The following is a 72,089-nucleotide window of genomic DNA, read 5'->3' as shown; positions in this document are numbered from 1 at the left end:
CAACTGATTTAGACTTCTTGCCCCGTCGACCTCAGCTAAGCTTCACCGTGAACTGTACCTTTGCCTTAGGCCCTTCTCCGGGTCCATTTACTCATTCCTTTATTGTAAAATGTTTATCCTGCCAACGGGCAAGTTCCCCTGGCAACTAACAGCATGGCATCTCAAATACGAATACTAATAATATCTCTGAATGTCTAAAATGAACAATAAAAGTATCCGAGCCAACTGAACAGCAGCCAATGAAACAGGCTTGTCCCATTCTAGCTGAACAGCATTTGCGTTGGTTCCTGGCCTCTCTGCCATCTTCCCATTGGGTGGGCATCCTGCTAGCTTCATACACCTATATCCCAAATATACCTCTATAATCAGGGCCTGGATAGCTCAGTTGGTTAGAGCCTGGTGCTGATAACAACATGGTTGCCGGTTCGATTCCCATATGGTGCAGCTGCATATTCCTACATTGCAGGGGATTAGACTAGGAGATCCTTCCAACTCTATGATTCCATGGAATAAAACAATCTACCGATAACGTTAAGTCAACAGTGCAGAAGGCAGGGGCCCATTTATAGAAACAACACATTTCCAAGCAAGCAAATGTGGTTATTTGGCTATGCGATGGCAGGCGTCAAAGCCTTTAAAGTTCCTGGAATCAGTGACACTTTTAAGCTTTAAATTTTAACCAGAGAGGTTGCGAAATGCAAGTGAGTGGAACGTAAGGCTATTTCTTCCTTAGTTACAGCTGCCGAACCGGCTTGGCTATTTACATATTGAATGGATGGCAAATAAAAGACTCTGCCGTGCAGTGAACGGCTTGTTTTGTGTGCATGTGGCAGCAGCACACCTCCATGCGCCCGGCCGTCCTGCGGGTAATCTGGTTGCACATCAATAATGCATCAGAGAAGACTTGTCATTCCATATGGCTAAGTTACAAGGTGCTTCTTGGATTTCCGAGTTACCGCATGCGGCCGTTCCCTCCGAGGCATCGACAATGTCCCACTCCTGCTTTCGTGAAGACGTTAGAAAAGCAATAATAATAACTGGAAGCCAAACTGAACATTCGGCAGCAAACACACGCCACTGCAAAGCTTGTTGGAAGCTAAAAGAAAGTACAGTCATACCTCATGTTACGTTTGCTTCATGTTATGTTTTTTCAGGTTATGTCCTGCGGCGACCCGGAAGTACCGGAAAGGGTTACTTTTGGGTTTCGCCATTCGCGCATGCGCAGAAGTGCTAAATCGCGCTTTGTGCATTCGCACAAGTGCCAAATTGCACCGTGCACCTGCGCAGATACAGTGCTTCAGGTTGCGCTCTTTTCATGTTGTGAACAGGCCTCTGGAATGGATCCCGTTCGCAACCAGAGGTACCACTGTACTTATTCATGCAGCGCTTAGTTAGATGGTGGGACCTGCTCCCTCAGGATGCAGTGAAAGCTCATGGCTCCTGCAGTGATTGGCTCCTGCTTCTTGGTTTCCCACAGGCATCTTGTTGGTCACAATGAGAACAGGTTGCTGGGCTAGATGGGCCATTGGCCTGATCCAGCAGGCTCTTCTTACATTGTTAGGTGGATGTGGTTTGAAGGAAACAGCCTCAAAGGCCAAATTAGTACCCTCTACTAGGCCCATCGCTGAAGAATTGATGCTTTTGAATTATGGTGCTGGAGGAGACTCTTGAGAGGCCCATGGATGGCAAGAAGATCAAACCTATCAATTCTGAAGGAAATCAGCCCTGAGTGCTCACTGGAAGGACAGATCGTGAAGATGAGGCTCCAATACTTTGGCCACCTCATGAGAAGAGAAGACTCCCTGGAAAAGACCCTGATGTTGGGAAAGATTGAGGGCACAAGGAGAAGGGGATGACAGAGGATGAGATGGTTGGATAGTGTTCTTGAAGCTACCAGCATGAGTTTTACCAAACTGCGGGAGGCAGTAGAAGACAGGAGTGCCTGGCGTGCTCTGGTCCAGGGGGTCACAAAGAGTCGGACACGACTAAACGACTAAACAATAACAACAACTAGGCCCAAGCTGAGCCATGGGCTGGAGCCTCCCCATGTCTCTTCTACGGAACTGGTTCCATAGTTGAACTGTTCTTCCTCTCGAGACAGTTCTCTCAATACTTAACTGAAATCTAACCCTCCTGGCTTAGAGCTAGTCTTCTCCTTTCCAATGAGATCGCCATTCACATTTTCAGAGGGTGCTGCAATCATGCTCCTTGTCAGCCTTCTGTTCTCCAGGCTAGATATAACCAGTTTGTTTTCCACACCACTGGCCATCCTGATCACTCTCCTCTGAACTGTTGCATTGGTCTTCATCCTTCTTCAAGTGTGGTGCCTAGAACTGAATACAAATTCAGCTTGTTTCTGTGGGGGAGGGGAGTGGGTGTCTGGGGAAGTTGTGATGCGAGGGAACTGTAACCCTGGAGGTCTCAGGGCGCAGTTTGGTGCATTCCTTCTGAAAGCATATGTCCATTATTTTCACTGTATAAACATAAAAAGCTTCAACAATGAACAAAAAGCAGTGAGGAGGTACAGAATTTATTTTTCCAATATAGGCCATTTCCTTTGATGTGCTAGTTTCTATTTTGCAAGAGGTAAGCATTCTGTGTCGTGCTAGGATATCCGACCAGACTTTGCTATGAGTCACTGGTGTCTGTGTACTGTCTTTTTTTATTGCAGTGGATGATAAGATGGTCCCAAGTTTCAGTAAAATAATCTTTGCATCTTTAGCTTCTAGCTAAAGGTCCGTATAGTAAAAGCTATGGTTTTCCCAGTAGTGATGTATGGAAGTGAGAGCTGGACCATAAAGAAGGCTGATCGCCGAAGAATTGATGCTTTTGAATTCTGGTGCTGGAGGAGACTCTTGAGAGTCCCATGGACTGCAAGAAGATCAAACCTATCCATTCTTAAGGAAATCAGCCCTGAGTGCTTACTGGAAGGACAGATCGTGAAGCTGAGGCTCCAATACTTTGGCCACCTCATGAGAAGAGAAGACTCCCTGGAAAAGACCCTGATGTTGGGAAATATGGAGGGCACAAAGAGAAGGGGATGACAGAGGACGAGATGGTTGAATAGTGTTTTCGAAGCTACCAGCATGAGTTTGACCAAACTGCGGGAGGCAGCGGAAGACAGGAGTGCCTGGGGTGCTCTGGTCCATGGGGTCACAAAGAGTCGGACACGACTAAACGACTAAACAACAACAACAACAATTTGTTAGTTGCTTTGCTCATTTCTCTGCATTTGTTGCACTTCTGGATACTTCTGGATGACTTCTGGATACTTAGGAACATAGGAGGTTGGCTTGCCCAAAATTAGACCATTGACCAGTATTGTCCATTCCAGTTGTGAGGAACCTTTAGCCCTCCAGATATTGCAGAACCACAACCACCAACAGCCCCAGCGAGGATGGCCAATAGCCAGGGATGATGGAAGATGTTGTTCAGCAACATCTGGATGGCCAAGGGTTCCTCACACTTGGCCTGCACTGACTGGCAGCAGCTCTCCAGAGTTTCAGGCAGGAAGATATTCCCAGTCCTACCTGGAAATGCCAGGATTCAAACCTGGGACCTTCTGCATGCAGAGAAGATGCTGTGCCACCGAGCTACAGTCATCCCCTTAGACTTCTTGTAGTTTTGCGTTTCCTGCCTAGCTACCATAATAATGGTAGGTGTCAGGGCTGAGTACCGGTGACTTTCGGCTGGAAAAAAAAGCCCTGGTTAAAAGTTATTAAAAATCATTTTGGGATGTTAGCAGCGGCCTTGTGTTCTGAGGGAATTCAACTCTCCTAATCAGTTCAGGTGGTGAAATAAGCCCCTTCATAGAATCAGACCTTCCTTGGGGGGTGGGAATCCACGTACAACTTGAAGTTGCCAATTTAAATTCCCGTAAACTCTTTGGCTTGTTCCACCTTGTCCAACGAACTCTGAACAGTACCTAGAAAGTATCCATATTGTGCTTTACCTTTCTCCCACCCCTCTGCTGAATAAAAAATGACGTGCGATCTGATTCCCCCAATGCATAAAACATGACTGCAGATAAGACATGTAGGAAATCAAGGACTGCGGTTTGGGCGCACACCTCCTTGTGATTATGCAGCCTCGCGGATGGCTGCGGAGGGAGAAGCGCTACCAACCATCTGTCTTGGGGAGAAGCGCCTTTCTTCTGGTGAAGTCGGCTGTGAAGTAATCGTGGGTCTCCTTTTCTTCTTAAACTATTATCTCTTTTCACTGTGAACTTGATTAAAATCCAGGGCACAGCGTGCAAACAAGCTTTGTAAATTTGTACTTGGACAAAAGGGAAGGGAAAGCGATCTGCCTGGCTGGGCGGGGGGGGGGATATTTTGGTAAAAGAGGGGGGGCAGATAGGAAGGCAGGATGCGAGGCTATGTAACATGCACTTAAAGGTAAAGGGAACCCTGATCATTAGGTCCAGTTGTGGCCGACTCTGGGGTTGTGGCGCTCATCTCGCGTTGGCATACAGCTTCTGGGTCATGGGGCCAGCATGACTAAGCCACTTCTGGCGAAACCAGAGCAGTGCACGGAAACACCGTTTACCTTCCCGCCGGAGCGGTACCTATTTATCTACTTGCACTTTGATGTGCTTTCAAACTGCTAGGTTGGCAGGAGCAGGGACCGAGCAACGGGAGCTCACCCCGTCGCGGGGATTCGAACCGCCGACCTTCTGATCAGCAAGTCCTAGGTTTTGTGGTTTAACCCACAGCGCCACCCGCGTCCCAACATTCACTTACCTGGATGCAAACTTCACTGGGGTCTCCATCTAGGGAAGGGGCTTTCAATTTTTCTTTCCCTATGGAGCCCTCTCCACACCAGTTATTCTGTATGAGATTCCCTGCACATTTATCATGGAGCCCGATGGTGTCGCAGAGGTTTGGGGGCATTTTCTGGGGTGTCAGTAAGTTCATCTTGGGGCAACGGCCAGCTCTGTTGAGCTTCCCTGTTGACTACTACTACTATTAATAATAATTTATTATTTGTACCCCCACCCATCTGGCTGGGTTTCTCCAGCCACTCTGGGCAGCTCTCAACAGATTAAAAACAGAATAAAGCATCAAACATTAAAACTTCCCTAAACAGGGTTGCCTTCAGATGTCTTCTAAAAGTCAGATAGTTGTTTATTTCCTTGACCTCTGATGGGAGGGTGTTCCACAGGGTGGGTGCCACCACCAAGAAGGCCCTCTGCCTGGTTGCCTGCAAAGTGGAGTTTAAAAAGAAAATCTAGTAGATATGTTCCGAGAAGCATGTTTTGTACAAAAGGGAGTTGTAATAGGAACTAAACTGTTACCTGAATTGGGGCACGGAGGGAACAAGTACTAGGGAACACCGGTAGATAATCAAAAACTAGTCAACAGTCATTTTGAGATCAGCCATAGAAAGAGACCAAACTGCGGGAGGCAGTGGAAGACAGGAGTGCCTGGTGTGCTCTGGTCCATGGGGTCATGAAGAGTCAGACACGACTAAATGACTAAACAACAACAGCATAGAACGAGTTGCCTCCTGTTGAACAGAATTTCTTCTGTGCTTCTATTTCCCGTGACATAGATTTATAAAGTTTAGTAATAAAGTGAATGTCACTGCCCTGACTTCTCATTTAATGCCGTTACTGAAACCATGCCCGACCACAGCACAGAAAGACGAAATATAAGCCTAAGTGAAAACTAAAACAAATACATATTGTGTATTTAAAAAGTAGGCGTGGAAGTCTGTGTCCTCTCTTGCTTATCTGTCCTTTGTTAACTTTCACCAACAAAGAACCTTTACTGTTTCCAGAGATGGGTGCCGCATTGGAAGACGGACATTGACAAACTGGAGTCTGTCCAGAGGAGGGCAACCAGGGAGATGTAAGGGATATATTAAAGCAAAATGCTTCAGAGAGAAAGAGGAGGATTGGTTTGAGAAGATAGTGAATTATTTGGGTAGGTTTGAACAATTTGGGGCAATTAAAATGTTAAAAAGTTAAATAAACCTTGTGGATGGAGCAGTGTTAACGTATATAAAATTGTACATATGGTTGATTTGAATATGTTAGTATTGGTTATGTATACCCAATGTATCAGCTGCCTGGGGGGCTTTCACTGTTTGTGTTTTGGGTGTTGGTAAAAAATAAAAAATTTAAACATAAAAAATAAAAATATTAAAGCAAAATGCTGGCACTGTAAATGCAAATGAATGCCACAGACAAGAATGCAAATATTGCACCACCCCAACAGATCCTCCCATCCAACTTTCCTTTGAGACCCTTGAAACCAATCCATGTTCTCCTTCCCCCTGGGATATCCTTTCCCCGGAAGGAGAGAACACCCCACCTGTTTACTTTTCCTACCCCTCTGAGCCACGGAGAGCTCCCATCTCCATCTGAACATGCTTTCCCTCTGCAATGCATGCGGAAACAACCCTGAAAGCCCCACCACTTTGTGGTTCCATTTATGTTCTTTCCTCCTCCTCGGTTACAAGTCAACCAGCCAGCACTGGATCTGGAGGGGGAGACACCCCCAAAATAAATCACATCACTAGCAGCAAGCAGGTGTTCCCAGGCTCCTGCACTATAAGTGTGTCCTTCTTCTGGGGGAATGTAAGAAAGTAAAAAGCTTCTGGGAAATGATATATAATGAGATGAAAAAGAGGTTGAAATATATATTTATTTTAAAAAACCAGAAGCATTTTTACTTGGCATTGTAGGGGAGGATATTAATAGACAAGATTGTAAATTGTTTTTATATGCAACAACGGCAGCAAGAATATTATTGGCACAAAAATGGAAACAAGAAGACTTACCGACGAAAGAAGAGTGGCAAATGAAATTAATGGACTATGCAGAATTAGACAAATTGACATGAACGATTTGAAACCTGCGGGACCAGAGATTCTTAGTGGACTGGAGTAAATATATGAACTATTTGAAAAGCAGTTGTAATAAACAGATTACACTAGTAGGACTGCAAGAAGTTTTGTAAGGAGGATTATGTGAAATATTGCAAGGAAGTCTATGAAGAGAATTATTAGTTAAGAACAATTAAAAGTAATAGAGTAATTAAGAAATGCGGATTAAGTGATAAAGAATGGAAAATCTTCAGAGGTAGTTGACGGAAGTCTAAAATATTAATGTATGTTAAATGATTGTTGGAAATGATATGTTAAAAAATTAATAATAATGTATAATAATAAAAAAGTGTGTCCTTCTTCTGAATAAAGGGGAAACAAAAACTCCGAGAACCAGTCAGCTGCCAGACAGGAAGAAAAGTTGAGTCATTTGGACAAAGATTTATTAGGTACAACTGCAGGTCTCCCAGCGTAATGATATTTTAGATCAGTCTTCTCCAACCAGACCCCTCTAGTGAGGGCTGATGGAACAACTAAAACACTATGCAGCCATTTGTGTCCTCCATATTGGCTTTCCATTGGCTCATCTGGTTGGCCAATATGGGAACCAAGAAGCTGAGGACTTTGCTCTGATCAAGTCTAGATCATGAGACTCCTAACCCCGGGGTTGCGGGTTCAAGTCCTGTGTTGAGCAAAAGATCCCTGTCATTGCAGGGGTTTAGACTGGATGGCCCTTATGGCCCCTTCCAAATGTGCAATTCTATATTCAGATCGTGGGACATGGGTGGCGCTGTGGGTTAAACCCCAGAGCCTAGGACTTGCCGATCAGAAGGTTGGCGGTTCGAATCCCCGCGACGGGGTGAGCTCCCGTTGCTCGGTCCCTGCTCCTGCCAACCTAGCAGTTCGAAAGCACGTCAAAGAAGATAAATAGGTACCACTCTGGCGGGGAGGTAAATGGCGTTTCCATGTGCTGCTCTGGTTCACCAGAAGCGGCTTAGTCATGCTGGCCACATGACCTGGAAGCTGTATGCCGGCTCCCTCAACCAATAAAGCGAGACTGTGACTGGACCTAATGGTCAGGGGTCCCTTTACCTTTACCTTTATATTCAGATCCTAAACCTTACTGTACTCAATGTTTGGCTGTGGTTACTTGGCTGTGTGTGCAACCGGTTGGAATTATACAGCCTCACAAAAGCAGCGAAGGCACAGCTGCTGGATGAGACCCGGGAGGAGTTTTAGTATATTTGATTAGGAAGTTTTAGTTACAGTGAGGGTGTTGCATGCTGCTGTGGTTATATAAAACTAGAGTTGGACATCTGGCTGATCTCTTTATCTTTTTGCCCCTTTCTTCTTCCTTGATATATGGGGGAGATTTATTGCTTGTGAATTGGGACACGGTGACTCACTCTGACAGAATGAGCTTGCCTGAGGGCACCGAAAACCTTTGTAAACATCCTTTTGTCAGGGACGCCCAGAGGTTTGCTGAGGCCTGGGGCAAAAACCCCACAAAGATTGCCTATTTATTACATTTGCATTCTATTCGTACTCTAAGTAACTTGAAGTGGTGTGGATAGAATTGCTTCATTTTAGCTTGACACCAGCCCTGTGAGGTGGGCCAGGCCAAGTGTCAGGGATTCACCCAAGGTTATCCAGAGAGGTGGGTTTTTTTGTTTTACTAACTCAGCAGGGAGTTGAGTCTCAGGGTGCGGAACAGCCTTACACTCGACCGCTGACATGTGCAGTGACCCAGAATGCAAACCCTGTGCAAACCGGGAGTTGACTGTACAGTGGTACCTCGGGTTAAGTTCTTAATTCATTCCGGAGGTCCGTGCTTAACCTGAAACTGTTCTTAACCTGAAGCACCACTTTAGCTAATGGAGCCTCCTGCTGCCGCCGCATCACCACAGCATGATTTCTGTTCTCATCCTGGAGCAAATTTCTTAACCCGAGGTAATATTTCTGGGTTAGCGGAGTCTGTAACCTGAAGCGTATGTAACCTGAAGCGTATGTAACCCAAGGTACCACTGTACTTATCTACAGCTTTTCCATCAGGAGTTGTGCCCAAAGCGGCTTAGAACAAACATTCAAAACATCAAAACGGAGAACGCTGGAAATTCAAATATACAGAATACAGAACATGTCAGTAAATTCAAAATAATTTAGCAAACAGACTGAATTCAATACTACAGAAGAAAGAAAACCTAATCTAGGCTTAAGTACAAAAGTCTCTTCCTTAGCCCAGAGGTGTAGGAAGGTCAGGTGGTACTCGGTGCGGAAAATTTCTTGTCACCCCCCCCCCGCATTGATTAATTATTTTTTTTGCCTGCAAAAATGGTTTTACGTTATTTCATATTTTCTTACAAAGGAATAATAATAAGTAGTAATAATAATAATAATAAATTATTTATTTCCCACCCTCCCCGGCCAAAGTTGGGTATCAGGGCGGCTAACATCAGATACATAACATTGGTATAAAATCAAACAATAATTAAATTACCTCCTAAAAACATGTCAAAATCAAATCAAGGTCTAATTAGCTGGCTTTCCGCAGGGTTAGGGTTGGGAACAGTAAGTGCTCTACTGAATTGAAATTTCAGCCTTCACTACATAGGAAAATGATCAAGTAAAGAGCTCTTTTCATTGAGGAGGGTCAAGATATTAACTGATATGCATGAAATTTCATATATAGCTATATAATCCCTAGTGTTTTCAAAAAAAGTTTTTTATGAACTGCCCTAGAAGGGCAGCAATTATTCCTTGATAATTTGACACCCCCCTCCATGATGGAACCTGGGACGGACCACCCCTGCCCCCCCTTCCTATGCCCCTGCCTTGGCCCAGTATACCTGAAGGAGTGTCTCCATCCTCATCGTTCTGCCCGGACACTGAGGTCCTCCTCTAAGGGTCTTCTGGCTGTTCCTTCACTGCAAGAAGCGAAGTTACACCGAACCAAACAGGGCTGCCTTGGTAGCGGCACCTACCCTTTGCAACGCCCTCCCATCAGCTGTCAAGGAGATAAAAGAACCATTCAACTTTTAGAAAACATCTGAAGGCAGCCCTGTATCAGGAAGTTTTTAATGTTTGATGTTTTACTAAGTTTTTATATGTACTGTAAGCTGCGCAGAGTGTCTGGGGAAACCCAGCCAGATGGGCGGGCTATAAATAATAATTGTTGTTGTTGTTGTTGTTTTATTATTATTACAGTGGTACCTCGGGTTAAGTACTTAATTCGTTCCGGAGGTCCATTCTTAACCTGAAACTGTTCTTAACCTGAAGCACCACTTTAGCTAATGGGGCCTCCTGCTGCCGCTGCGCTGCCGGAACCTGATTTCTGTTCTTATCCTGAAGCAAAGTTCTTAACCTGAAGCACTATTTCTGGGTTAGTGGAGTGTGTAACCTGAAGCGTATGTAACCTGAAGCGTATGTAACCCGAGGTACCACTGTATTATTATTCCTGAGCTTCCTGGAAGTACCAACTGCTGGTGCAGGTCCTATTGCCCTTCGAAAATGATGGTTCAAATTTGTGAATGTCCCTGATCCAGCTCACAACTGTTGCCTCTGTAACCGTTCCAAACCAACGGAGCAGCAACTGGAAGTAGCTGCTGTTGTGCATCTGACTCACTTCGCTATATGAGCAGGATCCTATCGGTGGCAGATCAAACCTCAGTCTTGCCTGAAGCTGCCTTTGCAGCCCCGGCACAGACCTCACAAGCTCTTCTCCATCTTTGAATTTGCATGAGTAAGACGATGTGCCACGAGTTTGTTGCTTGAAGATATCCTGCTCTGCCCTCCCTACAGCGATTCAGGCAGACTCCCGAAACAGGAAAACGAAGCTCAAGGAAGCATCGGAGAATGCCAGTCTTCAGCTATCTCCAAAGCTTGTCTCGTCTTGCCTCTCTCTTTGAATGATCTTTACTTTGGGAATGGAAGATTCCAAACTCTTCTCCATGGTTGGCCAGGTAAAAAGTTATTTGAGGTCACCATGCCTGTAGAAACCCCTGTTATTGTTTTCACCAGTAAAGGGCCTTCGGACACCTTTCCTCTGGTTGGCAGCTACTGAAGTTAGAGGTGATTGAAGAACAAACAAACAAATTGTAAACAGATAAGAACATTGGCAGGATTATTGTAATAACCTGCAGTTTTATAAGAGTATATATTTAAAGCAGATGAATAAAGAAGAAGAAGAGAAGAGTTTTGGATTTGATATCCCACCTTTCACTCTCCTTCAGGAGTCTCAAAGCGGCTAACAATCTCCTTTCCCTTCCTCCCCCACAACAAACACTCTGTGAGGTGAGTGGGGCTGAGAGACTTCAAAGAAGTGTGACTGGCCCAAGGTCCCCCAGCAGCTGCAGGTGGAGGAGCGGGGAAGCGAACCTGGTTCCCCAGATTACATGACTACCGCTCTTAAGAGTAAATTAAGTTAATTTGGATATGCAGAAAATATTGAAAAAGTAAATTTAATGAATCGCAGAAAGGAGGGAAGGAAGTCAAGTTCTGAAATGTGAAAATGATTGTAAAATTATTGAAATGTATAAAATTGAAAATCACAAAAAAGAACTTGATCTCTGTCATTTGGTTGAGGGCTATCCTGGGCTTGACACAATCACAGTTATAAAAGGCAACCCTCATTCTATTATCAATATGGGATTGTAAGGAGGCCGCGATTTCCATCAACGCCGTACCCCTTCCTCTGCAGTTCAGTTTCCGCTAAAATGTATGTTGTTTGTATCAGTGCCTGCTATGGCCAGAGCTAATGTAATTAATTATGTAATTATTCACACAATCAATTTCAGTGCATTCCAACGGGAGGGGAAACAATAAAAAACAAGGCAAAAAACTGAATTATTTGCATAACCTTTGCAGACAAGATGGTAAAAGCTGCTCATATTCACTTGCATAATTTTCATTCCTGACCTCAGACAAACATGCAAATTGTTGATCTTTCCACTCCTATTTCTGTTTGCAATGGCCCATCCAGCCCAACATCCTGTTATCACAGTGGCCAACCAGATGTCTGTGTGAAACCCTCTAGCAAGACCTGAGGACAAGAGCCCCCACCTGCCCCACCCCCACTGGGTTCCAACAGCTGGTATTCAGATGTGTGGCTGCTTCTGACTGTGGACACAGAGCATAGACATCATGGCACTGACAGCCTTATCCTCCATGAAGTTCTCCAATCCTGAGCCAGCCTGGGTAGCACAGTTGGTTAGAGCATGGTGCTGATAATGTCAAAGTTGTGGGTTTGATCCCCCTATGGGACAGCTGCCTCTTCCTTGTATTGCAGAGAGGTGATTCTCAGGGTCTCCTCCAACTCTACATATCTATGACTTTATTATTCTATTCTATTTTATTATTATTTTTCAATATTTTTAATTAGTAATTTCAACATAACAAAGTATCAAAACATATCCGATTCATTATTTTTTCACCTTCCCCCCTCCCCATCAAACCCTCCCCCCCAGAGACTTCCCTCAGCTCCTCTCGCTGATTTCTCCACACGTATTATTCTCTGCATATTGTAAAATTGTAGAAATCTTTATATTATCTGTCTACTATGTTAACAATCAATACATTTGTGTATGTTTATTCGAAACCTGCCAAAGAGTCCAGTTCATTTTGTTGTGTTTTAAAGTAATTTGTAAAAAGTTCCCATTCTTCTTTGAAATCACAGTTGTCCTTCTCTCCTGCAGTTTGTATGTCAGTTTAGCCAGTTCTGCATAGTTCATCAATTTCTCTTGCCACTGTTCAGGACAAAAGACTTTATTATTCTATTTTAAATCCATCCAAGTTGTCTCCTGTGGGAGCATGTCCCCTACTTTAACTAGGCACGATGTGAAGAAGAACTTTATTTTACCTGCCGTGAATCTCTCAACATCCAGCTTCATTGAATGTTCACAAGTTGGCTGGATGCTGAACTAAATGGACCTTCCATCTGATAACTCTTCACATGTTCTTACATATGGACTGTTGCATATATATACCGGTAAACCACGCTTTGCTTCCTCTGTACATCAAGCCCACCTCATTTTAACATTTTTGGAGAATATGGTCTCGACCCTTTAAATAGCTCTCTCTCCCCCTTTCACCACAACCAGTCAGCTGTCCTCCTCATTCCTGCAGGTCAGACCTGTGGGCTCTTCCTGATGAGACACATGCAACCTGACCCCCCCTCCCCCCTCTCCCCACCCAGCTGTTCCTCCTTCGTTTCCCCTCCCTGGATCTAGTCAAAGTCACTCTGGCGAATTCTTTACGCCTCTCAACATACAAGAGGAAGGGCAGCGGGGTTAGAGGGCAGGGTATTTTAAACAAGTCTCGGGCGGGGGGAGGGAAAGAAAGAATCTTCTGACACAAAAGAAACATGTGGGATTTATTGGGACAGATTGCAAAATGGAATGAATAATTGGTGGATGGTCGTCCGGACTGATAGGTGTACAGTTAAGACTTTTGGACAGACAGGCTGGGTTTCTAGTCTTACCTGGGTGCTGGCCGCTTAGCACCGAAATCAATATCCATGCTGGGCCAGTTTGGTTTTTGCTTTGCTTCTTAGCCTTTGGGTGAAAGACTCTCTGCACCTTCTCCAATTTCAAACCACCGACCTTCTGATCGGCAAGCCCTAGGCTCTGTGGTTTAACCCACAGTGCCAGAAGGACTGAAGCTGAAAGGGAGAGAGCATGGGATGAGAATGTCCCTTGCCTGAAATTGGAGAGCCACCACTAGTCCATGGGCTTAGTTCGACCTAACAGGCCTCTCTATTTGGCCTACGAGGCCATTCCAGCCCAGCTATGCCCACCTGCCTTATACTCGATGTTGTAAATAATGCCAGATGTGGGAAGGTACAGCCAAAAGGGGCTTTGCTGGAACCACCAATCAGTGCTTGTGAAGCCCCTTTCAAGGCGCAGGATAAGATGCCGCACATCGCTTTGGACAGGGCTTCTGAAAGCCAACGATGAGCTGTTTTGTTTTTTTAAAATAATTTTTATTAACCAACCAATCAAATCAAATCAAATCACATCACATAAATTCCAAATTACAAAGCCGAATTTTAAATTTTTGTTGGGGGTACCCATATTTCAAGTTCCGAAGGGGATCCAATCATCTTCTTGGTGCTGCATTAATGTCCACAAATCTGTCCAAATAATGTTCATAATTCTATCCAGTCCTATCTTGCTGTTTCCCACATCTCATCTTGTTATTTTCATATATTTTTCCTTTTTCTTTGTGACCTCTTCTGATAATCTCCTTAAGCAGGTAAAAACAAGTTGTAATCCTGTGTGAATTTTTCCGTTTGTCCAATAGCCATATCGAGATGGTTTCCATATATCATCACTTCCATAAATAAAAGCACTCTTTCCATCATTAATCTTTGCAAATCTGTCACCTTCTTTAGTCCTCTGAGGAGGTTCGCCCACAGTATAAAAACAAATCCATTTCTCCTCCCAGACATAAATCTTTCGACAGAACTTGCCAAAATGGCAACGCTGTTTTTTACTGTGTCATCCCAAAGCTCTTGTACTTTCCTCGATCTCCTTAAAACATGCTTTGGTTAGAATTTATCTCCACACAGTCTTAAATCATCCATCTTAGCTCATTTAAGCGGCATTTCTGACTTGTGAGGGGGGATTATTGGTTAATCACATAGAAGAAAGAAAGAAAAGTCCCCCCCCCATCTAGTCCCACTGCCGACATACCGAGCCTTGATGTGTCTTCTCATGATATATTCCTGTTTGTCCAACCCATCTTCTTTCACAGAGGTCCCTTCAATTAGCAGTCTTTACTCCTCATTCTTCACTTGAAATATGTGCATTTGCTTCTTCCTAATTGTTTATTTTCAAGTTGCTGCAGCTAGTGGCACGAATCGGAGACAGGGTCCAGGAGAGCTGAAGTCCACACAAGGGCATTCTGCCTAGTGCCCTCACCCCCTCGAATCTGGGGGTGATTTATGGGCACAGCAGGCAAGGGCATTCCCCCCCATTCCCTGGGGGGGCAGGGAGGCTGCATACTCCCATAACAGCCTCTTAATTACCTCGTGTGGGTCAGAGAGATGTTATTGTCGGCCATCTTCCAATGTGCCCCTAGTGGCACCCCCACGATGAGCTGGTTGATGGTGTTTGGAGAGGTGCTTCTGAAGACCCCTGTGGACAAAAATAAATAAATCCCTTGATGTCATTGAGATGTCAGGTGACAGACAGGTGGAGGCCTCCTCCTACCTGTCCAATTTGGCCTGGCAGGTGTGGGGAAGATAACAGTCTGGCCCACTTCCCCATCCTTATATACAGTGGTACCTTGGGTTAATAAATTCATTCGGGCGGGCGGTTCTTAACCTGAAACTGTTCTTAACCTGTTCTTAACCTTAGCTAATGGGGCCTCCTGCTGCTGCTGCGTTGCTGCTGCGCGATTTCTGTTCTGAAGCAAAGTTCTTAACCCGAGGTACTATTTCTGGGTTAGCAGAGTCTGTAACCTGAAGCGTCTGTAACCTGAAGTGTATGTAACCTGAAGCGTATGTAACCCGAGGTACCACTGTATATACCGTATAAAGGCACCACCTTGTCCAGTGACTTTCATTCCAAGGAAACACAAACCAAGGTATGTGTTGGCACTCCTGGAACAGAAGGTAGGAGTGTCTTTGTTTAGAGGATTCCATCAACAACCTTGATATAAATGCAATGGTTAAATGAATTAATTCAATGTGCTTAAGACCCACTTTTCAAATCTGAGGTGGATGGGCAGGAACTTCCTTCGATGCTCCTCTGCCCTCCCCCAACTAAATTTTAAGAATATCTGAAGAGGGCTTATCTGTATGCACTAGCAGGGGCAGACTTTTGTTTTCTAAAAAAAAATAAAAAAAATGAGACGCCTACATGTACTAAACACAAGGTTTAGTGGAGACCTTTTTCTGAATAGATTAAAAAAAAAAAAAGCGCAATTTTTCATTACAGAAGATGAGTCAAGGAAAGAATGTGTGGCTAATTCAGATGAGAGGGGACCCCGGGGCGGGATTTGGAGACATGTTAATGCAAACACTTGGGAAGTTATCAAAGTGATATTATCATCTCTTGAACGTGTTTCGCAGCTTGAAAACAGCCTTGCATAATTGCATCTGAAATATAAAGGGAAAACGACCAGAGATATTATGTCTCTTAGCAAGGCTGCGCCTAATTTTCTCCTCTCTGATGATTCTGTTTTCCAGGCTCTCTATAGTTTTCGACAAAACCCTTCAACAGCATCCGGCTAATGTTGCTTTCTGAAATGCTACATTGAAGACAAAGGTTAAATTTAAAGAGACTTCCCTGTGGCTTCCTTCCAAGGTAACAGTTTGCTGGATGGTTGTACAATCGATGATGCTGAGTCACCTGTTTGTCTTGTGCCAGGTAGGTTGTCCAATTTCTTTCAATAATTATCATATATACTGAGCTGCTTGTATGTTTATGTCCCTTTTTTAAAAAGCAGCAGCCCTTTTTAGGGGTGGGAGAGCAGTTGCAAAACAGCTCTGGTGGTTGGCCTGGAAAGGGTGTTGGTGACAGCATGGGTACTATGCAACTGGCACTGTGCACTGTTAATGTCTTAATATTGCCTTCAGCTGATTCCCCACACTCCAGAGCTCAATCTGGGAGATTTCAATGTGCATTTTTAAATTTTATTTTGGAAAATAGCAGGTATGCAATATCCAGAAGAGATCCACGTCTTGCAGCATAAGATTCTAGAATTCCGAGCTTATCTTAGTTTGTCAACATCTGCATTATTTCTCTTGCAGGTGCTCCGGAGTCGACGCTTCTGATCCATGAATCAAAAATGTAGCAGAATGTTCAAGGTATGTTTGCACTGAGTCCAAAAATACTGCTTCCAAACTATCCCTAGTGCCATACCAAAATTATTAGAACATAGCTCAGTTGGTTAGAGCGTGGTGCTGATAAAGGCAAGGTTGCAGGTTTGATCCCTGTATGGGGCAGCTGCATATTCCTGCATTGCAGGGGGTTGGACTAGATGATTCCCAGGGCCCCTTCCAACTCTACAGTTCTATGATTCTATAATTCTATAAAAAAGCCTGTCTCCTGGGTGAGGCCAATGGCCCATCTACTCCAGCTTCTGGTTCTCATAATGGCCAACCAGATGCTATGGGAAGCCCGAAAGCAGGACCTGAATGCAACAGTTCTCTCCCCACCTGTGGTTCCCAGCGCATGGTATTCAGAGGCACACTGCCTCCAATGGTGGACTTGGAACATAGCTATCATGGCAAATAGCCACCGATAGCCTTACCCTCCACAAATTTGTCTAATTCACTTTTAAAGCCGTCACAGTTGGCACCCAACTCTCCATCTTGTAAATTCCATAATTTAACTACAGTCATACCTCGGGTTGAATGTGCTTCAGGTTGAACGCTTCAGGGTTGTGCTCTGCAACAGCCTGGAAGTAAGGGAGCGCGTGACTTCCAGGTTTCGCCGCTCGCGCATGCACAGACACTCAAAATGGCATCACACGCATGCGCGGAACCGGCAAAATGCAACCTGCGCACGCGCTGTCGTGTCTTATGTTCCATTCAGGATGCGAACAGGGCTCTGGAACGGATCCCGTTCGCATCCCGAGGTACCACTGTATGTGGAGAAGTCCTTTCTATCATCTGCCCCAAGCCTTTCAACATCCATCTTGATTGGGTGAGTTCTACTATTATGGTAGAAGGAGCCAGCCTTCCTTCTAAGAGTCTGTGACGTTACTTTTCCTTGGTGCCCAAAATCTTTCCAAATGCATTTGATTAGCTGGGCATCTTGCTTCGTTGCCCCCACACAACGTCCTCTGGCTCCATCTCGGTTTTCCTGTGTGATTATGTCCAAGAAACACCCTGTCTCCTTGTGCCTCGGTTCCTCCATTTGTTACCTGTCATTTATAGAAACCTGCCATTATTAGTGTAAAGGTCAGAGGAAAAAATGACTAATGGCCGAAGTGCGAAACAATATTCAGCCCAGAACTGTTTTCTGGGGTGTAATGTATGTGTCTCTCCTGTTTCTTGGAGCGATGGCTGGGCCAAATACAATGTAAAGGAAATGTCCTTTCATCTAATATTAACAATCAGAGTCCGGGAGAGGGGAGGGGGAGGCGGATTGACCTTAACGTGAACATAATTCAAATGAGTAATAATTTCCTGCTATTTTAGGGCAGCCTTCAATAAATTTATTGTTCTGCAGTTTCATAAGGTTAGGCTGGGTTGCTGGGAAAGCTGATATTGCTTATCAGGCTTGCGCCCAGGCATTATGGTCTCATGAATAGCGCCCTCAGGCTTGTCACTGCTGGCGATTGAATTGATACTGGCTCCGGGGGAACCTGGGGAGGACCCCGGTTTCTCAAGGATTGCAATGAGATAATAAGGCTGGTTCACACAGTTGGGAATGGAGGAAAGCTGTAAACAGTGGGGCTCAAGCACACAGGCTTAACCACCCACACACATTGCAATTTGTAACGTGTACATCAGCTATAGGGACATATAGGTGTACACACATAGGGACGGGGGAATCTGCCAGTTTCGGTTTATCTGTTTCTCATTTCTCCTGGCCTTAAGTCCAGCTCTCCTCATCTACACCCCCACTTGCAATTAAAAAGCAACAAGACGTCGCCGCACAAATTCATCACCGTTTGCGTGCAAATTTCTCCTAACATACACATTCGTATAGAGTTTTGCTCAATAGACACGTTTTCTGATTTCCTCCGATGTAATGAATTTCTAGAATGTTATTTGCATGAATATATCCATTTTCGTGCACTTTTGCTTGACCAGAGAACTGCGCTGCAAAACTTGCAGAAGGTTGATTTTTGAAAGATGGGCTGCGTTTCAGCTGGCGTTTTGTTTTGGAAAATGTGAACCTGGTAGATTTACCTTTGAATGTGCACAGAATGAAATTTGTGTCTTGTCTTTTAGATTATAGGACTGCAGGCAGAGGCTGGCTTGCTTGTTATTGACCTCTACGGTTGGAGGCAGTTGCTGGGAATCAGAAGAGTGTGCGTGTGTGTGTGTGCATGCATGCATGCGCGTGCATGCACGCAGAGGGTGAGGAGTTCTGTTGAACAGATTCAGCTACAGGGCTCTTCTTATGTACACGGAGGTCCCACTTAACAAACACAATGCATTCCCTGGAAAGTGTGTTCATTAGGTAAGTGTTCACATAAAGTCCACAATTTCCACTGATTCCTATGGGAAAGCGTGTTCTCCTTCATGGAGAGCACGTTTTGCGGTGGGGTCTAACAAGACACCTCGCTGTTGATGGGCGTGAAAAAGTAGTTGGCCACCTTTCCGACTGGGCTCCTCTTGTCGTTGGGGAGAATTTGATGTTACCATTTTCCTATGGACAGCCAAGAAGTCTTTTATACCCTGCGTGCAGCGTTGAGCTTCCTCTTTTCGCTGCACACATTGGATCACCCGCCCACCCTCCCTATATTTAGGGTTGTTCGCATTGACCTTGCTATGCCGGTCATGGGGTCGCCAGCTTGATGGATTCTCCTGAAAACATAGAACATGTTTGGTTCTATGTTTATTTGGTTCTATGTTGTCAAGAGAATCCATCAAGAGTGCATATTTTGTGATTTTCAGAGATTTATAAGATTTCTGTTTATTTGGTTTTGCAAAGAGTGCATAATTCATATATTTCATACTGTTCAGTGTTCTGTATAGATTATATAAAGAGTTTATATTGACATCACATTGTTGTACTTGGTCATTGTGTTGCCTTGGATATTACTGATAATTGTTTGCAAGACAGGGGTTTAATTGTTTGGTTACTTATTGTCTTACACTGGCCAGCCAGATACTTATGAGAAGCTCATAATAAACAGCAGCTTTCTCCTGCTTGTGATTCCCAGTGACAGATATCAGAAACATGCTGCCTTTGACAAGGAGGTAATAAATAGCCACCAGGAACAGCAGCCACTGATTGCCTTAGCCTCCACAAATTTTTTATTCCTCTTTTAAAACCATCCGCGTTTGCCATCACCAACTTGTGGGAGCAAATTCCATTTTCGAAGAAGTGTGCAAGATGGGTTGGGAAATGGTTCGGTTTTTAAGATATCGTAGCTGCTGCATTTTCAAGCACACACACTCCGTTATCAGTAGAGATGGGTGACTCCATTTCGCGTTCTCTCTGCTTCCTTTTTTTTTTTGATCTTCAGTTCCATTCTCCACACCAGTTTGCGAATATTGTTTTTAAGTCCTCGTGAAAATTCACCTGTATTTTAATGTGAATTTTCACACTGTGTACAATTTTGTAAACAATGTTGCCTAGGATACATTCCCTCCCCCCCTAAAAAAATTGTTGTTGTTGTTTAGTCGTTTAGTCATGTCCGACTCTTTGTGACCCCATGGACCAGAGCATGCCAGGCACTCCTGTCTTCCACTGCCTCCCGCAGGTTGGTCAAACTCATGTTGGTAGCTTCGAGAACATTGTCCAACCATCTCGTCCTCTGTCGTCCCCTTCTCCTTGTGCCCTCCATCTTTCCCAACATCAGGGTCTTTTCCAGGGAGTCTTCTCTTGTCATGAGGTGGCCAAAGTATTGGAGCCTCAGCTTCACGATCTGTCCTTCCAGTGAGCACTCAGGGCTGATTTCCTTCAGAATGGATAGGTTTGATCTTCTTGCAGTCCATGGGACTCTCAAGAGTCTCCTCCAGCACCATAATTCAAAAGCATCATTTCTTCGGCGATCAGCCTTCTTTATGGTCCAGTTCTCACTTCCATACATCACTACTGGGAAAACCATAGCTTTAACTATACAGACCTTTGTCGGCAAGGTAATGTCTCTGCTTTTTAAGATGCTGTCTAGGTTTGTCATTGCTTTTCTCCCAAGAAGCAAGCGTCTTTTAATATCATGACTGCTGTCCCCATCTGCAGTGATCATGAAGCCCAAGAAAGTAAAATCTCTCACTGCCTCCATTTCTTCACCTTCTGTTTGCCAGAAGGTGATGGGACCAGTGGCCATGATCTTCATTTTTTTGATGTTGAGCTTCAGACCATATTTTGCGCTCTCCTCTTTCACCCTCATTAAAAGGTTCTTTAATTCCTCCTCACTTTCCACCATCAAGGTTGTGTCATCTGCATATCTGAGGTTGTTGCTATTTCAAAAAAATTATGAACCCTTAAAATAACACATGTTTGTATGTTATTTTCACTAAATGTGCATTTTTAAATGCACATTTTTAAATGCACACTTTACCCCATTCAATGCAACTTTCTACACAATACTTGGCTGAAGATGCTGCACTGCAAAGTCTGGGTAGTATGAATTTAGGAAGATGGCTGTGTTTTGTTTCGTGCGTATAGTTTCAGGAATTCTGAAGTTGGTAGATTCACATTTAAATGCCAGTGGAACTGAATTTCTCCCCCATCCGTCTTCGCCAGCCGTGCAGTGCAATTCCACTTTAAAAAGCAAGAGAGGAAACATTTTCTTGTTTCAGATCAGAGCCATTGTTTAAGCTTCCTGTTGTTATTATTCCGACACAAAGAATTTTAGGTCTTGGCTGCCGACATTCCAAAGCGACCCTCGGGTTCTAAACAATGTTTCACCCTAGGAATGTTTTCCATGTTGGAATCACATCATCTGCATTTTTTTGTAATAATAATTAAAAAAACAACAATCTGGATATCTTTCATGTGGGTATATTTTATTGAAATATTGACACCCCTCCCCCAATTAGGAAGCTGTTCTTTTCATCATTGTTAAATTAGTTCGATAACAATGTGAGTTTATTTTTATTTTTAAGTAGGATTTATTTTACCCTTGCAACTGAATGTCCTTTTATTTAGCTATAACATGTTTTGGCTGCATCCTCTGCCAGAAATAGAACCCAAATAGCGCCCAGAAATGAATCAATAAAATGCTATTTTCCTTTTCATTTTATGACTTGCATGTCACTTGCACGTTGGTGTTTTTTTTTGAAAAAGAAACACACAGAAATGACACATTTTCTATAAAGAAAATAAGGAAATCATCTGTAGACTGTGCTTACGCAAATAGAGCTTTTTGATAGACTTGAGACTGTTAATTTTTTATAAAGTAGAAGCTGCAATCCTAAACACACTCACTAGTGAAGAAGACCCAGTAAACCCAATGGGGCTTCTTTTTGAGCAAATATGAATAGGATTTTGCTGTAAGGGGTCGGATCTTAGTTTAAAAACTTTGAAAAGTTCAGCCTAGTAGGTGTATAATTAACCTGGAGAGGAACTAGGACAGGCACAGGCAAACTCGGCCCTCCAGATGTTTTGGGACTACAATTCCCATCACCCCTGACCACTGGTCCTGTTAGCTAGGGGTGATGGGAGTTGTAGTCCCAAAACATCTGGAGGGCAGAGTTTGCCTATGCCTGAACTAGGAGGAGAAATGGATATTAGGCCAGAGAAAGTTCCAGAGAGACAGAAAGAAAATGGCAGGTGGAAACCAAATCAGTACCTCCAGCACCTGAAAAGTTTGGACAACTAAATCAATGTCTGTTTGGGTTTCACAGAAGACTTTCTAACTCGAATGTGCTGCCAAGTATTGTTTTGGGGAAAGTGAATTTAAATAGGTTTGCATTAGAAGAAGAACAGAACCAACTTTCTCCCTGCCCCTAATACTGGTCAACGCTCAGTAGGACAGTAGAACTGAGACTCCACCTGTCTGGACAATATTTTATTTCAGGCAATGAGATCGCGAGAGGATGAATCCCTCAGCTTTTAGTCATCTCCTTGACTTCTCTCTGCACACGGTTCACAGAATGCCAATTCCCAAGAGTTAACTGAGATCACTTTTATTACTTTGGAACAGGGGTCAGCAAACTTTTTCAGCAGACCTTGTGGGGGTGGCCGGACTATATTTTGAAGAAAGAAAATATGAACGAATTCCTATGCTCCACAAATAACCCAGAGATGCGTTTTACATAAAAGGACACATTCTACTCATGTAAAAACACGCTGATTCCTGGACCATCAGCAGGCTGGATTTAGAAGGCTATTGGGCTGGATCCGGCTCCCAGGCCTTAGTTTGCCTACCCATGGGAAAGAGTAACCTTCTTGGGCTATGCAGATATAGCAACAGTTGAAAATATATATAAATTAAAACCTAGTCACTAAGATATAACCTAAATTTATCATTTAAGGCCTTAATCATTATGATACCACAGCTTTGTTCCCTAAGTTTTATGGCAATCACACTGAATTTGGTTACCCTTAACGTGATCTCAGGATCCTTGTCCTCTACCAGGGATTTTAGACATTGAAGTTTGGATTCATTTGGAGATTTTTGCAAAGCAGGGGTAATAAATACCAAGCGTATAACCCCATAGAGACGGCAGCGTAACAAGGCATGAGAGGCAGTTTCTACCTCCATCAAGCTGCAGGGGCAGACTCGTTCCACGTATGGTTTATCCTCAAATCTGCCCTGCAAAAGACTCTACTGATGGAGGATCTTTCTCATAGTCTGAAGAGGGTGCCTGGGACTTGGCTTCAATGTCTGTCTGGCTCGTTGCATTGCAAATTTATTTATTTTAAAAATGCACACATCACAGCGCCACAGAACTATTCCAGTGTTAAATGGTGCGCAAATGAATGTTCAGAATGCGCCTATTCCTGTGTCTTCAGCGTCTTGTTTCCTCAATAGTCTTCTGCAGTTTGGCACCTACCCAGATTAGGCAGAGAGTGTCCTGGTTGGAGGGTCTAAGAAAGCCGATAGGGTGCTCAGGGATGCAAAGCCTCTGTAGTAAAACCATGAGACGTATTTTGTGCACACTCAGTAAGCGGAGAAGGGTCTGGTCGCCGGCTTGGAATCTGAACACTGGCAAATCCGACTGGGAAGCAGGAACGTGAACAATGTGGACGCTTGAAGTTTCTCACAGCGGCACATGCCATTCATTCGAGCCAGCTGATCAAATGTGGGAAACGGTGGAAGGTTTTCTCAGCTGTACAGGAGCAAGTGCCTCCCCATGTTTGCATGGCCATGGGAACACTGTGCATGCACCCTGCTGCGGTCGTTGCTGTGGTGCTCCGTTGCCCAGCACAAAGGGAGGCCTTGGCCGGGGCTGGGCAGCGGTGAGAGGCCTCCCTGGACCCCGGGCTTCCCATCCGCTGCGTTGCTGTGCTAACTGGGAGGGAGAAGGGTGCTGTGGTACGATACGATACGATACGATATCTTTATTGTCCTTGTCCCATACAGAACAATGAAATTGAAAATTGGATTTGATATCCCACTTTATCACTACCTGAAGGAGTCTCAAAGCGTCTAACAATCTCCTTTCCCTTCCTCCCCCACAACAAACACTCTGTGAGGTGAGTGAGGCTGAGAGACTTCAGAGAAGTGTGACTAGCCCAAGGTCACCCAGCAGCTGCATGTGGAGGAGCAGGGAATCGAACCCGGTTCACCAGATTACGAGTCCACTGCTCGTATCCACTACACCACACTGGCTCTCTACAAAATCTACATAAGACATAAGACATTCAAAAACCCCTAAAAACTCTGAAACCCCATTTTAAAATACAATATACTATAGAGACTCCTTATGCTGCGTTTAGAACCAGAATTGCATTGCGTAGAAACTGTTTCTCAGGTGGCTAGTCCTAGTTTTCATAACCCTGTACCTTCTTCCAGAAGGCAGAAGCTGAAAGAGATCATTTCCAGGGTGCGTACTATCCTGCGCTATCTCTGCAGCTTTCTTATGGCACCTGACAGCATAGATTTGATCTAAGGTGGGAAGAGTGCACCCAATTATTCTCTCTGCAGTCTTTACAACCCTGGACAGCATTGTTTTTCCCCCAAACCACACACACAGACCAAAGGTCAGTGCAGTGCACCACCGCCACTGCTGTCACGTCATGCTGGCCTTCCCACCACCAGAGCCCTCCTCTCTCTCTCCCGGCAAGGACAGTGATGTGGCTGACAGCAGGCCAGCACCCCTCCCTGCCCACTGCCCCTGAGGCCCACTATATAAGAAGGCATGCATGAGAACGGGCCTTTTGTGTGATGGCTCCCCGACTGTAGAATGCTCTACCCAGAGAGGCTCACCTGGTGCCATCATGACGGGCAAAAACATTCCTTTTTACTCACACCTTTGGCCATGAAATAATCTATGGCGTCTTAAAGGTGTGAGGGCAGGGACTGTTCATGATTAATTGTATTATAATGCTATTGCAAGGGATGCGGGTGGGGCTGTGGGTTAAACCACAGAGCCTAGGACTTGCCGATCAGAAGATTGGCGGTTCAAATCCCCACGACGGGGTGAGCTCCCGTTGCTCTGTCCCAGCTCTTGCCAACCTAGCAGTTCAAAAGCACGTCAAAGTGCAAGTAGATAAATAGGTACCGCTCCGGCGGTAAGGTGAACGGTATTTCCGTGCGCTGCTCTGGTTCGCCAGAAGCGGTTTAGTCAAGCTGGCCACATGATCCGGAAGCTGTACGCCGGCTCCCTCAGCCAATAAAGCGAGATGAGCACCGCAACCCCAGAGTCGGTCACAACTGGACCTAATGGTCAGGGGTCCCTTTACCTTTTACCTAATGCTATTACAATGGTATATACAATGTTTCTTTGGTCTATCTCTAGCCCAGTATTGTCTACACTGAGTGGCAGCGCCCCTCCAGCGTTTCAGTCAGGAGACACTCCCAGACTTAACTGAAGATGCTGTGGAATTACGACACCAGGGAACGATGTTTACATCATGGCATTTTAAAAATCCTCAGCCGTCACGTCTTCGAAGGTGCGGCTTTCCTGATCGTTCTTAACATTTGCCTGAAGAGTAACTGAAAAGTCTTGTTTATGGGATTTGAGGCCCTCCCCTTGTTGCAAGCGATCCTGTACCAAGTTGCAAAAGTGTAAAATGGAACACAACTGTTTGGCTGCCCTGCAGGAGACAAATAGCCCAGGAACAGAAAGAGAGACTACCCAAGTGATGCTGACACACACAACCCCCCCCACGCATACACTAAGTAAAAGAACATAAGCTTTACCACCCCACCCCCACCTCCCATCTCCCCCCTCTTCTCTTCCCCACCCTATGCTGCAAATAGCACCAGTGTCTCACAGCAAATGTAATTGATCTGTAGAAAACACAGCCTTCGAAAGAGACAATGCACGTGCTTTTGTAAACGAGGAAAACCTTTCATAAAAATCATTAAAAACCAAAATAATAATAATCAAATAGCCCATGAAATCGGGAGCAGATAAATACGCAACACACTGTTACCTACAGACTTCCACAGTCCACAAGGGGCCACGGCAGACCCTTGGCAGACATCAGTACAAAAAGGGATCCCCAAGCCGTCATCTTGGAAAACTACTGACCTAGTTCGCCTACTCTTCTCCATTTCCTTATCTTTGCTGCCCTCTTCTGTTTGCAATGTTCTTGAGCAGGCACTGTTGGGAAGCAGAGATCTGCAGGGTTAGACCAATGGCGGCACATCGAGTCCAGCATCCTGTTATCACAGTGGCCGAGCAGGTGCCTGAGGGAAACCAGGGAGCAGGATTCGAGAACAAGAGCCCTCGCACCACTGGCGATTCCAAGCAGATGGAATTCAGAAGCACTGCTGCCTTTGAATGTGGAGGCAGAGGACAGACATCGTGGACAGGAGCCATTGCTAGCCTCTACCTCCATGAACCAGGTTGAGAAAGGCTCAACTTCAGGGTAGCTGCAGCATTTCCTCATTTATTTCATGGGGAATGTTCAGCTGAATCAGTATTCAGGGATCCTTCAGAAAACCCACTTAAATCTTAATTGAAATTAAGGAACAATTATCCACAATATTTTAAATAATATGATATTAATGTTCGTAAGTACCAACCAGCCCTTCCCAGGATTTTTTTTTAGAAACCCAAAAAATAATATTCTTTGTTTTTGTTTTCAATGGATAAAGCAATTTGTGAGTTTGGTCCCATCACGCCAAAGTCATGCCATCTTGATTCAAAATGGGGCCCGGTTTATAGGTGGTGTTTCACCTTCGCATTAACACCCTGGCACAGTCAGCTTGGTATTTACAGTCTTTACTTGCCCTGACCTAGCCACTGTGATCCACGCGGCACTCACCTCCTGACTTGATTATTGTAACTCGCTCTACGTGGGGCTGCCCTTGAGACTGACCCAGAAACTCCAGCAGGTGCAGAATGCCGTGGCGAGACTCCTTACGGGGTCCTCATCACGGGACCACATTCACCCAGTGCTATACCAGCTGCACTGGCCCCCGGTGGAGTACAGGATCAGGTTTAAGGTGCTGGTTTTAACCTTTAAAGCCCTATACGGCCTAGGACCCTTGTACCTATGGGACCGCCTCTTCTGGTATGTCCCATGGAGGACCTTACGATCTTCAAATAAAAACATATTGGAGATCCTGGGGCACAGGGAGGTTAGGCTGGCCTCAACCAGAGCCAGGGCTTTTTCGGCTGTGGCCCCAATCTGGTGGAACGCTCTGTCACAAGAGACTAGGGCCCTGCGGGACGACATCTTTCTGCAGGGGCTGCAAGACAGAGCTGTTCCACCAGGCCTTTGGCTAAGGCACAGTCTGACCCCCTCCTTTGGCAATCCCCATAGAACTCTAGCCCAATGGTTGCCATTAATTTGACTCTGAATTGCTTTTAGAATGAATTGCTTTTAGAATGTATTTCAATTAATTGATTGTGATTTTATGTAAACTGTGTTATTTTTACTGTTGTTAACCACTCTGAACCCAGCTTCGGCTGGGGAGGGTGGGATATAAATATTTTTTTTACTATTGTTGTTGTTGTTGTTGTTGTTGTTACATATCATAATCAAATCAAATATCTTTAATACGGTCAATGACCAGAAAACAGTACTGTTTTGCGGGGACAGGAGGCAGGCGGGTGTGGAGGACTCCCTGGTCCTGAATGGGGTAACTGTGCCCCTGAAGGACCAGGTGAGGAGCCTGGGAATCATTTTGGACTAACAGCTGTCCATGGAGGCGCAGGTTTATTCTGTGTCCAGGGCAGCTGTCTACCAGCTCCCTAACTGCCCACAGACTCTTGCCAGAGTGGTACATGCTCTGGTTATCTCCCGCTTGGACTACTGCAATGCACTCTACATGGGGCTACCTTTGAAGGTGACTTGGAAACTGCAATTAATCCAGAATGTGGCAGCTAGACTGGTGACTGGGAGTGGCTGCCGGGACCATATATCACCGGTCCTGAAAGACCTACATTGGCTCCCAGTACGTTTCCGAGCACAATTCAAAGTGTTGGTGCTGACCTTTAAAGCCCTAAACGGCCTCAGCCCAGTATACCTGAAGGAGCGTCTCCACCTCCATCATTCAGACCGGATACTGAGGTCCAGCTCCGAGGGCCTTCTGGTGGTTCCCTCCCTGCGAAAAGTGAGGTTACAGGGAACCAGGCAGAAGGTCTTCTTGTTATTGGTACCCTTCCTTCAGATGTCAAGGGAATAAACAACTATCTGACTTTTAGAAGACATCTGAAGGCAGCTCTATTTAGGGAAGTTTTTAATGTTTGATGTTTTATTGTGTTTTTAATATATTCTGTTGGGAGCCGCCCAGAGTAGCTGGGAAAACCAACCAGATGGGTGGGGTATTGTCAGGGAACTGCCATCGGAGAGACAGGTGGTGGACAGGCTCCAGGAGAATAGGAGAGAATCTGCAGCAGAAGAGGGAACCAGCAGGGGGAGTGCAGGAGTCACAGCGGAGGGGAGGCTCTGGGATGCTTCCAGTGAGAGTAGTGGAGAGGTAACGGGACCCCCGTTGGGAACGCCCACCCTTCGCCGGAAACTGTCACGCAGAGAGTCTCGAAAGCGCATGTCTGTCAAAGAGCTTTTATGTTGGCGTAAATTCCGTAGACGCCCACTGTCAGATTCTACCAGCGACTGACGGAGTCATGCTTTGGGGGCTCCGTTAGTGCATCGGTTTGGATGACCAGCCAAACCCCAGAGGGATCAAGCTTTTACGCACAAGCAGCTCACTATCCCATCACAGCAATCTGACAGTCTTTGAAAGCAGCTTGTGCAAGCAGAAGGCATCATGAGCGAACCATCCGGAACCGGAGGAGCAGGAGCGGGAGCTGGCGCAGATCCAAGCCTGGAACAAAGGTACAGGGCGTTGGAGGTCCAGCTGGCACTGCAAACGGCGAGGCTCGAGGAGAGGAGGGCTCAAGATGCAGATAAGGGGAAGACCACCCCACTTGCCAGACGGGTGCCTGGACTGGTGCAGAAATTTGGGGGGGATCCCCGGAACTATCAAGCCTTTAGGACAGAGATGCAATATGCTCTCAATCTACTGTTTGATGACTTCCCCGACGAGAACTCTAGAGTGGCGTACGTGATTGGCCATCTAGAGGGAGGGGCGAGGGACTGGGTTCGGCCCCTGATGGCAGCCAATAATGAAATCTTAAAGGACACAATGAAGTTTTTCCACGCCATGGACTTGATGTTTTCCAGCGAGATCGAGCAGGGAGTGGTGCGCAGGCAGTTAATGGCGTGTAAACAGGGGAGCCGATCTGTACGTGAGTACTGGACTGAGTTCACCATGCTGATTCATAGACTTGGGTGGGACCTTGCTAGTGAACCTATTCAAATGCTGTTTGAAGAAGGTCTCTCTCCGGCAGTGAAAGATGAACTTTCCCGGGCGCCTAGGGCGGAGTCTATGGATCAGCTGACTAAATCAGCGCTGTCCATTGGGGCACGCCAGGAAGCTAGAGCTATGGAAAAGCGGGAAGGAAAGGGGGAACGTTGGAAGGACTTCCGCATTCCAGAGATTCCGGAGCAGCCTTTCCCGCCAGCAGAGCCGATGGAACTTGGAACAGCGCGCGCGCGCGCAGTTTCAAACACCAGTGAAGGGCGGAAGAAGGAGGGAAAGAGCGGCAAGAGATGCTATCTCTGCCAACAGCCAGGTCACTTTGCCAGAGTCTGTCCGCAAAGGAAGGAATGGCAAGGGATGGCGGGAACTGTTGGGGGGAAGGAGGAAGAAGAAATCACGGAGCCAGTAAAAGCCAACGCCTGGTTGCCAACATCAGGGCACAGCAGCCAGGCCAGGGAGTAATGAATGTGCCCACGCCGGAACCTCCAAGACCAGCGCTTGTGATAGAGGTGTTGCTGGAACTGGCAAACGGACACCCACTGAAGATAAAGGCGCTATTGGATTCAGGTAGCTCATGTAATTTCATGAGCAAAGAGTTTGCAGCTGCACACCAAATACAGACTATCCCATTGAGTAAGCCTTTGCAGGTTACCACGATTGATGGGAGGGAGCTGTTGGGAGGAGAAGTGAGCCAACAGACTGTACCAATGATAATGAGGGTGGCACGACACACCGAACTGATAGCGTTTAACGTAGCCACCTTGGGAGGAGCTCCTATTATCTTGGGTATGAGCTGGCTGGCGCTACACGATCCGCTAGTAGGCTGGCATCAGAGAGTGGTTTCCTTTGGATCAGCACATTGCCTAGAACACTGCAAGGAGGGAGAGGCTCAGGCAGGCGCCAGGGGCACTCTAGCAGGGATGGAAGTGATGGACAAAGGGAGGGTGCCACCACAATACGCTGACTTGCTTGACGTATTCAGCGAAAAAGAAGCAGATAAACTGCCCCCGCACAGACCCTTTGATTGTCAAATTACCTTACTCCCAGGAGCACAATTGCCAGTGGGCAAGCTGTATGCAATGTCAGACAGTGAGATGCAGGAGTTAAGGGAGTTCATTGACAAGAATCTCAAGCGAGGTTTCATCAGAGAGTCACGAGCGGTGGGGGGCAGCCCAGTGTTCTTTGTGGACAAAAAAAACACGGGCAAGCCCAGGCTTGTATGTGATTTCAGGGCCCTAAATGCAGTGTCAGAACCAGTGACTTTCCCTATGCCCAGAATTGATGACATTCTAACACGGGTGAGAAAAGGGAAAATTTTTACCAAGCTGGACCTTAGGGGGGCATATAACTTGATACGTGTGAGAAAGGGGGATGAGTGGAAGACCACTATGTTCACCCCCTTGGGGGCCTTTGAGTACACCGTTATGCCTTTCGGATTACAAGGGGGCTCCGCCTGTTTTCAATCATTCATGAATCACGTCCTGGGGCCACTGCTCTACAAGAACTGCGTAGCGTTCTTAGATGACGTTCTGGTGTACTCAGACAACGAGGAGCAGCATGTGCGAGATGTAAGAGAGGTACTGAGCAAGCTGCGAGAAAACCGGCTGTGGGTGAAACTGGAGAAGTGTCAGTTTCATACCAAGGAGGTGGAATTCCTGGGGTACCGGTTGTCTGACAAGGGATTGGCCATGGATCCCAGCAAGGTTCAAGCGGTACTGGAATGGACAACACCAAAGACCAAGAAGGACGTGCAAAGGTTCCTGGGCTTCGGAAACTTCTATAGGAAGTTCATCAAAAACTTTGCCCATTTAACAGCGCCCATCACGGATTGTCTTAGTAGCAAAAAGAAATTTGTTTGGACGGGAGAAGCGCAACAAGCGTTCGAACGCTTAAAGCAGGCGTTTGCGTCGGAAGAGCAACTCTTGCACGTGGATCTACAACAACCAATGAGAGTGGAGACTGACGCGTCAGACCGAGCGGTGGGGGCCGTTCTTCTCCAGCCGGGAAAATATACGTCTGAATGGAGACCGTGTGCATTCTTCTCGCGGAAGTTGAACAAATCAGAGAGGAACTACACAGTGTACGACCGAGAACTGCTCGCCATTCATGAAGCATTCCGGAAATGGCGGCACTTGCTGATTGGGGCACAGCACAAGGTTCAAGTCCGAACTGACCACAAAAATCTGGAATACTGGAGAACAGCCCGAGTGCTGAACCAGAGACAAGTGAGATGGGCCCAGGAGTTCTCCAAATTCCATTTTGAGATTCGTTACGTGCCCGGCTCCGAGAACGTGAGGGCGGACGCTCTTTCCAGGAAACCTGAGTACTTAGAGGGGGAGGGAGCGCCTGAGGCAAGGCATGTAATCCCTGAAGACCGCTGGGTGTGTGGGGCGGCATTGGTGGGGCAGAGGGAACTGATAGAGGGTACGGAGAATGATGAATACGCCCAAGAGAAACTCAGAGAGCTCCGGAGGACAGAGAACACAGGGGGGTTCGAAGAAAAGAACGGGGCGTTGTATTACAAAGGGGCACTGTACATACCCGACGGGGAACTGAGGGGCAGAGTACTCAAGCAGTTGCATGACAGCCCCACAGCGGGACATTTTGGACAGCACAAAACCATGTGGTTGGTTACCAGGGAGTTTTGGTGGCCCAAGGTGAGGGAGGACGTACGGGAATATGTCAGGGGTTGCGACAGGTGCCAGCGAGCGAAAGGAGAGAGGGTGGCGCCAGCGGGGCTATTACAACCCTTACCCACGCCCGAAAGGCCATGGGAGGCAGTATCCATAGATTTTATGACGGACCTGCCAAAATCCAAAGGCAAAACAGCTGTCATGGTGGTGGTAGATCAATTAACCAAGATGTGTCATTTTATAGCTTGTTCACATGCAGTCACAGTGGAGGAAACCGCCAAGTTGTTTGTAGAACATATTTTCAAGTTGCATGGCGCCCCCTTGAGGGTGGTCAGCGACAGAGGGAAACAATTTACTTCCAGGTTCTGGAGGAAACTTATGAGCTTACTGCACGTAGAACTCAATTTCTCAACTGCCCGGCACCCAGAAACCAATGGGCAAGCGGAAAGGGCAAATGGGGTTTTACAACAATACCTGAGGTGTTATGTAAAAGACAGAGAAAATGATTGGGTGGATAAGTTACCTCTAGCAGAATTTGCCTACAACAACGCGGAGAACGTGTCCACAGGGATGAGTCCCTTCCTGGCAAATTATGGGTGTCACCCCCGGGCATTCCCAGGAGAGGGAGGGGAGAGGTGGAGCGTGCCGGCGGCGGAATATTTTTTTGAAGAGATGGAGGCGATCCACCGTCAGCTTCAACTTAACTTAGAGAAAGCCAAGGAAGAATATAAGAAGCAAGCAGACAGAAATAGGAGGGAAGGTGAAACTATAAGGGTGGGGGACCGGGTGTGGTTGTCCACCCAAGGGCTACCGTTCAAGGGCGGGAGTAAGAAATTGAGGCCCAAAAGATTGGGACCCTTTGAGGTCATACAGCAGGTCAACCCAGTGGCATTCAAACTCAGGCTGCCCAGTCACATGAAATTACACCCAGTATTTCACAGGTCATTACTGTCGCCGTACCGAGAGGGACGCGAGTGGGGGGAGCGTGAGAGAGAGGCCACCCAAACGCCCGTGATAGAAGAGAGAGAGCGCGACATGAACGTGGCAGGAATCATTGATTCCAGGTGGAAGGGGAATCAGGTGGAATATCTGGTAGAATGGGAGGGGGAAGCAGAGTCGGAAAACACTTGGGTACCAGCAGAGGTAGTCAATGACGAGGTTTTAATAGAAACATTTCATCAGCGTTTCCCAAGAAAACCGCAACCCGTGGCTCGATTTAGAAGGGAACACTTTGGGACCACCGATGAGGAAGGAGAGTTTGAAGGGTTCCCAGAGTCAGGGGTGGGTGAAGAAGCCGACTCCGACGAAGAAGAGGAAGACGGGGAGAGAGACGGTACGCCGTGGCTGGAAGTGTTAGAATCCTCGGACGACGAGGAGAGTTCCTTCAGGGGCTTTCCGCCCTCACCGCCAGTGGGAGAGGAGGCGGGAGGGGGTGAAGGGGGCCCTGGGGGGGAGGTGGATGTCAGGGAACTGCCATCGGAGAGACAGGTGGTGGACAGGCTCCAGGAGAATAGGAGAGAATCTGCAGCAGAAGAGGGAACCAGCAGGGGGAGTGCAGGAGTCACAGCGGAGGGGAGGCTCTGGGATGCTTCCAGTGAGAGTAGTGGAGAGGTAACGGGACCCCCGTTGGGAACGCCCACCCTTCGCCGGAAACTGTCACGCAGAGAGTCTCGAAAGCGCATGTCTGTCAAAGAGCTTTTATGTTGGCGTAAATTCCGTAGACGCCCACTGTCAGATTCTACCAGCGACTGACGGAGTCATGCTTTGGGGGCTCCGTTAGTGCATCGGTTTGGATGACCAGCCAAACCCCAGAGGGATCAAGCTTTTACGCACAAGCAGCTCACTATCCCATCACAGGTATATATAAATAAATTATTATTATTATTATTATTAATTATTATATTGAGAACAAGCAGCAAACCAGCAGACAATCCGCTTTCTGAAATACGTCGTAGATGTATATTTGCCTTAAGAACTCCTGATGCATGATCTTATTGAATTTCCCCACAACATCCTCTCATTAAAGGTCAGAGGTTCCTACTTCTTTGACCCGCAGACAGGCTATTATTTCTTGGTCCTCTAGTCTTAAAACCTCTTCAATTCTGTTCCCAGGAACGTTCTCATTTCCCCAGTAAAAATCAGGTCTCTCTTTCTCCCCCTGCTTGATTTAAAAGAGTGCTTGCTTTGACATGTGGTGTTGACAATTTGCATTTTAACAGTTTATAATCATTTTAATCATTTTAAATCGCAGTCTTGGCTGCCACAACTGTCACTGTTTAAGAGTGAATAACAGGGACGTGAGGCCGATACAGAGAGCCTGCCGCAAATATTGTCTTCCGAAATCAAATTGAGCCCTGCTAGGCCCTTTTGGGGGCTTCTCGGAAACACCTGAAATCCTTACCTGCAGAACAATTATTATGCATTCATTTGCGTGAAAGGCAAGTTGCATTTTTAAGGCTGACATGGGGAGGAAATAGTTTCGACAAGGTTTCATCTTACTTTACTGGAGATAGATTTCAAGGCAAATTTGGAGCTTCGGGGATATTTACCGGTATGTGTAAGGGACAGGCAAACAGCATCAGGAACTGCAAGGAGAGAGTGCAGCCCCATTGCTGCCTTTGTATTTAAAAATAATAATAATAATAATTTTTTATTTATACCCCACCCTTCCCAGTTCAGAAAACTGGACTCAGGGTGGCTAACAACAAATTTAAAACACTTAATTGTAATACAACACAGAAGCAGCATAAAATATAGTATAAAAACATGAATAACAATAAAATTCAAAGTTCCAAAATCAATCTGGGGGAAATCCATCCAATAAGCATTAGATCGTCACCAGGGCTAGCTGGCTGAATTAGTCCTACTTGGGCCAGCAAGGAGGCTAGGGGAGAATTAGCTGTGGGGTCTCAGGTCGGGTAATCTTCATAAAAGGGGAGGGGGAGGGAAGAGAAGGGAAATAAAAGATCAGGCTGAATTCAAATTAAAGGCCAGGCAGAATAGCTCTGTTTTACAGGCCCAGCGGAAGGAGGTTAAATCCTGAATGGCCCTAGTCTCGTGGGACAGAGCATTCCACCAGGTCGGAGCCATCACTGAAAAGGCCCTGGCCCTGGCAGAGGATAGTCTGACATCCTTAGGGCTCGGGACCTCTAAACTATGATTATTCATGGACCTTAAGGTCCTCTGCGTGGCATACCAGGAGTGGCGGTCTCGTAAATATGAGGGCCCTAAGCCACAAAGGGCTTTAAAGGTCAAAACCAGCACCTTGAACCTGACCCTATACTCCACCGGGAGCCAGTTCAGCTGGTAAAACACTGGGTGAATATGCTCCCATGGCAGGGACCCTGTGAGGAGCCTCACTGCAGCATTCTGCACCTGCTGGAGTTTCTGGGACATTTTCAAGGGCAGCCCCGCGTAGAGTGAATTACAGTAGTCAAGCCTGGAGGTGACCGTCGCATGGATCACTGTGGCCAGGTCGGGGCAGGAAAGGTAAGGGACCAACTGCTTAATGCAGAGAAGATGGAAGAAATTTGCCTTAGCTGTTGCTGTAACCTGTGCCTCCATGGAAAGGGAGGTGTCAAGGATTACACCCAAACTCTTAACGGAAGGCACTGGCACTAATTGGGCCCCCGCAAGAGAAGGGAGTTGGTCCCTCATCCCCATGCCATCCTCACCCAGCCAGAGGACCTCTGTCTTTGAAGGATTTAGTTTCAATCGGCTCCCAAGAAACCATCCAGCCACAGCCTCCAAGCATCTGGTCAGTGTGTCCGGGACCGAGTCGGTATGACCATCCATCAGCAGATAGAGCTGAGTGTCATCAGCATATTGGTGACAACCCAGCCCAAAGCTCTGGACAATCTGGGCAAGGGGGCGCATAAAGATGTTAAAAAGCATCGGGGAGAGGATTGCGCCCTGCGGCACCAAGGAATGGCGCAGTGATATCTCCCTCCCTAGCGCCACCCTCTGTCCCCGACCAGAGATAAAAGAGCACAGCCAGTTACGGGCTATGCCCTGTATCCCCACGTTGGCGAGGCGGTGGTCCAGAAGATCATGATCGACCATATCAAAGGCTGCTGACAGATCTAAGAGAATCAGCAGTCCTGACCCACCTCAATCCAGTTGTCTACGGAGATCATCTGTTAGGGCAACCAGAGCCATTCCAAAACCAGGATGGAAACTGGACTGAAATGGATCTAAAGCCGATGTTTCCTCCAGAAACCTGCCAAGCTGTTTAGCAAGCGCTCTCTCAATTACCTTACCCAGAAATGGAAGATTCGAAACTGGGCAGTAATTGGATAGATCTAAAGGATCTAATGAAGTTTTCTTTAAGAGCGGACACACCACTGTTTCCTTCAGCTCCCCTGGGAATGTCCCCGTGCCAAGGGACAAATTGATAATTTCAACCAGGGAGATCCGTGCGACGTCTGGGCATGCCCTAATCAGCCAAGATGGGCACAGATCAAGGGGGCAAGTGGTGGGCCTGCCAGCTTGGAGAAATCTATCCACATCAGCAGGGAGTATTTGATCGAAATGGTCCAACACTGGACCCGAAGACAATCAAGGAGCCTCCAGTTCTATTACTGTATCTAAATTGGCAGGGAGGTCATGGCAGAGCAACAGGAATTTCTCTGCAAAAAAGCTCGCAAATGCCTCACAACTATGAGTCAAATTTGTGCTTAAATTTGGTTGTTCCCCTAAGGACGTTATCAGCCTAATTATCTAAAACGTCGTGCTGGGCGAGAGCTAGCGGATTCAATGGAAGCTGCGAAGTAAGATTTCTTAGCAGCTTTCATAGCCATCTCATAGGCTTTCATAAGTGTCCTATAAGATGTTCTTGAAGCTCCATGGCGAGTCCATCGCCAAACTCACCTCTAGCCATCTGAGGTCCCACTTCATTTTCCAGAGCTCCTCAGTAAACCAAGGGGCCCAGTTTCAGCAGGGTCGCAGAGGGCGCTTAGGCGTGATCTCACCGATGGCTGCCAAGAACCAGTTATTCCAGTCCTCAACAAGGTCATCTAATGCGTCACCAGGGGGAGCAGGGTCCTGCAAGGCCTGACAGAATCTATCAGGATCCATCAGCCTTCACGGGTGAGCCCAAATAGGCTCACCACCCGAGCAGGGGAGGAGCGGGAAGTCAATCTTGGCTTTCAGAGCGTAGTGATCAGACCATGGCACTTCCACGGGGGGAGCATGATCACATCTATGCCAGCACCAAAGATCAAATCCAGTGTGTGGCCTGCTTGATGAGTGTGGCCCAAAACAAACTGGGAGAGCCCTAGTATCCAGAGCCTGTGAGGAGGGGGGCGGCATCGGCATTGTCAGGGAACTGCAGGCAGCGAGGGAGGAAAGAATTAGAGGACTGAGGGAACGATCTCCACTGCTCAGTACTGAGTCCTCCTCAGAAGACAGAGAAGAGGATAGTGAGTCTGGGGAGGAAGGGGTGCTTCAGAGAGAGGGGGATCCACGTCACAGGGGAAAACGGAAGGGGCTGAGCCGTTGGCTCTGCTGGTCTCAAGGGAGAGGGAAAAGAGAAAGTAGTTAGAGCAACGGGTCATGAGAGACGGGTCGCTTTGTTTATTCTGCATGTAATCTTGTCAGAAGGAAATAAAGAAAGGAATTTATGGCTGGCTGCCGGGGGTGTTTCTCTGCTAAGTGCAGCAACGCATGCAGCTGGCTAGCTGACAGGCATGGATGTTGAAGTCTCCCCAGGAGACTTAGGTTTGGGAACTCCAAGGCCCAGCCCACCGCCACCTCCAGCAGGTCTATCTAGACCAGCATCCTGTTCTTACAGGGGCCAACCACGGTCCTGTGGGAAACCTGGGCACAAAATCACTCTGGCCTCCCATGGTTTCAAGCAAATGGCATTGAGAAGCATTGATGGTGGAGGCAGAGCGTAGCCCTCCTGGCTAGTAGCCACGAATTGGTCCCACCCCTTTTTAAAGCAATCAAAGTTGGTGGACATCACTGCCTCCTGTCACATTTTAACGATGTGGAATTGCAAATGGAATGGGATTTCTCCTCCATCCTTAGATGCCAGGCACTGAAGCTGGAGGTATGAGCCTTTGGCACTTAAATGTATCCTTATACCTTTCTTTTTGAATCCAGTGAAAGCTGAAAAGTGCTTAGCTTTGGCTGGATTGCTTCCCGATATTGCTCTCTTTATATACAAACATCTCCATAGGCTGCAGATGCAACTTTTTACCCTGGCATTTGACCCTTGAGGTGTATATTCTGTAACATTAAATTGTTTTTAATATTGTGCTTTAATACTAATGTAGTGTTTTTACTGCTGGGCACTTGGGTGGATAATAATTTGTAATCATATCAATGCCCAGATATTATTATTATTATTATTATTATTATTATTATTATTATTATTATTATTATTACAAATTATATACCACCCTTTATCAAAAGATCCCAGGGCGGTGTACATTACAAAACACATTACAAAACATCAATAACATCACGTTACAAAACATAATAAAAGGATATGACATGCAATACTGCAATCAGACACCAGGCGGCAGCCCCTGATCAGCTTTCCCATGCATTTGCTGAAACTCAAGTGCAAATTATAAGAGCTAGATGGTGCTATTTAAACAAAATAATAATAATCACACTTCACAGTTAGAACTGGCTGCTCAACTGGAGATATTTGGAGAGCCTCCCCCGCCCCTCCTTATAATTTCCTTGCAGTTCCTGTGCTCCCTCTGGGTCTCTCAGGGTTCTCATGCCTTAGCCTGGTACCTTAGTCAAAGGACCGTGGCTAAATGTTAGAGCTTTTCTCTTGCATACAGACTGTTCCAAGTTCAGTACCCGGCATCTGCAGGTATGGATGGGAATGTCTGAAATCCTGGATAATCCCTGCCAGTCCATGCAGACATTACTGAGCTAGGTGGCATAGCAGACTGACTTAGTGTATGGCAGTTTCCTAGGTTCCTTATTTAAAGGTAAAGGGACCCCTGACCACCAGGTCCAGTTGTGACCGACTCTGGGGTTGCGGCACTCATCTCGCTTTATTGGCCGAGGGAGCCGGCGTACAGCTTCCGGGTCATGTGGCCAGCAGGACTAAGCCACTTCTGGCGAACCAGAGCGGCGCACGAGAACGGCGTTTACCTTCCCGCCGGAGTGGTACCTATATATCTACTTGCACTTTGACGTGCTTTCGAACTGCTAGCTTGGCAGGAGCAGAAACCGAGCAACGGGAGCTCACCCCGTCGCAGGGATTCGAACCGCCGACCTTCTGATCAGCAAGTCCTAGGCTCTGTGGTTTAACCCACAGCATAGAACCTTAAACCTGTGCGCCCTGGCCTCCATGTCTTTAGGAAGACACACAGTCCAGCTTTCTTGTGGACAGAGATCATTGTCATGCAAACATTGCACATGGGTTAAGAAGATTTTATTAGCTCTCAAAACTTCTACGTAATTTTTCCGTTTTTTGAGCTTTCATGGTGCTTTATCATTGCAAGAAAGATCAAGCAAAAAAATAATAATTAAAACACAGAACAAGCTAACATAGTGGAACAGCTTACAGTGTTTTGTTATTTTTAAAGCTAACCGTGGCAGACAGGAGCATCGAATACAAGCTTAAAAGACCTGGGCATATGAAAAAGTCTCCGCCCGGAGTCTAAAAGTCACTAATGGCCAAGCTAGGCATATCATTAATTACCTGATTGCAATTAATGGGTACAGTTTTTAAATTTCAAATAGCAGGCACAGGGGGTGGGCAATCAAGTGGGGGGGGGCTGTGACATGAGTGGGAGGGGTTGTTACCCCCCTTGCCCCATGCTGTGGCCCGAATGGAAATAGCTCCTTGCTCAAAATTGCTATTAGCTGCAAGATGAAAATTTCCGTTGGAGCAGGAGTTGGTGGGAGATTTCCACCCCTCCCTCGACCCATAGTACTTCTTGAGGACAAGAACAATTCAACAACGAAAGCAATTATATATGTTGTTGCGTTGCAATCTCCATCACCCTGCTCCAACATTAGCTATGTTGGCTTATGGACAATGGAATCCACCAACTTGTGGAGGGCACAAAGATTAAAGCTATCCCACATTAAAGCACCCACAGAGGACTTGGTGCATAGATAACTGTGGAACTCACTCCCACAGGGGGCAGTGATTGTGGGGATTTATGCAGTCAAATATAACTGTGCAGTAAGAAAGGGGTTAAGGATCACAGAGTTTTTAATTGCTAGAGAAGACTCAGATCTGTCATGAGCCCTCACCTTTGAGGAGGGAAGATGTAAGGGCTGTTTCCTGTTCCTTTCTCTCTCTTATCTTCTCTTTGAAGCATGTAACCAAGCAGAAGTCTGAGGCTGTGACTGCCTGCTCAGACCATATGTTTGAGACCAACTTCTGCATTTTTTAACAAAAATAAATCTTACCTTTTTTGTTTCTGCTGTAGACTGAACGATGCATGAGTGAGACCTCTGATTACTGTAAGTAAAGCATTTAAACTTACTTCAGATAGTTGATACATTTTTGTGCTCGCTGTGGCAAAAGCAGAAATGAAAACAATTTCAGATACAAAATATCAATCAAAGCAACAACTAAAACAGATTGTAACCAGGGGGCCTCCACTACTATACAAAGTGGCTTTCAGATTCCTCAACTTATTTCCCAACAGTGATGGCCATCAACTCTTGTTGTTGTTGTTGTTGTTGTTGTTTAGTTGTTTAGTCGTGTCCGACTCTTCGTGACCCCATGGACCAGAGCACGCCAGGCACTCCTGTCTTCCACTGCCTCCCACAGTTTAGTCAAACTCATGCTGGTAGCTTCGAGAACACTGTCCAACCATCTCGTCCTCTCCCGTCCCCTTCTCCTTGTGCCCTCCATCTTTCCCAGCATCAGGGTCTTCTCCAGGGAGTCTTCTCTTCTCATGAGGTGGCCAAAGTATTGGAGCCTCAGCTTCAGGATCTGTTCTTCCAGTGAGCACTCAGAGCTGATTTCCTTCAGAATGGATAGGTTTGATCTTTTTGCAGTCCATGGGACTCTCAAGAGTCTTCTCCAGCACCATAATTCAAAAGCATCAATTCTTCGGCGATCAGCCTTCTTTATGGTCCAGCTCTGACTTTAAAAGAGGATTGGACAAATTTATAGAGGAGAAGACTGTCAATGGCTACAAGCCATGATGGCTATGCTCTGCCTGCACTGTCAGAGGCAGTAATGCTTCTGAATACCATTTGCTGGAAATTACAGAGGGAGGTGAGAGTCTTCTTGTCCTCATGTCCTGCTTGCAGGTTTCCCATAGGCATCTAGTTGACCATCTTGAAAGGACCCCACCCCCCATACAATGCAGCAATCACAATTGAAGCATCCATGGCAGATGGCCACCCAACCCATAGCTGTCAACGTTTCCCTTTTTTAAAGGGAAATTCCCTTATTCCGAATAGGATTCCTCACAAGAAAAGGGGAAAGTTGACAGCTATGATCCAACCTCTGCTTGAAAACCTCCAAGGATGGAGAGTCCACATCTTCCCGAGGGAGACCGTTCCACAGTCAAATAGCTCTTGCTGTCAGAAAGTCCTTCCTGATTTTTAGGCACAATCTCCTTTCTTGTAACTTAAAACCATTGGATCAGGTCCTACCCTCTGGTGCAGGAGAAAACAAGCTTACTCTATCTTCCACGTGACAACCCTTGAGATATTAAAAGATAGCTATCACATCTTCTCTTTTCCAGGCTAAACATACCTAGCTCCTTCAAACATTCCTCATAAGGCTTGGTTTCCAGCCTCATAAGGCTTTGGTGCCCAGAACTGGGCACAGCGAAAACAGGATGCTGTTGTGATCTAAATTGTAGCCCTGGCCATGCCTTGTTGCTTAAAAAATAAAATAAAAAATAAGGGGGGTGGAGATCTCATCACAGATTTCCTGCATATTGTGAAGTTTGGGCTGAAAAGTCCCTGCCTTTAAAGAATAGCTTGATCAGATAGGTTGGCAGTATGTCTGTTCCAGAACACAGGCTAGACCACAGAGCACAGCATGCACCTTTTGGTATTCATTCGATGCGCCGTGGACACGGAACCACGACAACGGTGCTTCCATGCGCTACAGATCTGCCGTCTTAATTACGCACTGCACCAATTTGAATCTTTTTATAGGATTTACTTTTTGTCAAGTGCAAGGAATATTCCAAGGTAATGTGCTTGAGATTTCAAGTGTACACAGATAATTGGTGCTCCCTGTGGCTTCCAGATGGTTTTGAAGAAAGCCCCCCCCCGTCCCCCCCTAAAAAAAATAAAATCTTCTGATTATGACAAGTGCAGAAAAAAGGGGAGTGGGGATGCAAACAAATTTTAGGGAGGAAAAAGGAGCAATTCAAGCTGATATATGACAGCTTCCATTCCAGGTGGGAAAGATGCTCAGAGTCTGTGATGGAGTCCAAGCAATCAGGAAATTAGAGGCAGAGGAGGCTGGATTGCACATGAGATCATTATGCACAAATTCAAACAGTTTCTGATGCTCTTAGGATAGGAATGACTATCACCATGAGAATGAGTGACTGGGACTCCTCTTGCTCTGCTGACACCTTACAGAATATTTGGCTTCCTTTCGGAGTCTGAGCCGCAGACCGGCCGTTCCTTTCAAAGTTAAAGCCACTATGCCGCGAAAAGAGCTGGAGGCTTTCCTTGTTGTATCTCTGCGGCACATGCAACGGGTACACATCTCAGGTCAGCTCCCTTGTGCGGAGGAAGCCCAAAGAGATCGGCTGCTCTGGACTGCCAGCCTTGGCGTGTCAAGCGGGAGGGAGGAACGAATGCCAGCAGTCAGAGATAGCGAGCGAGCTTTTCTCCCTGTCTGCGAACTTGTAAGATGTGCTTTCAGATCACACAAAGAGACGTCCGGATTGTGAGGCATTGCAGCTCCTTGCTTCCCTGACAAGTTTTGATATTTTCCCATTGATAACAGCTGGGTTTTATAACTACAAAGTGCAGCTATTGCTTCTGTGTACCTGTAGGCTTTAGCAGTATAAGGAGAGCCTGTCTGTTGGATCAGGCGAAAGGCCTGCTTACTGCATCCTCTGTGTGTGTGTGTGTGTGTGTGTGTGTGTGTGTGTGTGTGTGTATTCAAACATTTTCACAACAACCTTCAAATTAAGCACACTGTTTCCTAAGTTGGCTTCCCACCCTCACCATTATTATTATTATTATTATTATTATTATTATTATTATTATGGACGTGGGTGGCGCTATGGGTTAAACCACAGAGCCTAGGACTTGCCGATCAGAGGGTCGGAGGTTCGAATCCCAGCAATGGGGTCAGCTCCCGTTGCTCTGTCCCTGCTCCAGCCAACCTAGCAGTTCGAAAGCACGTCAAAGTGCAAGTAGATCAATAGGTACCGCTCTGGCAGGAAGGTAAACAGCGTTTCCATGCACTGCTCCTGTTTGCCAGAAGCAGCTTAGTCATGCTGGCCACATGACCCGGAAGCTGTACGCTGGCTCCCTCGGCCAATAAAGCAAGATGAGCGCCGCAACCCCAGAGTCGGCCACGACTGGACCTGATGGTTAGGGGTCCCTTTACCTTTTACCTCAGGTTACAGATACTTCAGGTTACATACGCTTCAGGTTACAGACTCCGCTAACCCAGAAATAGTACCTCAGGTTAAGAACTTTGCTTCAGGATGAGAACAGAAATCGCGCAGCAGCAACACGGCAGCAGCAGGAGTCCCCATTAGCTAAAGTGGTACCTCAGGTTAAGAACAGTTTCAGGTTAAGAACGGATCTTCAGAACGAATTAAGTTCTTAACCCGAGGTACCACTGTATTATTATTATTATTATTATTATTATTATTATTATTTGAGTTTATATATCGCCTGTTAGGAACGTGGCCCCCCAGGACCCAGCAGAAGGGTTAGCCTCGGAAAGTGAACAAGAGTCTGAGTTTCCTGAGGAGGCAGAAGGGTTAAGCTTCAGAGCTATCAGTTCACAGGCCAACAGTTTTGATGAGGGAGAAGGGCTGGTTTCCAAAACTGACACCCCAAAACCCTCCCTTCACACTCCTAGCTCAGATGAAGGGGGAGGGTTGGAAGATGGCCCAGGAGAGGCCAGGCTGCCAACAGATAAGGGAGAGACTCTATCCCATGGGTAGGCAAACTAAGGTCCAGGGGCTGGATCTGGCCCAATTGCCTTCTCAATCTGGCCCATGGACGGTCCAGGAATCAGCGCGTTTTTACATGAGTAATAATAATAATAATTTATTATTTGTACCCCGCCCATCTGGCTGGGTTTCCCCAGCCACTCTGGGCGGCTTCCAACAAAGACTAAAAATACATTAAAATGTCACACATTAAAAACTTCCCTGAACAGGGCTGCCTTCAGATGTTTTCTAAATGTCAGGTAGTTGTTTATCTCTTTGACATCTGGTGGGAGGGCGTTCCACAGGGTGGGGGCCACTACCAAGAAGGCCCTCTGCCTGGTTCCCTGTAGCTTTGCTTCTCGCAGGGAGGGAACCACCAGAAGGCCCTCGGCACTGGACCTCAGTGTCTGGGCAGAACGATGGGGGTGGAGATGTTCCTTCAGGTATAAAGGAGAAAAAATAGAAAAATAGAAAAATAGGTATAAATAGAAAAAAAAGGGCACTGGGCTCCCTTATCTTGAGATGGGACTTGAACTAGGCAGCCCTTCCAATAGTGGACTTCTGGTAGGTCTTCTAGTAGAGAACTGTCTTCTGTAAAACAGGACACCTGGTCATCCTCGCCCTAAAGAACACATGCCGCTAAGTTGCAGAACAGCAAAATACTGGATTCCCAACCTCCCTATTATTTCCAACCTGCCCATCATGCATCTCTCTTCCTTTTTGTTATCTGCACCTGACACCCCACTCCTCACAAGAAATAGTCACAGCATAAGTCCCAGGGTATACTTAGCTTTCATCTCAACCAGCAGTCCTTTGAGAACTCAGCAGAAAGGCTTTAGAAAAAGATGTCACTTGTTGTGACTGTCAAAGGAATTCTCTCCTGCTTCTTCAAGTGCTAGGGAACGATACGATACATATATAAAATATTATTTAGGTCATGCCGACACGTGGCTTGCAAAACTTCTGTGCTTTGTTCGGTGGCAATTCTGAGGTTTGTTACTGTTTTCCAGCATTGAGGGCTTTAGCACACAGATCGGTCTCCTCTGTACAGCTCACTGTTGCTGAGAGATACGAGATGAATGCGCTTTTAAAGAAGTTTAAGGCGCAGGCCCACCTTTCAGCCTCAGCGAGTTCTTTGGATCATCTCCGCCAAAGTTGCGAGGCCTTTCAACGTAAGTAGGCCATGTGTCGGAGAAGGCTTTTAGCGCAGAGCAGCGACTACAGGAAACATCATTAGGCTTTAAACAACAGCGGCAGAAGGAAACATATATCATTAAGAGTCTGGGGAGACAGAGTTGTCAAAGGATTTAAACTCCTTCCTTGATTGACAGCTTGCTCTGCAATTGCTGCTGGTGCGGCAGGGAGCATTGACTGCTTGGTGGAGACAGGGAGGAGAAAGGCCAAACCTTGTGATTTGTTCTAGTAGGAAGGTCATTTGTTGTTGTTGTTGTTGTTGTTGTTGTTATTTAGTCGTTTAGTCGGTCCGATTCTTCGTGACCCCATGAACCAGAGCATGCCAGGCACTCCTGTCTTCCACTGCCTCCCGCAGTTTGGTCAGACTCATGTTCGTAGCTTCGAGAACAATGTCCAACCATCTCGTCCTCTGTTGTCCCCTTCTCCTTGTGCCCTCCATCTTTCCCAACATCAGGGTCTTTTCCAGGGAGTCTTCTCTTCTCATGAGGTGGCCAAAGGATTGGAGCCCCAGCTTCACGATCTGTCCTTCCAGTGAGCACTCAGGACTGATTTCCTTAAGAATGGATAGGTTTGATCTTCTTGCAGTGGGAAGGGCATTAGTGAGCACCAAAGGCTTGGCAGGTGTGAGGCACATGTGCTAGAGTGATGGAATGCCACCAGGATGAGCGTACGCCCATATACAGCCCGCGTCTTCAGCGCCTGCATGGGCTGGGTGTCGGGAGCACCTTCTCTGACCTTCCGATCACAGGAACGCAGGAGGAGCAGAGCAGCATTCCCGAGGAATAGGTCCTGGTGCAGTGGACCCACATTTGCTATTGTGAGCACCTCAAAAGCAGCAGAGTAACGGAAGCAAAGCTGTGGAGGTTTTGTTGCATACCTAATTTATTTCTACTGATTAGACAAATAAAAGAACATAACAAACATGTACGAGACACAGAGAAGAGTTTGAATGTGACATCCCGCTTTATCACTACCCTAAGGAGTCTCCGAGCGGCTAACAATCTCCTTTCCCTTCCTCCCCCACAACAAACACTCTGTGAGGTGAGTGGGGCTGAGAGACTTCAGAGAAGTGTGACTAGCCCAAGGTCACCCAGCCGCTGCATGTGGAGGAGCAGGGAAGCGAACCCGGTTCCCCAGATTATGAGTCCACTGCTCTTAACCACTACACCACACAGAGCTCTCTCATACTGCCATCTTGTCTCTAGACAGATCAAAGAAAAACCGGCACAGTGCTAGGGACGGAAGTTTGGAAGAGTCGTTCCGTCCCCTCCTTTCTCACAGACAGAAAGTAAAACAAACATGATCTGGTGATCTTTGCAATAGGAGGGATGAAAATACTGACACAGGAGACAGCCTTGAAGAAACGGCTTCTAACCCTGATGCCTAGGTCCTCCCTCTGCAGTATGTCTCTGAATGCCAGTAGTTGCAAATCTCAATGTCATGGACTGGTCGGACGTGGGGAATGGTGGGAGGAACCAGCTGGGGAACCCCCAAGGGAAGAAGGCTCAGAGCCTGGGGATTGACGGTGGAATGACCATGAGTAGTCAGAGGCAGAAGAGGGAGAAGATGGGGAAGAGGAGATGTCGGAAGCTGAAGAGGTAACAGGGCTTAGTGAGCGGGAAGAGTCTGTGACAGAGAGAAGTTCAGAATCAGAGGCAGAAGCTGAAGCAAGGCAGGAGGGAAGCCAAGAGGCAGAGACAAATCTGGCCGGTTTAGAGTCATGGGTCTCCATAAAGGGCTGCTGCCCTGAAGGGCACTGCCCTGCCTCTCTCCACCTGGCTTGGGGCAGGGCCTGACAGGCTCCATAAAGGACTGCAGCTGCTGTTGCTCGACAGAGACGACTCTATTTTTAAATTGCTTTTATTTTTTATCTATGTCATTTTAAATTATTATTGATATTAATATTGTGTTTTAGATTTTATGATTTATGTGGAAATTGTTTTCCATTTGGTTGTGTACCTTTTGATGTGTTTTATTTATTGTTTAGGGGATGCGGGTGGCACTGTGGGTTAAACCACAGAGCCTAGGACTTGCCGATCAGAAAGTTGGCGGTTCGAATCCCCGCGACGGGGTGAGCTCCCGTTGCTCAGTACCTGCTCCTGCCAACCTAGTAGTTCAAAAGCACGTCAAAGTGCAAGTAGATAAATAGGCGGGAAGGTAGGTAAACGGCGTTTCCGTGCACTGCTCTGGTTTGCCAGACCCGGAGGCTCCCTCGGCCAATAAAGCGAGATGAGCGCCGCAACCCCAGTCGGTCACGACTGGACCTAATGGTCAGGGGTCCCTTTACCTTTACCTTTATTTATTGTTTATGACTTTTGTTATGTTGGTAATTATGTAAATCTTGTAATGTTGTAAGCCACCTTGAGCATTGTTTTAACTATGGAAAGGCGGCATACAAATAAAATGATGATGATAATGATGATGATGATGATGATGATGATGATGATGATGGGTGTCTCCCCCTCCTGCTGAGACAAGCTCCCATCCCCTCTGGTCTCCCAGTACCAGAGGAGGCATGAACAGGGTGGAAGAGAAGTTAGCTTCACACAGGCCCAGTCTCTGATTGGGAAAAACCCTGGAGAGGGAGGAGGAGACATAGACAGTTGTGGATCCATGGGGATCCATGGGGCAAGGCCTATCAGGGATGAACTGACACTCCGCCGAGTCTATGCAGATTGTGTTAATAAAGAACGAACTCCAATTTGCTGGCTTGCTCCTGACACTCAACTGTGGAGAGTGCTGTTGCACCCGTCCTGCGTAACATTGTGTTTAATGGTTACATCCCACCCTGGCACTTTAGGGAGAAGGGTTGGTAATAAATCATAATAATCCTCATCCTCAGTCCTAAGTGGCCCTGGTACCCTGGACCCACCGTGCTTCTGAAGCTGGCGCCTGTGAGCAATTTCCTCTTCTGACTCAGAGATCGTCCTTTCACCTGTTGTAGAAGGAGGATCTCCTGCAGAGGTCATGACACTCTCTCCCAGGAAAATGTGGCTCCTGCTCTCCTTTCACGCTGGTGGGAATGCCTTGGGAGTACAGTACAGAGAATAAAGAGAAAGTTGCAGAGAGGCCCAGACTAAAAAGAAAAAGCCAGCGATTCCTCTGGGTCCATAATGCAGAAAATACAGCTTGTGTTATATCTGGGTCACAGAGCTGCTGCCAAGCACCTCCGCCCCCCATATGGCTGATGCAGCTATTGAATCTGCTGCTGGAAGGGAGTGGAGGGGGGGGGGGGAACACAGCCCAAACTGAGAGTGACACTAATTGTTAGGCAACCTCCAGAAAGTCTCATGTACATTGGCAAATTAGCCAGGTACCATTTTCTTCTCTGCGCACTGTTGCATAACGTTTCCAGGAAGAGGTATGGGGAGGGATGCCTAATTTAGGAATATCTCCAACCAGAGCTCTTGTTAAAGAACTTCCCCCTGCTCATGGCAACAGTCAAGGGAGAGAATGTTCATTCTTCAGCAGCCTGAACGGCAGGATCCGAGCTATAGCAGAGTCTGCAAACTTTATTTTGCCCCATATAATGAGTAATTAATTTGCCGGATTCAGCGGCACAAATTACGACGTCGTCACTGAGAGAAATGGGAAATCAAGAAAGAGAGAAATTCACGGAGGATTGAACACGATTGATGACTGTGATGATTAAATGGACCATCCATGTACAGAGGGGGTTATAGCTTAGCTCGCCATTTTCTGGGGATAAACAAGAGAGGAGTATTGGATGCTTTAACACACTGCTAATGAGCTCCCAGCAGATTCAGGACAGACCAAAGAAATGTATTTTACAGTTAAATTATTGAGTTTTTTTTTCTGCAAGAAGCAGTGATGGCCACCAACTTGGATGGCTTTAAAAGAGGATTAGACAAATTCATGCAGGAGAGCCATGAAGCCAGTGGAGGTGGACCTCCACTGTCAGAGGCTGGGAATCTCAAGTGCGGAGAGTTCCTTTGCCATAGGCATCTGCTTGGCCACTGTGAGAATAGGATGCTGGACTAGAATCATAGCATTGTCAAGTTGGAAGGGGCCCCAAGGGCCATCTAGTCCAACCCCGGCAATGCAGGAATCTCAGCTAAAGCATCCATGACGGATGGCCACCCAACCTCTGCTAAAAAGTCCCCAAGGAAGGAAATTCCACCAGCTCCATTAGTCTGTTCTGCTGTGACTCTCAGAAAGTTCTTCCTGATGCTTCGTCGGAATCTCCTATGGCTTGAAGCCATAGGTTTGAGTCCTACCTCCAGAACAAGAAAGGGGATATAGTCGTACCTTGGAAGTCGAACAGAATCCGTTCCGGAAGTCTGTTTGACTGCCAAAACATTCGGAAACCAAGGCGCGGCTTCCAATTGGCTGCAGGAAGGTCCTGCAGCCAATCGGAAGCAGTAGAAGCTGCGTCGGACATTCAGATTCCAAAGAATGTTCGCAAAGTGGAACAGTCACTCCTAGGTTTGCGGTGTTCAGGAGCCAAAATGTTTGGCTGGCAAGGCATTTGACTTCCGAGGTACTACTGTATACAGCAGTTTGTTTCAACTTTGCATTTTGACCCATAATGAATGTCCAAAATCTGCAAGGCCAAAATGCATTGGGCTTGTATATAAATAAAATCCTATACAGCATTTTGAGATTTTCCGCCTTCCCTTTTGGGGAGTAGATGAGCCACTGGCCTGATCCAGAAGTCTCTTCTTACGTCCTTATGTCCAGCAGCATGTGTATGGAAGCAATGCTGGGCAATTTGCTCTATCTTCCACATGACAACCCTATTCTAGTAGTCTGCATGTATCCCTTTTGCCAGGCTATTGTTAGGGCATTGCTGTCCTGTCTGCACAGGTTGATTTCTCCATTTGCACCAGTATGTTCCATCGAGAGACAAAGGCTGAAGTTGCAGAAAGCATCGGGAGATGTTGCACAGAGAAGTTACGGCTGCTTGCATTTACAGCTCATTTCGCCTCTGTCTTCCATGGTATGCCTTGGACGATGTGTGTTGTAAATTAGCAGCCTTCTTATGCATGGAGAAGGAGCTCAGAGACCCGCAAAGAGACATCGCTCATGCGGCAGTTACATGAAGAAGACGCGCCACAGGTACCTCCAGACTTTCCTAATTAGCTTTTCGGCAAGGACTGCTGCTTCTGTAGTTCCAAAGCAAGGAAACTGTAGAACCAAATTCCTGAGAAAGATGCAGATGCAGAACTGAAGGAAAGCTTATTTATTATATTTTAATTGCCTCATTCCCCCATGGGGCTCATATACTGCTGTCTTCCCCTGAGGATGAGCCCAAGGTTATCCAGCACGGTGAATGGGAAGAGATCTGAACAACTGTCTCCCCAGTCCTAGACAAATGCTCCAGCCGCTGAACCACATCTAGACACGTACAACTGTGTTCGTAATTAAGCTTTGTAATATTAAGGATGTGCTTCACGGGTCTGCCAACAACTGAAAAGAGGAGGAGGAGGAGGGTGGATGTGATGGCCTGGGATTCGGACTTGGATGCTGAACCTGAGGGATCCCAGCCTGCACAGGATTCCCCGCCTCCAGAACCAGCTGAGCCAGGGCTGGGGCATGAGCCTGAAGGGTCCTCACCTGTGCTGGATCCTCAGGTGCAGGCATCAGTTGAGTCTGCTCTGGCTCATGAGGTGATGGAGGACCCATTGCCTGCAGGTGCTCCACTCTCAGCCCCGTCAGGGGAAGCTGAGGTTGCCTCTGGGTCTGGTAACCCTCCAGCCTCTCCTGAGCTGCAGAGGCTCAGGGCAGAGAGGCGGAGGGAACTAAGTTCCCGCAGGAGGAGTGCTCGCCTCCAGGCCAGGAGAGGTGAGTCACCAGAGGATCGGGGCTGCCCTATGCCTTGGGACAGATAAAAGCCAGTAAGCCCCAGTCCCAAGTTGTGGGAGCAACATTGTTGGTTGCTAGTTCCTGCCTGTACCCTGTCCTGCTTTCCTGCCTGAGCTCCTGACCTGCCCTGGCCCCCTGCTCACATGCCTGTTCCGCACTTCACCGAACTCCCTGCCCTGCACCCAGCTTCAGCTGCTACGGACTGCCTCCACGTTGCACCTTTGACCACGGACTGGACTTGGACCTCGCCCCTCAGCACAGGGGCCAGCACAGTGGAAGAGGAACTTCAGACCAGGAGTGTCAAGCACTTGAGAAGGAGGAGGATGGATAAGAAGGGGGGGGGGTGAGATGTCAGAAGAGAGCCTGGCTGGCAGGACTGCCCCCCTACTCTGATTTAAGTTCTTGCACTTCTAGGGTGTACCATTTAGGTCCGTATAGTTAAAGCCATGGTTTTCCCAGTAGTGATGTATGGAAGTGAGAGCTGGACTATAAAGAAGGTGGATCGCCAAAGAATTGATGCTTTTGAATTATGGTGCTGGAAGAGACTCTATCCATTCTGAAGGAAATCAGCCCTCAGTGCTCACTGGAAGGACAGATCCTGAAGCTGGGGCTCCAATACTTTGGCCACCTCATGACAAGAGAAGACTCCCTGGAAAAGACCCTGATCTTGGGAAAGATGGAGGGCACAAGGAGAAGGGGACGACAGAGGATGAGATGGTTGGACAGTGTTCTCGAAGCTATCAGCATGAGTTTGACCAAACTGCGGGAGGCAGTGGAAGACAGGAGTGCCTGGTGTGCTCTGGTCCAGGGGGTCACGAAGAGTCGGACACGACTAAACGACTAAACAACAACAAGGAGTGGATGCACTGAGCCAACTGTGGCTGTCATATGCATGGGCCTCTGAAAACAAGGGGTCTAGGTTATCACACTGGTTCTCCCACCCTCCAGGGGGCTGCTGGAGGAGTTGGGCTGGGGCCAGTGCCCCACCTGAGCTATGGATGAACAACCCCAGTTGCTGAATTTGGTCGGCCGATGACGTACACGGCCTCCGTCTTGTGTGTGCAATTCTCTGTCCAGTGAGAGGTATGCGCTGCATAAATACAACCCCTTGCCAAAAAGAGGGATGCCTGCATTTCTATTTCTTAAGCATTTGTTCAGCTGACCCAGAGTTATGACCCACGATTACGCTATGATGTTTCTCATTTATGACAACAAAATCAGAAAAGTCGGCAATATCAAATGAAAATGATTTGTTGGCATGTTTTATTGTAACGGCTCGCTTGTTTATTTATGCAGGCAATTACGCTTGCCTCCCATAAAAGATGAAAATAAAAGAACATGTAAAACAGAAATGGCAGAAGCACAACTAAGAGCGCAATCCTGACACCTTCTTTATGCCCAACTGGAGGGCGGTTGGATTGGGCGCAGGCAGACTCCCGCCCAACGACAGCAACAGTATTGGCAGCCTAACCACATATCCTCCAACATTCCTCTGATGAAAATAGAGACATCCCATTCCATTGTTGTTGTTGTTGTTGCTGCCTATTTGACTGGGTTGCCCCAAGCTCTCTGGGTAGCTTCCAACATATATAAAAACATAACAAAACATGAAACATTAAAAACTTTCCTATACAGAGCTCCCTTCAGATATCCTTTAAAGGTTGTATAGGTACTTATCTCCTTGACTCGGGGGTTGCATAACTCTGATGAAATAGGGACAACCTAAGGAAAAGTGGGACATTCCTGGATCAGATCAGAAAACTGGGACAGCTTCTGTAAACCTGGGACTGTCCCTGGAAAATAGGGACCCTTGGAGGGTCTGTAACCATCGTTTTTGCATTTCTCTATAGTGGTGAGGGCTTAGTATCATTCCAGGGCAAAACAGATGTTCCACCACTGAATTATGGCCCTTATTGTTGATGTTATTATTGTGAAATTGCTTTGAGATATGGCATGGAAAGTCGTATCCATGAATGGAATCAGACCAGCAAATGCATCCCATCTGCTCTGGTAGGACGGTGCAGAATGCGTTTGTCATCTCCCTGCGCGTTGTTCCAGCTGTGAACTTCTGAGGGCCCCATAGAGCTGAGTTGGTCCACCATCTTCCACTCTGGGGCAACCTTGGAAGAATCTTTTTGTGCAAGATTCCTGTCCCCTCGTTCTCCCCGGGCCATCTCTCTCCATTCTGCTTGGAAGCAGCATGTGGAGAATGCAGATTAGATCATAACGCCATTGCCTTGAGCGCAGAGGAAGGGGTGTGAGGAAAGATTCAGGAGTAATCTCAGTCGAATTAATATTTCAGCGGCACACTCTGCTCTGCACAATGAGAAGTGACCGTGTGAGAAATGGCATGGGGAACAGCTTCTGTTCCATAACCAAAGCCAAAATTGTATAGCGTGGAGTGGGGAAGAAAAAGACATTGGTCTTTTGTTCTTCTTTGTTCTATAAAACAGAACCCATTCTTTCTGGGTATCATCGGTGAGCTTTAGCGTGGTGTGCGGTGCTATAACTCAGCTGTTGCCAACCTGGTGTCCTCTAGACGTTTGACTACAACGTCCCTGCCGGCATAGATGTGAGAAGGGAGACTTTGTGCTGGCCACCAGCCCTAGGAGCCATTCCCAGACCATGACTTTAAGAACAGCAGAAGCATTTTTTTAAAAAAAAAAATTGTTGGGGGAACCCATACTTCAAGATCCAAAGGGGGATTCAGATCATCTTCTTATTACTGCGTTAATGTCCAAATCAGTCCCAATCAGTCCAGACAAAGTTCATAATTCTATCCAGTCTTATCTTGGTGTTTCCACATCATATCTTGTTAATATAATTTCTCATTTTCCTTTATGATCTCTTCTGTTAGTCTCCTTAAGCCGATAAGCAAATATAATAATCCTGTGTGGATTTCCCGTTCCTCCAAACTAAGTCCAGATGGTTTCCATATATCTCATTCGTAGATAACATCGCTCTTTCCATCATAAATTAGGCATTTGTCACTCTTAAGTCCCACCGAGAAGTTGATTTCTCTCTTTCTCCTCCCAGACCCAAGAGCTCCAATGCCTCCCAAAATGGCGACGGCATTTTTAACTGTGTCATTCCAAAACTCTTAGCTTTCCAGCTTTGTCTTGAAACATTGCTTTGGTTCGAAAGTTTATCTCCACACAGTCTTAAATCCACAACTTAAGTCCTTAATTTCTGACTCATCAGGGGAGATCCCCCTTTGGATCTTGAAGTATGGGTTCCCCCAACCAAATTTAAAAATTTGGCTTTGTAATTTGGAATTTATGCGATGTGATTTAATTTGATGTGATTGGCCAGTTAATAAAAATTATTAAAAAAAAAAAAAAAAAGAACAGCAGAAGCACCTGGGAAGAGAGAAGATAATTTTATAAGTTGTGTCTCTTTGTTTTTCATTTTGACCCTTTTACAGTTACGAACCCTTTTACAGTTTTGTGGCATTTTATGCATTGAGACTTGATGTTGTTTTTAATGATTATAGCCTTGCAATTATTTATCGTAATGGTTAAGAGTTAATTTTTGTATAATTATTACCTGCTGATATTTCATTTTATTGTGTACTATGATAGCCTAGGGACGTGGGTGGCGCTGTGGGTTAGACCACAGAGCCTAGGGCTTGCTGATCAGAAGGTCGGCAGTTTGAATCCCCATGATGGGGTGAGCTCCCATTGCTTGGTCCCTGCTCCTGACAACCTAGCAGTTCGAAAGCACGTCATGTGCAAGTAGATAAATAGGTACCACTCCGGTGGGAAGGTAAACGGCGTTTCCGTGTGCTGCTCTGGTTCGCCAGAAGCGGGTTAGTCATGCTGGCCACATGACCCGGAAGCTGTACGCCGGCTCCCTTGGCCAATAAAGCGAGATGAGCGCCGCAACCCCAGAGTTGGTCATAACTGGACCTAATGGTCAGGGGTCCCTTTAGCTTTATGATAGCCTAATGGATTGTTGAAAATTACTTTATTTGATACAAGTTGTTTTTATTATTACTTTTTTTAATTACTTTTTTTTAATTGTAACAAGGGTGTGAGATCTTTGTTGTTTCTTCACCCCTTGCATATAGAAATAGAGAAAGGCTATATACAAATTAAAAGCGAAATGAATTGAAATGAAAAATGTTGTTACCCCAAACATCTGGAGAACACCTGGTTGGAAAAGGCTGGTCGACAGCGACTGATAGCAGCTCTCCAAGAATTTCAGGCAGGAGTTTTTCCCAGCCCAACCTGGAGATAAGGGGGATTGAACCTGCGACTCCTGCTTGCAAAGCAGATTCTCTACCCCCGAGTAATGGCCCGTCCCCTTGCTAATGCTACTCTGCAAATCAGGGAAGGCCCCAGACATTTGGGCACTGGAGGCAAATCAAAAAACCCCCCTCCCTCAATTGTAGTTTGTTAAGGATGCTTTTCTATACAGGCCGTGATCATTTTGTATGCATCCAACTCAGGGGTCAGCAAATGTTTTCAGCAGGTTGCCAGTCCACTGTCCCTCAGACCTTGTGGGGGGCCTGATTATTTTTTGGGGGGGAATGAACGAATTCCTATGCCCCACAAATAACCCAGAGATGCATTTTAAATAAAAGGACACATTATATTCATGTAAAAACACTGATTCCTGGACCGTCCATGGGCCGGATTTAGAAGGCGATTGGGCCTGCTTACTCATGATCCAACTGATGCACGACTGCTGATATGAGCATCATTTTCAGCCCCAGAAGCGGGCAGAACAGGGGCAAAATGGCAGCGGTGGTGGCGGGGGTCAGAATGTAGTGGGGGGTGGTGGAACGGGCTTATGTGCAACTGCTGACATATGCAATGACCCACATACAATTGCTGCTTCTCATGCCTTCCCACCCTGATGCTGATCCTCGCTCACACTTTCTTCCTGACGCTGACCTCCCTTGGCGAATATCAGACATGAGGGGAATGAAGATCAGCATTGGAAATGAAGAAACACAGCGGCTGTGAGCCAACCTGCTTGAGTAAGGGGGTTATTTTGGGTTCACATCAGCTGCCTCTCCCACTCTCGGCGAAGAGAGAGATACAGCGGCAAGGGAGGCTGACTTCTTTGAGCACTTTTTTCCACCAGCCAACTCTCTTGTCGCTGTGTCCTGCTCTTCCCAGAGGGGAGCAGGCAGCAGCAGCACGCAGGGGTGGAGGCGGGCGCAGATCTGCTGCCCTCCCCAACTCTCCAGGGCCTCTTCACCTTGCTTGGGTGGGCTACCCCTGCTGTAGGGGACAGGTGTGGCGCTGTGGTCTAAAGCACTGAGCCTCTCGGGCTTGCCGATTGGAAGACCGGCAGTTCGAATCCCTGCGACGGGGTGAGCTCCTGTTGCTCTGTCCCAGCTCCTACCAACCTAGCAGTTCGAAAGCACACCAGTGCAAGTAGATAAATAGGTACCACTGCAGTGGGAAGGTCAATGGTGTTTCCTGCACTCTGTTTTCCGTCATGGTGTTCTGTTGCACCAGAAGCGGTTTAGTCATGCAGGCCACATGACCCGGAAAGCTGTCTGTGGACAAACAAGAAGAAGAGTAGAAGAAGAGTTTGGATTTGATATCCCGCCTTTCATTCCCTTTAAGGAGTCTCAAAGCGGCTAACATTCTCCTTTCCCTTCCTCCCCCACAACAAACACTCTGTGAGGTGAGTGGGGCTGAGAGACTTCAAAGAAGTGTGACTAGCCCAAGGTCATCCAGCAGCTGCATGTGGAGGAGCGGAGACGCGAACCCGGTTCCCCAGATTATGAGACTACTGCTCTTAACCACTACACCACACAGAGCTCTCTCATACTGCCATCTTGTCTCTAGACAGATCAAAGAAAAACCAGCACAGCGAAATGAACACCACAACCCCATAGTCGCCTTTGACTGGACTTAACTTTCCAGGGGTCCTTTACCTTAATGGGATCTGTACAGTGCTGGCATACAACAGAGAGAAGGAGAAATGTTTCTGACCTCTCTCTTTTTTGCAACATAGGGTCCCACATTTTCCTTCAGCCAGGAAGGCGATACTGTATTTCGAGCAATAATAACTCTCCGTAATGGCATCTATTCGCACAGTCTTAATTCGCTCATCTTTCCAACACTCTTGAAAAACTGGGGGTGGTTGACCATTCTTATCCAGAACCTGCCATTGCCAATTTTAATCCCCCTCACAGCCATCATTACCGTTTCGAATCACTTCACATCAATCCTTATGAAATATGAATGCGAAAACAAATCTATCTGTGTGTCTGAGAGAGGATAAAACCCAGGGAATGAGTCTTCCGTAATGTCTGCCCAGCGATGAAAAATGTCAACTACAAAATCATTCCTTTGCACATTTAAAAGAAGAAGAAGAAGGAAGGACCCCAAAGTGTGATCAATTTATTCGCATTAAGGTGACATCGGTTCCTAATATATAATGTGGCAGGAGCGCTGGGGCTGTCTTTCGAACGAGAACATGAATAATGAGTTCTTTGCTCCACAATCTCTCCCAGAAATGATGCTGGAGGTATCGCTCCAAGGCTGGTAAGCAGTGCCAAGTCTCCCCCCTAGGGCAGAATATTTTAACAGCTACCCTAATATAGGTCTTTTTCTATCAGTGCATGCCCTACAGAACTCCAGCCCCCACCCCCAATGATTTATTTATTAACGGAGAAGTGGTTTTGCCCCAAGGTACAATTTTTGGTGTCTGTATGTTTTTTGAGGTGGAAATTCTCTTCTCCTGGCAGTTCACTGCTCTGTACCAACACTCTGTGACTTTATAGTTCTGGGGTGTGTGGTGTTTTTAGCTTTTCTTAACAGTGGGATAGGGTGTTGTTGTGAAGTTCTGTTTCGTTAAGAATTCGACAGGCACCTTCTAGGGCCTGGGCACTTTCAGATGCTTACCAGAGACCTTTCTTTTTAATCAGGCTTTTGTTAACTGAACAGTTCCTGGTTTTGGCAGCGGTTGACACTTTTCACAGCATTGTTTTTAAGCTGGTTTGAATGTACTTGTTATGTATTTGCATATTTTGTTCGGCAGGAATATTTTGATGGACAAAGTGGTCTATAAATTCTCACATGAATATTGTGCATTTCTCCCTGGTTGGAAGATCCCCAAGTGCTCATCTGGAGTTCAAGAACAGGAAGTGTGGGACACTCACACTTCCTGTTCTGCCATGAGCGCTCATCTGAAGCAGCCCCCATTTAAGCTGTAAGCTATTTCCCATGGCTAATACTCTCATCCCTGAAGTGAATCTGAATGTCAGTGTGTGAAAGAAAAAAGGCTGTTTCTTCATGTGTGATGCAGTCGACGTCTTCAAATGCAAATATTATACATAAATACTTTTCTTTCTTCCTTTTTTTTTTTTTTTGCAACAGTGGAGAAAATCACGGTGGAGAGAGTCTTTCATGTCTGCATGTTTGCAAAGGCAGGATATCATTTGCTTGTCACTCTGCAATGATTTTTTAAGCTATTAAAAGAAAGGGAGAGATTCACCACTCAGTATTTAGGGGATCTGAAAAAGCAACAGCATTCCCCCATGTGCATCAGCTAAAAAAGAATTTGCTCTTGTACGGAAGCTTGAAGGATGATTAAGTAGGCCAATCATATCCATCAAAGAATTGCTAGGAATGGTCACGATCCTCCAGAACCTTAATCTGTGTTGAAATAATGGACAGTGCTACAAATGTGCAGCTTCCATAACCCGCATTCATGTCAAAGAAGTTCTCTTCATGCAAATGTTCCCCCCCACACACCATTAACACCACATTGATGAATTATCACGCTCACCCCTCCCCCTCTGTTTGGATGCTTCCTTGAACTTTGATGATGGCTCTTTGCTTAAGAAGATTAAAAGATGGCTGGGACATAAGGTGCATAGAAATTTCTGGCCTTTGCAGAGGTGGATTGCAGCCTACTGTGCAAAGATCAGAGTCAGATTGGCTGCTCACTTCCCCTTGCTCAGGGAGAAAAGATGGAAGTCTGTAAAATGCAGCAAGCTGGAGCAGGGGGACAGAGGGCACCCAAGACTGTGGCCATGGGAGAAGCAAGAACCTCTTGCTGTGTAATGCTGTGGGCCCCTTCATCATAGGCTCATAGAATCATAGAATCATAGAGTTGGAAGAGACCACAAGGGCCATTGAGTCCAACCCCCTGCCAAGCAGGAAACACCATCAGAGCACTCCTGACATATGGTTGTCAAGCCTCTGCTTAAAGACCTCCAAAGAAGGAGACTCCACCACACTCCTTGGCAGCAAATTCCACTGTCAAACAGCTCTTACTGTCAGGAAGTTCTTCCTAATGTTTAGGTGGAATCTTCTTTCTTGCAGTTTGGAATCATTGCTCCGTGTCCGCTTCTCTGGAGCAGCAGAAAACAACCTATCTCCCTCCTCTATGTGACATCCTTTTATATATTTGAACATGGCTATCATATCACCCCTTAACCTCCTCTTCTCCAGGCTAAACATGCCCAGCTCCCTTAGCCGTTCCTCATAAGGCATCGTTTCCAGGCCTTTGACCATTTTGGTTGCCCTCCTCTGGACACATTCCAGTTTGTCAGTGTCCTTCTTGAACTGTGGTGCCCAGAACTGGACCCAGTACTCCAGGTGAGGTCTGACCAGAGCAGAATACAGTGGCACTATTACTTCCCTTGATCTAGATGCTATACTCCTATTGATGCAGCCCAGAATTGCATTGGCTTTTTTAGCTGCCACGTCACACTGTTGGCTCATGTCAAGTTTGTGGTCAACCAAGACTCCTAGATCCTTTTCACATGTACTGCTCTCAAGCCAGGTGTCACCCATCTTGTATTTGTGCCTCTCGTTTTTTTTTGCCCAAGTGCAATACTTTACATTTCTCCCTATTAAAATTCATCTTGTTTGTTTTGGCCCCGTTCTCTAATCTGTCAAGGTCATTTTCAAGTGTGATCCTGTCCTCTGGGGTGTTAGCCACCCCTCCCAGTTTGGTGTCATCTGCAAATTTGATCAGGATGCCCTTGAGTCCATCATCCAAATCGTTGATAAAGATGTTGAATAAGACAGAACCCTGTGGCACCCCACTAGTCACTCTTCTCCAGGATGAAGAGGAACCATTGATGAGCACCCTTTGGGTTCGGTCAGTCAGCCAGTTACAAATCCACTGAGTGGTAGGCTCAGGTTGTATATATGTGTAAATGAACCATATATCATAAAGACACTACAGTCTCTGCTGTGCCTCATTTCCAAAGGAAACAGGAACCCTGGGTAAGCACCCAGACCTCTGGAATTTCACACCACTTGGTGATTGGGGCAGCATGTAACAATATCAATGCAATGCAGTCCTTGTTTCCAGGGGGATTAGGCTTTCTGCTAAGGTCAGGGATGCAACTCTAAGAAAGGGATATCTGAAGATTGTCTCTACAGCACTAGTGGGGTGAATGAGCAACTAATGTCCAAATCAAAATACTTTAGGAAGGGTTTACATGAGTGGATAACAATCATATTTTTTTGCATCCTTTAATGAACTAATAATAATAATAATGCTACTAACATGAGTTTGACCAAACTACAGGAGGCAGTGGAAGACAGGAGTGCCTGGCACGCTCTGGTCCATGGGATCATGAAGAGTTGGACATGACACTGGCTAAACAACAACAACAACAATTTATACCCCACCCATCTGGCTCTGGGTGGCTCCCAACAGAATATTAAAAACATGATAAAACATCAAACATTCAAAAACTTCCCTAAACAGGGCTACCTTCAGATGTCTTCTAAAAGTCAGGTGTTTATTTCCATGACATCTGATGGAAGGGCGTTCCACAGGGCAGGTGCCACTACCAAGAAGGCCCTTTAAAAATTTGATAAGCTGTTACAAAAATGCTTCAGGCATAAGGATGACAACTGGTATTGTTCCCTGTCATGATTATGACCCCCAAAACAAGCCACAACAGTCACAGCAAAATGTGGCCCCAAATGTATTGAAGAAATCTGTTGGGATCTGTATTTGTAGACTCACACAGAGATGCTAATCCAAGGCCCATTAAACTGGCTAGCTGTGCCTTTTTTAATGAGCACCCATGAGCTGCAACACAGGCAATGGCTTCATTCAGCTGCCTGCTGCAGACTCAGCACTATCTTGGCCATAGACAGCCTGGCTTATAAAATAAGTGGTGTGTTGTTGTTTTTTGTTGTAAAAAATAAATAAAAAGAGGGTTCATGAACGGGCATTGTTGTTTCTTCCAGGAACTCTGCAGTTTAAAGCCTCGCTTGCCGCTTTCTAGAAGCAAACAGCGAAACCCACTCAAAATGTCTCCAAAAAGCCAGAAGGAAATTATGCCCAGATAAATTATTCAAATATTTGTTTCTATTTTGAGGGCTTTTAATGGACATTTGGGTTAAATAAAAGATGAAAACGACACACTAATTACTTGCAGCGGATCAATGTGGCCAACATCAGAAGCGAGAGAGAGCTCTCGTTCCTCCTTCCCAGGCATGAGCATTTTTAGGGGGTGGTCTGATATTCAGGGACATTGCTGCCTCCTCCATCAGTGGAGATAGAACATAACCACCAGGGTTAATAGCCACAGATAGCCTTCTCCTTCACGAATTTGTCCTCTCCTCTTTTAATCCATCCAAGTCACTGACCACCATTGGTCCCTCGCAGTGTGATTTCGCAAGGTGTTGTCGTGGGCTGGCTGGATGTAGAGGAGTGGTGGGAGGCACCAGTTGGGGGAACACCCCCCCCCGGGAACTCCCTGGGAAAGAAGACTCAGAGACAGGGGATTGGTGGTGGGATGGTGAGGAGTGGTCAGAGGGAGAAGAGGAAGCACACTGGGAGGAGATGGTGACCAAATATTGGTGAACAAATTGAAAGGAATTTCGAAAGAAGTGATCCATGAGGATCAAGCAGGCTTTCTTCTTGGTCGACTGATGAAAGATAATGTGAGGAACATATTAAATATAATAGAATATCTAGAGACCAGGAACAATAAGCAAGCAGTGTTAATGTTTATTGATGAAAGAAGGCCTTTGATAATATTCCATGGAATTTTATGATAAGGGTCCCTGCAATATTTCATTCCAGTTGGCACCCCTGCCAGAATCAGAGGCAGGAGAAGAGGGGGATCAGAAGACAAGAGGTGAGGCAGGCCGCTGAAGAATCCAGGAAGTCTCTCTCTCCTGCTGCGAACAGCTCACAGCCCCCCCCCCCCGCCTCCCAGAACATGGAGAGGAATGAAGAGGGAGGAGCAAAGAGAGACAAGATGACAGAGCCTTAGGCTGCTGGGGAAGGAACCGAGGGAGGAAGAGACACAGCAGGCGATGGGAAGGCGGGGACCTCCAGTCTTCACAACTGCTTCACTGGGGCAAAACCTACCGGGAAGAGTTGCTGGGATCGCTGGGCCTGTGCTGCTTTGGTTTCTTCAAATAAAGAGTTAACTTCGTTGACACTGGATAATTTGGCAAAAATGTATATATCAAAATCAAATAAGTGTTTGAAATGTAAAGAGAAAGAAGGTTATTTTTATCATATGTGGTGGTCTTGTAGTAAGGTTAAAGCTTACTGGGAAATGATATATAATGAATTGAAAAAGATATTTAAAATAACATTTGGCCAGAAGCTTTCCTTTTGGGAATTATAGGGACCGAACTACCCAAACTGTATAGAAATTCACTCGTATATGCAGCTACAGCGGCAAGAATGTTATTTGCCCCAAAATGGAAAGAAGAATGGATACAAAAACTTATAGAATACACAGAATGGTGAAACTTACCCGAAAAATAAGAAATCAAGATAACAAACTTTTTATAAAAGAATGGAAATGGTTTATTGGATATTTACTAACAAACTGTAAACAGATAACAACACTGGCAGAATTATTGTAATAACCGGCAGTTTTAGAAGAGTATACATTTAAAGTAGATGAATAAATGCTTAATTTAAGTTAATCTGGAATATGCAGAAAACATAAAAAAAAAAATTAAGGAACTGCAGAAAGAGGGGGAAGGAAGTTGAGTTTTGAAATGTTAAAATGATTGTAAAAGTATTGAAATGTATAAAATTTAAAATCATAAATAAAAATGGGGGGGGGACCACTTCACTGACACTGGTATTTTTTATTGCTGACCTACTCCTCCCTCTGGCTCTTGTCAGGTGTCCTCAGAACACACACCAAGAGGCAGCCATATGAATCTGGTAGTGACGAATAAGTACATCTTAGAAAAGGGAACCCAGTCACAGTTGGAACAACAAATGATGCTTTTTGAGGGCTGTTGTCATGCCTACAAGCTCATCCCTCCATGTCTTGTCATTCCTGGATTCTCAGCTGAATAGGTGAACTGGCTTTATCTGCGGAGTTCTTAGGTGATTTCGGTGACATGTGGTGATTAATCTGTGACAGGTGATTTGCACATGCAGATCATCAGAGTTTTAGGTGTCAAGTGATTTCCTTTGTAACTCTTAATGGGTTTCTTTCTAGATTGATTAAATCCTTCCTTTCTCTTTCATATTTTTTAGCTGTCGGCCATAGAATACCAATACTCACTGCATTTAACCCCTACCCCCTAAGGTAGGTTGAGCTGAGGGGCAGGGACTGGCCCGGGGTGAGCTTCATGGCCGAGTGGTAAACTGAACTCTTGTCTCCCAAGTCCAGGTCTGGCACTCTAACCACTACACCACGCTGTCTTAGATCCAGGCAAATCAGCATGCTAACTAATTTTAGCATTTTTGTGTTGTCTCATTTTTCAACTTCTTTTTTTAAAAAAAAACCACTCTGAACATGTGTGGTCGTCCCCTCCAACAGTGTGGCTGTAAAAGTAATTACTTAAAAAATGGAAACGCCGTTGCATTTATTATGTACCGAAGATACATTTCAGGGTGACCCCATGCTAATAGATTTACTTTTAAGCAGCACTGTTTTTCTACGAAAAGAGGTGCCAGAACTCACCAGGAAGTTTCTGAGGGCTATACAGTGGTACCTCAGGTTAAGAACTTAATTCGTTCTGGAGGTCTGTTCTTAAGCTGAAACTGTTCTTAACCTGAGGTACCACTTTAGCTAATGGAGCCTCGTGCCGCCACACAATTTCTGTTCTCATCCTGAGGTAAAGTTCTTAACCCAAGGTACTATTTCTGGGTTAGCAGTCTGTAACCTGAAGCCTCTGTAACCTGAAGCGTCTGTAACCTGAAGAGTCTGAAACCTGAGGTACCACTGTACTCTTTGAAGTCCCTGGTTCTCTTTGAAGGGCAATGGCGCCCACTGAGAGGTGCTGGAACTGAGAGAGACTACATGTTGGAGGGTATGCATTTAAAGTACTACAGTACAGTGATACCTTGGTTTTTGGGCATCTCAGAAGTCGAACATTTTGGTTTTCAAACGCCAAAAACCCGGAAGTAATTGCTTCTGTTTTCGAATGTGTCTCGGAAGTCGAATGGCTTCCGCGGTGTGTTTTTCAATTTTCACCATTGAAATTGACATTCTCCCTTTGCGCCTCAGTTGTCGAACTTTTCGGAAGTTGAATGGTCTTCCGGAATGGAGTACATTTGACAACCAAGGTACCACTGTACTACTTTGAACAATCATGGCTCTCTCCATATGAATTCTGGGAGGTGTAGTTTGTTTGGGGGGCTCTGAGGGTTGCTAGGTGGCTGACCGCTAGTCTTCTCACAGAACCAACAATTCCCAGTGTTTCCTGCGAAGAGGGATTGTTGGTTATGCTACTTTGGGAATTGTAGCTCTGGGAGAGGACCAGGGAGTCTCCATACTCACAACTCTCTGCACCCTTTTTGTTGTTGTTTAGTCGTTTAGTCGTGTCCAACTCTTTATGACCTCATGGACCAGAGGACACCACGCACTCCTGTATTCTACTGCCTCCTGCAGTTTGGTCAAACTCATGCTGGTAGCTTCGAGAACACTGTCCAACCATCTCGTCCTCTGTCGTCCCCTTCTCCTTGTGCCCTCAGTCTTTCCCAACATCAGGGTCATTTCCAGGGAGTCTTCTCTTCTCATGAGGTGGCCAAAGTATTGGAGCCTCAGCTTCAGGATCTGTCCTTCCAGTGAGCACTCAGGGCTGATTTCCTTAAGAATGGATAGGTTTGATCTTCTTGCAGTCCACGGGACTCTCAAGAGTCTCCTCCAGCACCAGAATTCAAAAGCATCAATTCTTCGGTGATCAGCCTTCTTTATGGTCCAGCTCTCCCTTCCATACATCACTACTGGGAAAACCATAGCTTTTACTATACGGACCTTTGTTGGCAAGGTTTAGCAAATTAGAATTTCCAGAATTTTTGGGGGGAGCCACGGCTTCCTAAAGTGGCATTGCAGTGCTATAAATGTATGACACAGATGTGTTGCCATCCTATGACACAGGCCCCAACAAAAACAGTTGGACTGTGTAAATTTGCATAGGATCACACTATGAATATCTAACAATGGCACTCCTAGCAGGTGAGCATAGGCTGTTTGTAGTATTTTATATTACAGGCAAAGGAGCTGTCAATCACGGAAGGAAAAAGAGATTGAGAGAGAGAACGATGAGGCCATCTTAATGAGTTATTCTTAACACACCACTTAGAAACTTGAACGTCTGCCTTGCAGCCATAGGAAAAATAACATATGTATTCCAGATGTACCTGGAGACATAATTAATGAATCTGCTCAGTGCTCAGCACCCCCCTCCCCACTCCCTGCCATAGATACCTAATTAAAATGAAGTGGGAGAATGTAGAAAGGGAAGAGCAAAATACAGATCATGGAAACTTGAAAAGAACAGAAGAGCTGAACAGAAGTTGCATGAGATAATGGGTACCATTAGCAACACCAGAGGGAACCATACCCAGTTAGACTTGAAAAAGAAATGGCATTGTTTAGAGGGTCCTGTTGTTTTTAAAAAGAGGTGGAGGGAGAGAGAGAAAGAGCTTACAGCCATCATTTTGTTGTTGTTTAGTCATTTAGTCGTGTCCGACTCTTCGTGACCCCCACGCCAGGCACTCCTGTCTTCCACTGCCTCCCGCAGTTTGGTCAAACTCATGCTGGTAGCTTTGAGAACACTGTCCAACCATCTCGTCCTCTGTCGTCCCCTTCTCCTTGTGCCCTCCATCTTTCCCAACATCAGGGTCTTTTCCAGGGAGTCTTCTCTTCCATCATTTTACTGTGGCAAAAAAGCAACAAATTGAATCAATAATAATAATCAGTGTGTTTCAATACGATTAGGAGGTTCTGCACACTCCTAAAATTCCACAAGGAAACCCATGCTTGGGCCAAAACAATAAATAACCCTGCATGGTCTACCATTTTTTGGTAGTGGCTACCATATTCCTCCATCCCTCAAAAACATGGTGGCCGGGCTATCAAAATTGTTCTGCTGTTGCTGCTGGTGGAAAGAAAGTTTTGTCGCCGCCGCCACCACCACTGTGATGGTGAGTCCCACCCCTGAGAAAGTGTTGGAGTATTTCTCCTCCCCCTGGAGAAATTTGGTGAAATGGTCACCCCAATATTCCTACCCACAAGCAAGGTGAAGAATTTTGAGAATCCCTTTCCTCACAGCTCTACCTCCAGAGGTTTCATAATACACGCCTTCCTTCAAAGAGACAGTGACGAATGACTTTTCGATATTGCGGACCAGCAGCTTCCGTATAGGAAATCAATTAAAGTTGTATCTTATTGACTTGAAGCGATACCACCATATTAGCTTTAAATATGCATGTCGAGGCATACAGACTTTTGAATTTCCTGTGGACATCGCCCAGATAGTCTGTTCTCTGGGTTGAAAATCATTTCAAATCAGATGAAAGAAAAGGAAATGTTAACTCAGCAGCTGCCTCCTTCCCTTTTCCCAAATCGGCACTTTCTCTTTCATGTAGATAAGGAATGATTACAACCAGCAGCTATGTGGAGAGGGAGCCGTAATGCTGGGGATGGATGTAATTTTATGCACTGAGTAGTAGACCTAGAGGGGTTAAAAAGAGAGATAAGAGGCAGCTCTGATGAAGGGAAAGAACAAGGGCAAGCTGTTTTCACAGCCAGGCTGCAATAATCTGGTTTAATAGTCATTCCACACTTCCACCCTGGGAATTTGGGGTCTATGAGACAAACTAGGGATCCTATTTATTAGTAATAGTAGGATGAGCAGCAGACTTGGAGAGCCATTCTAGTCTGATAACGATGATGATGATGATTAGATTTTTTACTCACCATTCACCAGCAGGTCATAGAATCCTAGAATCCTAGAGGTGGAGGTACTGTCAGTTGGAATCTCCTTCCTAAGGTCCCAGAGGGAGGTCACAGCAGTGAAAAAACAGTCAAAACAAAATGCAACCACAACTAGGGTACTGAAAACACGCATCTTAAGTGTCACAGGCCAGGGTAAAGAGGTACGTCTTCAGCCTATGACAAAAGGTAACGAAGACATGATGGGACTGTATGTGGGGGCAGATACACTCCTTGGACTTGCTTTGTTCAGGGGTTAAGCCAAAGATATAATAGATTCATAATTATAGTGTAAAAACCTCAAAATAAATACATTTCAATAGAGAAAGAAGGGACAAAGGAGCTTGTAAAGATTTGGATATCCCATGGGAATATTGGTTGGGGAAGAGATAAATGCCTTTTCAGCTGAAAGGAAAGGTTCTCATTTTGCTATTTTTGTCACGTCACGTTAAATAATATGATTTGCACTTCCAGTTAATCTGTTTAACCAGATGAGAAGCCGAAAGAGTTGGGCATTGACGGAGCCTTGCCAAAGAGCTTAAATCTGGAAGAGGCAAAGGCTATTTTCTTTCTCTCACTTTGCTGAGAGCAGAGCGTCGTGTCTCGGGTCTTTAGCTTAACATCGCCATCATTATCGTGTTTCCAAATATCCCCAAATAGCAGAACCTAAGAGCCCCATGATGGAGACGAATGCTTTGCTTGTCATTGTGCAAGCTAGTCTTACTATTATGGAACAGTTTGTATTGATTTCTGGATGTTGCTAGAGCTTGGAGGTGATGATTTAAAGGGCAGGTGGGAGAAAGGGAGGTTGAATTCTCTTGTGCTTCCTCCAGGGATGAACACTGCACATGAGCTCGCATGCGCATGCCCCCGTGTTAAGCATTCCACTCTTTGGTGATCCTCTCTGCCTCTCTAAACACATGCATATTAACCAAGCATTGTTAGTCCTTGCTGAGAAGTGTTGTAGGGAAGGGAGAAACGGTGATGCTATCAGCCAGCATGTTGCCTCCTTAACAACTTCTCTCATCCATAATGAATGAGGGATCGGAAGAACAGAAACATGCGACGTGCATATTCTTCCCGCATTTGGCAGCTGACGAACATCTCCAGGAAAGTGAGACTCTCTCTCCCCTTTCTTGCTCACAACAATAGGAGCAGGCACAAGATCAGAATGAACAAACATGGTGCACAAAAGAGCAAAAACAAAACAAAAACCAGGTCTGCCTTGCAGATATGGTTGAGTTTTTTTAGTGGGGGCAAGGGGAAGGCAGTTGTAAGAGAGGTCAATAAGGTGGCAAGTTTCATAGCAAAGTTCTTCCATTCAGGCCCTACTTGTGATTAGGAACATTAGGAAACTGCCTTATGCCAAGTCAGAGCATTGGTCCATCTAGCCCAGTATTCCCCACACTAATTGGCAGCAGCTCTCCTTCCTTGGAGGTTTTTAAGCAAAGGCTGGATGGCCATCTGTCATGGATGCTTTAGCTGAGATTCCTGCATTGCAGGGCTAGGTGACCATGGGGTCCCTTCCAACTCTGCAATTCTAGGATTCAGCCAAGAATCCTTCTCATCCTTGGAGATGCTGGGCATTGAAACTGGGGAACTTCTGCATGCAAAGCGAATGTTATACCACTGAGCTACATAACACCGGTCTTGAAAGACCTACGATTGGCTCCCAGTGCATTTCCTAGCACAATTTAAAGTGTTAGTGTTGACCTTTAAAGCCCTAAATGGCCTTGGCCCAGTATACCTGAAGGAGCATCTCCACCCCCATTGTTCAACCCGGACACTGAGATCCAGCGCTGAGGGCCTTCTGGCGGTTCCCTTGCTGCGAGAAGTGAGGTTACAGGGAACCAGGCAGAGGGCCTTCTTGGTAGTGGCGCCCGCCCTGTGGAACACCCTCCCATCAGATGTCAAAGAGATAAACAACTACCTGACTAGATTTCGGCACAGCACAACTACCTTATTATTATTATTATTATTATTATTATTATTATTATTATTATTATTATAGTCTCTGGTTGTAGATTTGGCAAGGATTCTTGAGAGTGGTGTACACAGAGAGAGAGAGAGAAAGAGAGATTTTTTAAATGTATATATTGCTTTTCTATGTACAACATCCCAAACTGTAAAAATTCATTGGATAAATAAATTTCCTGGATGGTTGTGCTTCCTTTAAAGCCCAGGGGAGGACAGCCTGAGCTAAAATTCTTCCATGGGGCTTTTTCACCTCAAGAAGAAGGGGAAGCCAGGGATGCTACAGAGAGCTGGAGAAGTGTTTACTGGAAAGAAATATGGAACGTGTCACCCCTGACCACCTCGTAACAATAAAGGAAGCTTAAAACCCAAGCAAAATATTTCGGGAGAGTTGCAAGTGCCCTGAGAATGAGGCATGAAAACTGAAGTCTCTTCCACAGGGGAATAAAAAGTTTGAGAAACTGTGGCAGTGGGGGACAGATTTCGGCACAGCACAAACGTGACATGGAACGTGGGGAAAGGAGAGATTGATACCTCCATTAAGCACTACTAACACACGGGCCAAGCAGTCCCTGGAAAAGTTGACCAAATTCAAATCGCCCCACAGGCAAACCTGCTATTATCTTCTAATCCTCTGCTGACAATAATGAGAGGCATTTAAGAGAGATCACTCTAGGCATGGAAAGGGAGTGGCGGAGAAGTTAGGCCATAAGCCGCAGAGAAGCACCACTATCAGAAACGGGTTTTGAATTCCACCTGCGTGCATGTCTGTGCAGATCATGGTTGGAACAATTGCTAATTTCCTGACATGCCAAGGGCATTATCATTTTCCACCTTCGTTGGTCACCTGGATTGCTCTTCTGCATACAGATGAGCTCTTTTTCTTTGCTCTTTTTCTTTTTCTTTCTAAATGGGAAGTCTTCACCAACCGAAAGTGAAACAGCCAGGAGTTCATTTCCTCAAACCAAAGAGGTGCAAGGACTCAACCCTTCTCAAAATCAGGTTGTGCGCCCCAGAACTTCTTTCCCCAAATCTGCAAACACATGGCAGCTACCTGAGGTCACTCAGGGCTGCTTCTGCCATATTTAGTAGAAGAGTCAACCCAAGATGACTGTTTCCGCCTTTGATATTTATTCTGAGGTCTCACCTCAGTATCCCTGAAGTCGTAACAATGCCAGAAATTGATTTAAATCCCTGAATGGTTTACATCCTCAAAGAGAGAGGGAACCAAGAACTGAAACAGAATGGATATAGCCTCTGGCAAAACCAGGGGCTCTTCACACACTTTCCCCTTTATTCATTGAGCACCAGCAAATAAGCTAATGCATGCAACAAACAGGATACAACAGGGGTACATTCGCTAGGGCTGTGTGCAGCTCTCCTGAACTGACCTGGGTCAACATGGTGAACACACAACCCGTATCTAGCCTTGAATCAATAGGGTTTTAAGAAATCCTGATTAAAAATGCAACACACAACTGAGTCTCTCCCCTGCCCTCCAACAGCAGAAGGCAGGAGAATCATTTTTGCTGGGTGCAGTTCCAGCAGCCTGTTCCCCTGTGGGAAACATGCCGGCAAAGTAGTACTGTATAGCCAGGAGAACAGACCACCTGATGAGCAGAGGCTTCAGTCCTGCTCAGACGGACTCTCTCTCTGTGTGTTTTGTTGGCATGCACCCAAGGAAACAGGGCAATTGGCAGGCCCCCAGCTGGCCCCAGCCCACCAGCCGGAGTCCTGGGTGATCTCCGGTCCTTGGTGCAGCATAAACCTGTGACCCAGGCTTTAGAAGACTGAGCACGCTATCCAGCAGAGAAAATGCTGCGTAGACAGAAGTGGCACGAGAGGCTGTGTGAGCATATTTACAAGCAGGTTTTATTAAGCGTAGATCAGGACAAAAGGAAACAAGTCTGATCTCCTTCGTGTCCAGAGCAAAAACAGAAAGCTATACACAAACGGAGGTTCCCAGCATACTGTGCTGGAATGTAAACAGACATATGACATGCAACAATTCCACACATCTGTTCCTTAAGGTGGAACGGAATTCTCAACATGTGTGTGTGTGTGTGTGTGTGTGTGTGTGTGTGTGGTTTGCCTGCTGGGAAAAGCCACATAGAGTCAAACCTTCTTCTTCCAGCCCAGCATATTCCCCCTGACAGCTCCAGACCGCTCTAAGTTGGAAATATCCTGTATGGGTATATATCTGCTGGATACCATTAGATGGAATAATAACAACAACCAGCAGTTTACAATCAATGGTGATGAAATTCCTGGCAATAATTGACACCCTTCTGCCACCTAGCTGTCCACAACCTCCCAAAGGAGGCTGTTCCATTGTCAAACAGCTCTTGCCCTCAGAAAGTTCTTCCTGATGTTTAGTTGGAGTCTCCTCCCTTGCAACTTGAATCCACTGGATTGAGTCCTATGCTCCAGAACAGGAGAAAACAACCTTGTTCCCTCTTCCACATGACAGCCCTTGAAATATTTGAAGATGGCTCTCATATTTCCTTTCAGTCTCCTCTTTTCCAGGCTAAACATACCCAGGTCCTTCAACGGCTCCTCATCAGGCTTGGTTTCCAGACCCTTGATCATCCTGGTCTCTCTCCTCTGCATGTTTCAGCTTGTCAATATCCTCCTTAAATTGTGGCACCGATAACTGGATGCAGTATTCCAGGTGTGGTCTGACCAAGGCAGAATAGTGTGGTACTATTACCGTACTTCCCTTCGTGGGACGCGGTGGCGCTGTGGGTTAAACCACAGAGCCTCGGGCTTGCCGATCAGAAGGTTGGCAGTTCGAATCCCTGTGACAGGGTGAGCTCCCATTGCTCGGTCCCTGCTCCTGACAACCTAGCAGTTCGAAAGCACATCAAAGTGCAAGTAGATAAATAG

General features: G+C 46.1%; 1 long non-coding RNA gene across 2 annotated transcripts; it reads left to right on the top strand.

The window, feature by feature from the left end:
- The first annotated feature begins 15,894 nt into the window (after positions 1–15,894).
- LOC309345042 lies at positions 15,895–62,681 on the top strand. 2 transcript variants are annotated; one of them, XR_014157981.1, is made up of 3 exons: positions 15,895–16,196; positions 16,580–16,636; positions 62,111–62,681. It is a non-coding gene; the product is annotated as an uncharacterized lncRNA (long non-coding RNA). The 2 variants fall into 2 exon arrangements; XR_014157982.1 differs by lacking the exon at positions 62,111–62,681 and adding an exon at positions 50,084–50,704.
- Positions 62,682–72,089: the final 9,408 nt, after the last annotated feature.

Source organism: Podarcis erhardii, assembly GCF_964252035.2.
Source record: "Podarcis erhardii genome assembly, chromosome: 1".
Lineage (NCBI taxonomy): Eukaryota > Metazoa > Chordata > Lepidosauria > Squamata > Lacertidae > Podarcis > Podarcis erhardii.
This window is presented reverse-complemented; position numbering and strand designations above follow the sequence as displayed.